Raw genomic sequence first — 62602 nt, 5'->3', positions numbered from 1 at the left:
GGACTTGGTGTATTCAAGCAAAGACAAGGAGGCCCGTGTGCCTGGAGCCAGGTAGACAGCACCTTGTGGTCATGGGGGAGGGCGAGAGGGCTTTGGACTTGATACTCAGTGTTAGGGAAGCCATTTGTGAGCAGATTTACCTCACGAGAGCTGCTGGTATTTGATTCTAACCCAAGGGGTGAAAGATTAATTCTGGAAAGAATAGAACAAGTCAACATTCATACACAGTGAGTTCCAGAACAGTTTTCTAGTTGGGTGACTGAACATTTCGGAAAAAATTAAGCCATGATCCTTCAACATCAGCCAAACTCCCTTCCACTCCACACTGTAATGGGTTGGCCCCCAGGCAACGTATATCTTGTTCGAGCAAGTCATTTGGCATTTGTCCTTATAGACAACACAAATGTGAGCTTGATGCTTGAGACTTGGACTTAGACCTGAACAATTTTTATAAAACTGAAGGAGATCTCTATGAGGCTGTCCCAAAACTCCATCCTGCCCTGGGCACCCTGGCATTGTCCCCAGCTCCTTGAATGGAGGCAAAGGAAACCACTTTTCACCCTGGAGATGGCTGCTGACTGGAGGGCATGCTCATACAGTGGGTGACTGAAGCAGATTCAAAGCAGCATTGACAGATTGTAGTGTTGGGTTGAAACCAACAAGATGAAATTCATAGCTAAGTCCTGTGCTGAGGTTCCAAAAGATGAGTTACATAAAAACAAGACTGGGAAATCTGATTAGGTGGAAATTTCTGTTAAAAAAAAAAAAAAAAAAAGGTATCTGGAGGTTTTGTCCACAATCTCAAAATGAGACCTCCTTAAGTCAGAAAACCCCAACCAGGGCACCCAACCACGATGGAAGCCTGCTGCTGTCCTCTGGGGATCAGGCTTTTGTCCTGTGTACTCAGTCCCCTCCAGAGCACCACACTGTGAGAAAGAGAAGGTGACAAGCTAAAGAGAACCGAGAGAAGGAGACTAGATTAGATGAGGATTTGGCCATGCTGAAGCTGAGTGGTGATGACAGCCACGCACATGGAGCTGGATGCTTTCCACCCAGAGCTGGGCTGGGGGCTGGGGGCTGGGCAGATCAGTCACTATCTTCAAATGCGAGGTTCAGTGGCTGAGAAGGAAGGAAAAGACCTGGCTTGTTCATGAAGCTAGAACCAGTGGGCATCAACGAGTGATGGTCAGTGGGTGAGAATAAAGTCAGTGTTGACCTCTGGAAGAACTTCCTGACCATTGCGATGGCTCAGCAGTGGCTCTGATTACCTGGACACAGTGAGCCAATAACTGCACCATTTTTTGTGCCCCCACTCTGGCCAGGCATGCACGAGACCCTTTTCTCACATCATTATCTCATTTAATCATTACAACAACCCCTTGAGGTGGGGGTCATTAAAATTCCCACTAGAGAGAAGATGAGGACCAGGAGGCTAAGTCACTTGTCTAGAGTTTAATAAGAGGGAGAAGCTGGGCAAGAACTGAGGTCTGACTGGCTCCCAAGGGAGCTAGCGCTACCGACCCCGCGCTGCGTGGTTGTGTACGCGGAAAGGAGTGGCAGTCGAGCTGGACCTCGTACACATTTTTGAGACACTCCTCCGTACCCCCTCGACAGTGTGTTGTAAGCGCTACCCCTTCTCTTGCTCCAAATTTTGTACCCAATTTCGGGAGCTCTCGAACCCCATGGACTCCTGTGATTGGAACCTAAGGCTACGCACCCTTGCAGCTCGGAGTCTGAGACCGCGGGATGGGGGCTGCAGCGAGGGGGCACCGGTCGGGTAGGCTGAGGGCCAGGGTACCAGGGGCGGGAGTGCCGGCAGCGGCGGGCGGAGCGCGGCCGGGAGGGGCGGCGCTGGGAGGCCCGCGGTGCGGCGCTCGGCCTGCAGGGGGCGCTGGCCGCGGCTCCGGACGGAGACAATCGCGCGGAGCGGGCGCCGCAGCCGGAGCGGGAGCCGGAGCTGCGCGGCGCGGCGCCGAGAGGGGGCCGAGCGGGGCCGGCCGAGCGGGGCCGGGCGGGCGCCAGGCCTGGCCGAGCCCCGCGATGCCGCCGCCGAGTGGCCCCGGCGTCCTGGCGCGGCTGCTGCCGCTGCTGGGGCTGCTGCTCGGCAGCGCCTCCCGGGCTCCCGGCAAGTCGCCGCCGGAGCAGGGTGAGTCCGGCCGTGAGGGGCCGCGATCGCGGGGCTGCGCCCCTCGCCCCGGGCCCCGCCCGCCAGTCCCCCCTCGGCGGCCGCGTGAATTTGGGGGTATTCTATTTCCCGGATTTAGATGGGGGGAGTTACGTGACCTGGGGACGGCGCTTGTGGGAAAGGGTGGGGGAAGGGGAACAGGAGACCCGGGGCGGGGGGCTGGGGGAGACACAATGGGGAGGGGGGGTCCCGGGGCCCCGCGCCGCCGCCCCCTTCCGCCGTATCTTTCTCCCTCCGGGTCCGCGAGGCGCTGCCGCCTGAGCCATTGTCTACCGAAGACACCCGCCCAGGGGCGCGCTGGGGCGGGTGCGGGCTCCGCAGCCCCCTGCGGGTTCCGGGTCCCTGAGGCGGGCTGGGTGGGGGCGCGGGCCCCGGCTGCCACCCTGGGCGGGACGAGAGCTGGGCGTCTAGGGCCGCTTGGAAGGGGGGAGGGGAGGCCCGGGAGTGGGCGAGGCTGCTGGCGGGATTGACGGCTCCGACGGGGTCCTGCGTCCTGGAACCTGACAGCGCCTAGCCGGCCCCCCGGGTTTAGAATTTGGGGTGCACCAAACAAACGCTGATCAGCCCACGACGGAGGAGGGGCTGCAGTTGGAGGCTCTGGAAAAGGGGTGTATTGTGATCCCCAGCTCGGGGCGCATGGCAGGGCTGTGGTGGCGGAGCCATGCTGCGCTGGCTGGCTGCCTGGGGGCAGTGCCGGCCGGGAGGGCAGGTGCCCGGGTCCCCGTCCAGGCGGCCTCCCACCACTCCTGTCCCCAGCCCGCCCGCGGGCAACCCCGCCTCTCCTAACGTCTTCTCGGTGGAGGAGACCCTCCCAGAGCCTCAGCGGGCCAGGTGGGTGTGTGAGGTGGGGGTGGGGCTCCTGCAGTGAGGGGGGTGTGTGAGGGCGGCACCTTGACCCCACACTCGCCGCCTAGGCTCTTAGAAGCCTCCCCCCAAGCCCTGCGCCACCTCCCAGCCCTCTGCCCACCGCCCCAGCCACTGCTTGCCCCTCCCCCACCTATGTGCCACATCGCTGCCTGAAACAGCCTCTCCACTCCCCCCACCCCACCACCACCATCAAGGAGCTGGCAGGAAAAGCAGGGGGGATGTGTGTCTGGATGAGGGAAGTGGGGTCCGGATGGAAGGAGGGGGTCGGATTTCCTTCTGGAATGAAGCAGGGACTGAAGCCGGGAGAGGCGGATACTGTATGGAATGCCAGGCTTTGAGGAATGGGGGAGGAATTTCCCCCAACCTCAGTCTCCCCTGTTCTCTACAGGAGAAAGAGCACCTAGTTTCTTAGAAAGCCCCTCCCTCAGGCCCCTGCACCCCAGGGGAGAGGGGGGGTCTAGGGGATTGCCTGGAATAGAGCCGGGATAGGGAGCTCTCCCAGGCCACTGGCTGGGAGTCCAGGCTAAAGGGATGGGAGAAGGGAATCTGCTAAGCATCTGCCCCATGCCCCCCAGCTTGGCACTGCTGCTTCCTTGGGACCTTACCTGCCCACCCCTGTTTCATCCCCCGGGGCCACCTCCCCTCCTTTGATCTGGCCTGGAACCCAACGCATTCCCTCAAATGACCATTTTCTCAAGGCCCGGGTCCCCTCCTCCCAGCTGCTCCATCCAGCTGCTCCTAGCTGGGGGTGGTTGGGGGTGGGGCTAGCTACCCCTCCAGCTTCTCAGAATTCCTTCTGGGTGGTGGTAGAAAGGGGGTGGGGGAGCTGCCAGCTCTTGGGAGAACCAGAGTGGGAGAGGGTCTGGCGTGTGCACCCACCCTAAAGGGTTGGGCTCAGGCCTGGGAGGGGACAGGGAGAGGGGCTTAGGCAGACAGCTGGGTGGGATGCCAGGGGCAGGCGTGGTGCTGGCCCTGGAGTTGGAAGCCTGAGATAAGACACCTGTCACTGTGGAGTGCCAGGCCCTACTCATGGGGCCTTCCCAAAGTCCCCGTGACCCCCTGACCTCCCTGTGCCCTACTGCTCTCAACTCCAGCTCTTTCTCCTGCACCTGGACTCCCCCAGGTTTATGTCCAGCACACAGCCCACTCCCAGCCGCCCCTCTGGGTCCTGAGAGATGCCCCTGTATGGCTGCAGGCAGGACACCTCCTCTACTCCCACTACCGGCAGCTAGCCAGGGGTGAGGCACGTTCTTGAGGGAAGGGCCAAGCCAAGTGGGAAGGGGTTGGTGGTGGGACGGGTCAGAGGGGTAACCTGGGGAATCCACGGCAACAACTCAGGGCTTGGCGCCTCCCTGTCACCCCATCTGAGCTCAGGACACCTGACCAGACCAGCCTGGCAGGGCTGTGGCAAGAGGCCGCTCTGGAAGGCAAAATACTTGGGTTTCCTTTCCCAGCCCCCTCTGCACAAGTTTCCTGAGGGCCTGTGTCGGCCCCCCCAGGCCTCCTTCCCTTTCCCCTTGCCAGGGCCCCAGCTCCCTGCCAGATCTCCTGGGAGGAATGAGGGCGTTGCCATGGTGACGGAATATAGCTGACCAGCTGGGAAGGGGGTGGGTTATACATGTGAGAGGGAGGGGTCAGGAGGTACTTGTTTGGTCTTGGGGGTCAGAGTGAGTCCCTAAATCTGAAGGGAAATGGGCAAAGGACTCCGGGAATGACCAATTCCCCTAGTCTCCCCTTAACTTTTTTCTGAGAACTCAAAATGCTGACCCCTCCCTTCGGAACAGCTGAGTCCTGCCCTCTCCTCTCCATCCGCAGGCCCCTGGTTCTCCGCATTCATTCTCTCTCAGGACCCCTTCCCTGTCCTCCCCCTGGTAGAGCCCTATAGTTAAGAATTGGGGCTCCAGAGGCGGACTGCCTGGCTGGGTCCCAGATCTGCCACTTATCCGGGGGTAATAAATGACCTGCAGGTATCTCAGCTCTTTGATCCTCAGTTTCCTTATGTGGAAAATGGGGTATTTTACTGAATCCAAGACACTGCTGACTATAAGATGCACTATTATTTCATGCACCAGTAAGGAAGGGGAAAAAATGCTGCCAAATATAATTATGACATCATTAATTGTAGGCATAGCCTGAGAAATGCTAAAATGTGAAAAAGCCAATGTGTCAAGACTTGGGATATGGTAATAGTACCTACGTCACAGGCCCATGCATGGTTTAAATGCAATCCATGTGCACAGCTCTTTTTGCACACAGTAAGTGCTCTATAAATGCTGGTTCTTATAATAACTTCTCTAGCCTCAGCCCCAAAGCCTCTCCCAGCCAAGCACCTCTCAGGACTCCCCAGTTCTCTCCCCCACTTCCTCCTTCTCACTCCCTTCACCCCATCTTGCCCACAGAGGTCCTGATCAAAGTGCAGGTGTATGTGAGTGGGGAACTGGTGCCCCTGGCCCGGGCCTCGGTGGACGTGTTTGGGAACCGGACGCTGCTAGCTGCTGGCACGACGGACTCAGAGGGCATGGCCACACTACCCCTCAGATACCGCCTGGGCACCTGGGTGCTGGTCACTGCTGCCCGCCCTGGCTTCCTCACCAACTCCGTGCCCTGGCGTGTTGACAAGCTGCCCCGTGAGTGCAGGGGCAGGGGAGGGGGAAGAGGCAGCAGCTGACCCTCCATCAGCCCCTTCCCAAAATAGTGCTGGGGGAGGAGGGGGAAGGCCTTTCAGCAGCTGCTGCCTGGACTGGGGGGCTCAGAGGGACAGAGGGAGGGCGCGCCCGGCCTGGGCTGGGGCTTTCTCTGGAGCTGACCAGCCGCCCCTCCCCCGCCCCACAGTATATGCGTCTGTCAGCCTCTACCTGCTTCCTGAGCGGCCAGCAACCCTCATCCTCTATGAGGACCTTGTGCACATCCTCTTGGGCTCTCCTGGTAAGGCTTTCCCCCACCTTACCCCTCAACTCCTCCTTCCCACTGCCCTGGAATGGAGAGCTCAGCTTTCCCACGTGTTCACTGAATGACCTTGGGCAAATCGCTTAGCCCCTCTGAGTCAGTTTGTTCATCTGGAAAAAGAAGATAAGGCAAGTACCTACACATCCAAATAACGAAGTTTGTAAAGAACTTAGCGCAGTAGCTGCTCAATAAAGGATTATTGTTATTGGGGCTTCTCATGGCTTCTATTCTCCCTCTACTCCCTTTAGAAGCCCCACTCCCTGCCACCTTTATCTTCAGTTAATCTACATAAATTTGTGTGCACTCACTGGGCACCTAACTGTGTTAGGCCACAAAAGGGTCATTCTATGAATACTGAACACCTACCAAGTGCAAGGCCAGAGCCACCCAGAGTGGTCCTCCCCCACCACGGGCTCAGTCTCATTCAACCAATATTTAAGTCAGCACATACACTTCACAGGGCACTGGGTCTGGGGCTGGGAAATAGTGGTAAGGAAGAACAGAACTGTTCTCCGCCTCGTGGAGGTCACAGGCAAGTTGAGAGACAGTCAAATAAATCATTGCAAATCCTGAAATAATTACAGAGCAGGCAGGGAAGTGGAGTAGAGGGCAGCTGCATCCCATGCTGTGAGCATCGACAAGCAGGAGAACCTGGTAGGGGGAGCTGGGAGACCGCGTGGGCCGTGAGACTGAACGGGGAGCGAAGACATCTTCATGGGAGCGGAAGGCCTCCGGGAGCCTCGAGGTGCAGAGCAGAAGGGGAAATGAGGGGGGCTGGGAGGAGCTAGGGTGCAGGAACTCACTGGCCTGGCTGTGCAGGAGGGGTGCCTGGTGGAGACTGGGTGATGAAGCCAGGCGGGGAGTTAGCCTCCATCCTGCCAGCAAGAGGGAGCCACAGTGGGTTTGTGAGTGGGAGAATACCCCCCCTCAAACTTATATTCTCTACTTGAGCCCTTATCCCAAAGTCATTCTTTGCTCTCCTTCCTCTCTCGGATCCTGGAGAGATTTCGAGATGCCTTTGGAGGTTTCTAAAATGCTCAACCGCCTACTCTTGCCCCTTAGCTTAAAGCCCTTCCCCGACTCCCACTGCTTTCAGTACAAGGCCCAGGCTCCCTCACAAGGCTGACCGCGTGCTCAGGGGCTGCCCCCACGGGGCCTCGCTCCCCGCCCCCTCCATTCATCTGCTGCTTCCGGTTCCTGAGCACAGCAGCCTTGTGCCCCTGGGCCTTTCCAGTGCCAGAAGTGCTGGAAGTCCCTTCCTACTTTCTTTCTAGTGAGTCTTCTGCATCTTTCGAGATTCTGCGGGGCCTTGCTTGACTGGGCGGCCACACTCCCCGTGCTCACGGCATCCCTCTAGGGTCACCGCCAAGCAGGGTGGACAGTGGTGGAGAGCATGGGCGCTGGTGCCCGCTTGTCTGGGCTTCAGTTGTGGCTCAAGGATTGTGACCTTGAGCTGAGTAACCGTGAGCAAGTTACTCAGCCTCTCCTGCCTCAATTCCTGCAGCTCTACACTGGGTTCCTCAGAGGCTACTATGCCAATTAAAGAGGTAACCTGCTTAGAACAGTGCCGAGCGTGTGGCAAGGCGTAATAAACGTTAGCTACTATTACCAGGTGGTGTTGGCATTCTCTTCACATATCTGCACCCCAACACACACACACGCATGCTTGACCTAAGCTGTCCAAGGCAGTAGCCACTAGCTGTATGTGGCTATTTGAATTTAAATAACTTAAATTACATTAAAAAGGCAGTAAAAACCAAAATATGTTCAATTCCGTTCGTGCGTCACGCTAGCCACACTCCAAGTGCTTACTAGCTGCTTGTGTCTCTTAGTGGGCAGTGATGTGGACAGTGCCACACTAGCCTGGACTTCTTAAAAGCAGGGAGTTGGATCGCATTCACCTTTGTATCCCTAGCACCTAGCACCGTGCCTGTCGTGCGGCACACAATAATGATGGAGGATCTGAACCTCATCATTTTATAGGTCTGTAAGAAAATTGTTTGAAAGAGAACAAGTAACTTGCTCAGGGTCACGCAGGCAGGACATGGAGACAGCAGGTCCATGTCCCTTCTAGATGAACGTTTTCTCCCCGAGTCACCACCCTCCTGGGCCTTTCCAAGTAGCTGGCCCAGGGCTCCCTTACACCTTAGATGCTTTCTTGCTCTGGTCCCTGGGAAGCCTTGTCTCTGCTGTGTCACGACAGCCCTCTCTCTGCCCAGGTGCCCGCTCCCAACCCTGGGTGCAGTTCCACTGCCGGGCTGCCTGCCTGCCTGTCAACTCCACCTACAGCCAGCTGTGGGCCTCGCTCACACCTGCCAGCACCCAGCAGGAAATGCGGGCTTTCCCTGCCTTCCTGGGCACTGAGGCCTCCAGCTCAGGTATGCTGAGTGCTGGGCGGGGAAGGGGTTGCTCCCCTAACCTGGGTTTATTTAGCCCTCAGTCCTGTGTCACCTTCCCCAGGCAATGGCTCCTGGCTGGAGCTGATGCCCCTGGCTGCCGTGAGTGTGCACCTGCTGACAAGCAACGGCACGGAGGTGCCACTCTCGGGCCCCATCCAGCTGTCTCTACCCGTACCCTCGGAGCCTCGGGCCCTCGCCGTAGGCACCAGTATTCCAGCCTGGAGGTTCGACCCAAAGAGTGGTGAGTGCCTCGGGGGTTCCAGGTGCCCGAGTTGGGAGAGGGAAAACGGCACTGAGGTGGGAGGACATGGAATTTGATGAAAACGCCGTCTCTCTCAGGGCTGTGGGTCCGCAATGGCAGTGGCGTGATCCGGAAGGAAGGCCGGCAGCTCTACTGGACTTTCGTCTCCTCCCAGCTGGGGTACTGGGCGGCTGCCATGGCCTCCCCCACGGCCGGTGAGAGTGGTGGGGGAGAGGGGAGGGGGTGGCAGGAATGGACACGAGGCTGGAAGGGGAGGCCAGCAGAGTGGAGTCCCGAGGCCACTAAGCCCCTCCCTGCCTGGCACAGGGCTGGTCACCATCACGTCGGGCATCCAGGACATTGGCACCTACCACACCATCTTCCTCCTCACCATCCTGGCGGCTCTGGCCCTGCTGGTGCTCATTCTGCTGTGTCTGCTCATCTACTACTGCCGGTGAGTGCGCAGGGGCCACCAGGGGCCACCCAGTCCCCCCGCCTTGGCCCCCCAACTACCTCTCACCCCATGCACTGACAGAAGCCTGCTCTCGGCCCGGCCTCCTGCTGGGCACTGGGGCCCCAGAGATGTGTAAATCACGATTCCATCCTCAAGGCACTGGTGAGAAAGACACCTGCACCTGCACCTGCCTGAAAAGCCCAGTGCCTAGAGCGGGAAGGGGGACAGGGAGCAGGAGCTGCCATCTGGCTCCCTCCAGAGGAGATCTGTTGCTGCTCCCACCAGCCCAGCTCTCCCTCCCAAGAGACCCCAGGCCAGATGCCCCCACGTGGCTCAAATGCTCTTCCCAGGTTCTCACCGCACTTCCTACAACAGGGCAGAGCTGACCCGACCGGCCTCCCGCAAACACCCAAGCTCTTCCCACAAACCTCTCCCAGGCCCCACCGGGGCTCCTCCCCATCTCTCCCAAATGCTTCAGGGGTTCACTCCACTCCCGCAACCTTATCCACTTCTCATCTAGCAGCCGCGGGGCGGGGGTGGGGGGTGGTGGGGGGGGCGAGCTGGAGAGTTGGGGGCTGCCGAGGTCCTCCCATTTCCTGAGGGTCCCGGTCGGCCCTCTCCTCTCCAGAAGGCGCTGCCTGAAGCCGAGACAACAGCACCGCAAGCTGCAGCTCACCGGGCCCTCTGACGGGAACAAACGAGACCAGGCCACCTCGATGTCCCAGCTCCATCTCATCTGTGGTGGATCCCTGGAGCCCGCCCCGTCGGGGGACCCCGAGGCTCCGCCTCCAGGCCCCCTCCACTCGGCCTTCTCCAGCTCCCGGGACTTGGACACCTCCCGGGACGACTTCTTCCGCGCCAAGCCTCGCCCTGGTGGTCGCCCGGGCGCCGAGCCTTCGGGTGCCCGCGGGGGCGAGGGCGCCGGGCTCAAGGGCGCCCGCTCCGTCGAGGCTCCCGGCGGGCTGGAGCCAGGCCTAGAGGAGTACCGGCGGGGGCCCCCGGGGGCCCCAGCCTTCCTGCATGAGCCGCCATCGCCGCCGCCGCCCTTCGACCACTATCTGGGCCACAAGGGGGCAGCCGAGAGCAAGACCCCCGACTTCCTGCTGTCCCAGTCGGTGGACCAGCTGGCGCGGCCGCCGTCGCTCAGCCAGGCCGGGCAGCTCATCTTCTGCGGCTCCATCGACCACCTCAAGGACAGCGTCTACCGCAACGTCATGCCCACCCTGGTGATCCCCGCGCACTACGTGCGCCTCGGCGGCGAGGCGGGCGCGGCGGGGGCGGGCGACGAGCCTGCCCCGGCGGAGGGCACGGCCTCGGGCCCCGCGCGCCCTTTTTCCCAGCCCGACCCCCAGCGCCCGCTGCTGCAGGGCCACCCGGGCGCGGGGGGCGAGGGCGGCGGGGCCGGCGGCGGCGAGGGCTGGGGGGGCGGGCGCTCGGCGCCCGTCAGCGGCTCGGTCACCATCCCGGTGCTGTTCAACGAGTCCACCATGGCGCAGCTCAACGGGGAGCTGCAGGCGCTGACCGAGAAGAAGCTGCTCGAACTGGGCGTGAAGCCGCACCCGCGAGCCTGGTTCGTGTCCCTCGACGGGCGCTCCAACTCGCAAGTCCGCCACTCCTACATCGACCTGCAGGCGGGCGGCGGGGGCCGCAGCACCGACGCCAGCCTGGACTCGGGCGTCGACGTGCACGAGGCGCGGCCCGCGCGCCGGCGGCCCTCGCGGGAGGAGCGGGAGCGCGCGCCGCCGCCGCCGCCCGGGCCCCCGCGCCTGGCGCTCAGCGAGGACACGGAGCCCAGCAGCAGCGAGAGCCGCACGGGTCTTTGCTCCCCGGAGGACAACTCGCTGACGCCGCTGCTGGACGAGGTGGCGGCGCCCGAGGGCCGCGCGGCCACGGTGCCCCGGGGTCGGGGCCGCAGCCGCGGGGACAGTTCCCGCAGCAGCGCCAGCGAGCTGCGGCGCGACTCGCTCACCAGCCCGGAGGACGAGCTGGGGACGGAGGCGGGTGACGAGGCGGGCGACAAGAAGAGCCCGTGGCAGCGGCGGGAGGAGCGGCCGCTCATGGTGTTCAACGTCAAGTAGCGCCGCCCCTGGCCCTGCCTCTGCCCCCGCCGCTTCCGCCCGGGCCTGCCCCCAGGGTGCGCGCCCCCCGGGGGGCGGGGGCGGGAGCTCGCTCTTAGCCCCAAGCCCCGGCCTGCAGAGCGGCCAACACCATCTGCGGAGCGTTCGCTGGTACGTCCTGGGTAAGGTCTTGGGAGGGACCCCATGTTTGCCTTCGGGCAGGGGGAGGGAGGTGCTGGGGAGGAGGGCTGGGTGGGGGGAAGCAGTGCCTGTAAAAATGGGGCTGTACATAGAAAGCTCTATTGTGGAAAAGCAGGAGGGGCAACCGGGCCCCAGCTGCTAGAGTGAGGGCTGGGAAGGGAGGGGGCATTCCTTGAGGCCCCCCCCGGAGGGGAGGGGTGCTGCTTGCTGACTAGCCCACCCCTGCCCCAGGACTGGTGGCAGGGGTCCGCTCTGGGAACCAGGGAGTAGAGGGATGGGGTGGCAGTGGGCAACAGCAAATAGAAAACTGGTGAGATTAACTCTGCATCCGTCTTTCTGTGGGATGGGGGGGACGTTGGCACTAGAGGAGCCCTGCTCCCGGGTCCCGTGGGGCAGGCAGGCAGGGTGGCCCAATCAGACACTGTTAAGAAAGTGTATAAACTTTATTGGAGCACACACAGACACACCCACCTGTGGAGCGCCGACAGCACCGGGCCACAGGGTCCACAGAAATTGGGGGAGGGATGGCAGCTTGTAACGCGGCTCACGCCACGGACCCCATTCTCGTGGGGAAGGCCTCAGAGTGAGGCCCCACCTCCCATGGTGATGATGGTGGACCTCAGAATGGGGTGGGGGATCCAGGGAGACTGGTGGGGGAGAGGCGCTGGGAAGGCCTGAGCAGGGGGCACCCTCTCAGCAGGCTCCCAGGTCTGCACAGTGTCTTCTGGATGTCCTCGAGCCCTCCTCACAGCAGCTGTCTCGGGGCTTGGCCCCTCAAAGAGGCGTCCCAGCGCACGCTGTCCCTGCGCAAACACTTGGTGCCCCTGGCCCCACAGTGGAAGCCTGCAGGGCAGCAGTGACGCCGATCTGAACAGCAGACGCCCTGGTTGGTGGTGGCGGAGAGGGGGGCGAAGGTTAGACAGGGCGCAACCTGGCCCACACCAGTACCCCCCCTCCGCCAGGCAGAGGGTGGCACTGACCTGGCGGTAGGGACAGCAGGCCCAGCCCCCAAGGCTGTCATGGCAGCAGGTCTGGTTATCGTGGCAGAAACGCCCTGCCCCACACTTCACGTCCCCCACGTCCACTTGGCTTCGGGTCAGATGGGTGGCAGGCTGGGCAGGGTCCACCTCCTTCTCACAGGACCGGGCCTTCACGTTGCAGGTGTAGCCAGTTGGGCAGCAGTGCTGACGGTCCTCGCAGCACACGGCCTGGGGAGACGGGGACACGTGGCATCCTGATCTCATTTGCCCCAATCCTCCCAGGGTCTGGCTCCCTACTAAGGGGCGGGCAGGTGGCACTCACGTGGGGCAGCTGGCAGCAGGCCCAGCCCCCGCTCAGGCTGGGGCAGCAGGTCTGCCCCACGGGGCAGCTGGTGTGCTGGTCACAGCCGGTGTCTGTGGGCGAGGCGGCCCGGGAGGCGGGCTGCTTCTCCAGCCCGGCCACCACCGTGTCCCCCCTCTCACACGCCCCCTCAGCTGTGCACGTATAGCCAGAGGGGCAGCAGTGCTGGTGGTCTGAGCAGCAGACAGCCTGGATAGAACACAGTGGTCTGAGCTGGGGGTGGGTGCTGAGCCCCACCCCACGCCCCACCCCTGCCTCTCCTCCTCACAGCTCCTCTAGCTGGAAACGGTCTGGCTGAGGTGCTGTGCCAGCCGTGGGCTAGGCAGAGGGCAGAAGAGCACGGCGACAGGAGTCTGGCCACCTGCCCTGGCCAGGACATTGCCCACCCCTCCCCAGTGCTGCCCTCCTTCCCATGCACCTCTGGCACAGGACAGCAGCCCCACTCCCCAGAGGCGAGTCGGCAGCAGGTGTTGAAGGGGGGACAGCTGGTAACGTTGTCACAGGGGACGTCACTCTCCATGGACTTGGGGTTCAGGAAGGTTGGGACCTTCTCCATCCAGGGCACCTGGAAGGCCCCCTGCTCACAGGTTCCCTTCTCTGTGTCACACCTAAACCCCGCCGGGCAGCAGTGGATGTGGTCCTCACAGCACACAGCCTACAGTGGATGGAGAGGTGCCAGTGGGGACAGAGGCCTAGCACTGGCAGCCCCCTCAGCTCAGCCCACCCACCACTCCTGGGTACCTGGACAAAAGGGCAGCAGCCCCAGGCCCCCGACTGTAGGCGGCAGCAGGTGTAGCCATCTGGGCAGCTCACCTCTGTGTCGCACTTCACCTCCTGCACTGCAAGGCAGGCAAGGAGGAAGGGTCAGCAATGGCTGTGGGGGTCCCTAGGGTGCCCACCCTTTGCTGACTTCTTAGCTAGAACCAGATGAGGACACAGATGCCGCTCCTGCCAGCACCGGCGCCTCCATGCAGCCAGGAGCTCCTCCTGGGGTAGGCGGCCGGGGCCCGTGGCCTGTCCCTGGTACCTGTGTGTGCGGGCAGCTTGGTGAGGAGCGCGGTAGCATTCCCCTTGGAGAGGCATCTGCCCTGGATCAGGTCGCAAATAGTGTCCTGGGGGCAGCAGTGCAGGTGGTCGGAGCAGCAGATGGCCTGGATGGGGGGACGGGGCTGGGGCTTGTGACTGCCAGCCTCAGTCTGGCCCAGGGAACAGAGGCTGGCACTGCCGCAATCCCCCACTAGGGGGTGGTGTGAGTTCTAAGCCAGCCAGGCTCCCAGCAACCACCAGGCCAGCCCCACGCCCTGGAACCCCAGCAAAGCCCCCCTGGCTCCAGCCCCTCGCTCACATTGGGCATTGGGCAGCAGCCGTACTTCCCACTGGGCAGCTCACAGCAGGTAGAACCATCAGGGCACTGAGACTGTGCATCGGGACATAGGACCGCGGTGAGCAAAGCCACTGGAAGGGGAGAGGGCAGTGAGGTGCGAGCCAGGGAAGGTGGAGGGGCCTCTTTCCCAGCTGGGAGCCAGATGTGGCTTCTCCCCTCACCCCAACCCCCAACCTGATGCTCTCCCACCTCCTTACCTGCCTTATTAGTCCTTTGCGCGGGGGTCTTCAATGACAGGGGGTGGAAACCCGTGGGCGAAAGGCAGCGGGCGTGAGCTAGGTCGCAGGAGGTGCCGTGGGGGCAGCAGTGTACCTTGTCTTCACAGCAAGAAGCCTGGGAAGAGGTGGTTCTGACTGCCTGCCTCCTCCAGCCCCTAGCTCTGCACCCCACCCCGTCGCCACACCTGTACCTGCGGTACGGGGCAGCAGCCCCAGGAGCCATCGAGCATAGTGCAGCATGTGGAGGAGCTGGGGCACTCGAACCGGCTGTCGGGGCACTGGATGGCACCCAAGGAGCTGGCATCTGTAGACAGGATGATGCAAGGCTCCATCAAGCAGGCCAGTGGAAGTCACTCTGCCCCAACAGTCAAGGGGCTGCTGGCAGAGGGGCCTGCAGGCTCAGATGCTGGAGGGCTGGGCAGGGGGCTAGTCCTGCAGTTCGGTGACCTCCCAGCCATCCTTAACCCACTGTCTCCACAAGCAGTCCCTGCCTCAGCGAGACGGCACAGGGAGGACCCCTTTACCCACCCCTGCCACGCCTGCACCAGCAGCCACCAGGAGTCCTGGGCGCTCTCCTGCCCTCTCCTTGCCCCAGTGCTGCCCCTCTGTCCACCGCAGGGTTGCTTAGTACAGATGCCACGTGAATGAAGGCACAAGGGCAGCAAGAGGGCCACTCAGCTGGGCTCCTGGACACTCCAGGGTCCACATGCTGCCTGCCTGCCTGTCCTCCACCACACCCCTGGCAAACCTGAGCTGCGGAAGCAGGACCTCCCGTTGGCACTGCAGTGGAAGCCCCGTGGGCAGCAGTGGCGTCCATCCCTGCATGCCACGGCCTGTGGGACACAGAAGGCTGTGTTGGAGAGGCCCTTTGACCTGGGGTGGGAGAGCAGGAAAGCGTCAGTGCAGATCTAAGCTAGTGTAGAGCTGACGGGGCCCTCACCTCCGGGAAGGGGCAGCAGCTGGAGGTCCCCGAGTCAGTGAGAAGGCAAGAGGAACCAGCAGAGCAGTGAGCATCGATCTGGCAGGGTGGGCCCAGAGGCCTGCTCAGCACTGTGAGCCAAGAGGGCCGCTTGTCCTGGGAAGAAAGGGCAGAAGATAAACCGAAGGACAGTGCCTGGCCGCCGCCTTGGGCCACTCCGGGATGACCCTTTGGGAAAACCCAGGCTGCCAGCTCTTGCCTGGCTGAGGGGCACTCACCAGAAGGGGACTGCAGCAGCTGTAGCTGGCTCCTCCTGCATCCCGGCAGCAGGCCACAGGGCAGAGCTGACCATCAGGGCACTGCGTTCCGGCTGCCAGCCCTGCCACCAAGGCCACCCAGCTCACCAGGATCCACATGGTCTGCCTGTACAATTTAGCAACTGGCTTAAGCCCATGCCCCCTCGATTCTGAGCACACTCACTCGCCCAGCGACTCCTCAGGATGGAAGACGTGAAACCTGAAACTTAGCTGCCCACGTCTCCTGTGAATGAGCGTATGGGTGGATCTGTGTTCCCACACGTGGCCCGACACGTGGGTCTCTGTGGTTGCTACGCAGTCACAGTCACCGAGAGGGAAGCATGTGCCAGTCAGGAGGACGTATGGTCTGACCTGTGGGGACGTGGGCCTCCTCCGGGGGAGGCTTCAGTAGTCCCAGGAGAGGGCCGGGCTGAGGGGCGGGGGGAGCCGAGCAAAAGCCAGGGTTCCCTTTTCCTGGCCTTCCGCTCACACCTGCACCCTGCCATGGCCCGTGTGGGAGTCACCACAGGACGTGGGAAGCCACAGGGCAGGGAAGTTGTGAAAAGGAAAGTGGTGGTTCATGGGGTCTGGGCTGCCTTCTCCAGGGGCTGGCCACTGCCTGCCTGCTGACTGTCCCCTCCCTCGCAGGGAAGGGGACACACAGGCTGTGTGAATCTTTGAGACACCTGTTCCCTGAGGGGCTCCCAACACCGCCAGGGCCCTTCAGACTCACCGAACATACCAATCCCCGCCCCCACGCTGGGTGCCAAAACTCAGCCACAAGTGCAGACGCCACAAGGCCTGCGAGGCCCTCCCCGCCCACCCCCCTGCCCACCTGCGTCAGCAGGAGGAACCAAGCCCCGAGTCCCTGGGGGTGCAGATTCTCACTTCCTAACAACACTTCCCCCAAGCTCAGCAGCCGGAATTCAACAGGGCAGGCGGGGAGGGCGTGACCCCGCCTAGAGGAGCAGCCGGGAAGGTCTGTTGAGCCTGTCGGTGGCCCACACAGCACTGGTCACAGCACTGGTCACTGTTTGCAACAATCACCCAAGGTAGTAATTATTATTGTCTTTGCTTTTCAAAGGAGGAAACCGAGGTTCAGAGACAACAAGTAGCACGCCCATGTCAAATATCAAGTCCTGGCGACGACAGGCTTGATGGCTCCAGAGCACAGTGGGCCTGGGTTTATTTCACAAGAGGCACCCTGGGCAGTGCCCTGGAAGGAACTCCAAGCCCCGGAAGGACAGAGACCTTGCGTCCCAGCAGAGGGAGAGGGCCAGGAGAGGGACTGAAGTGTTCCTGGGCAGATGAACTGGGCAGGGTGAAAATGGGGGACAGGGGCTGTGTGGAAACTGCATTTGGGTCCTAGCCCTAGAATTGCCACCAACAGTGGGAGCTTCAAAAGTTGCTCCCCACCCCTGGCAGCCTCCCCGTGGGTCTGTGTGTGGCACTGCTGGGTGGCAGGCCAGGAAGACCCACCCACCTAGTCACTCAAATCCCCTCTCTCCTCACCCGGCTTTCCTCAGGTGCCCCTCCCCCAAGAGGTCCTCTCGGGGCATCTGGTCCTGGACCACTGTCCCCGTCTCTCTCCTCCACCACCACAGCTCCCAGGCCAAGGAAGTCTCTACCACCTGTCTCACCCTCACCCTCAGCAGCCTGGCCGCTTGCTTAGGCAGAAGGGCTGCCTGTCCTCACACATGTAGGACTACTCGGCCCCCTGGGGATTTATGTGTCTACTTCCCTTCCTGTGTCCCCGAGGTTAGTGCATGCGCGCTTCTACGGAGTGCACACACACGCCCACACACCACTCGGCCCGCGGGAGCAGGAGGCTCCGCTCCTCTCTGGCTACTACTGTCCACTAGGGTTCTGAGTGGCCACCCCACACTGCCACAACAGAGGGAGGACAGAAGCTTCTTCGAGCCCCGAGCGACGTCATCTTCCACTAGGGGGCACCCCCCAACTCCGAGTGCCAGGAGGAGAGGGAGAGTCCCCAAAGGTGGGCCAGCCCAGCAGCAGCCGGGCAGGGAGAGTGGCAGGGAGGGGCAGAGGCGGCTCGTCCCACCGCCCACATCCTCCCACAACGAGAGGAAGTAAGGAAGCGCCAGGCACCACCCAGGAGCTCACTCGCCCCTCCAAATCCCTACTACCTTTGAGGACGCCAGAGTTTCAGTCCCCTCTCCCAGTCTCTCCGAGCTCGGGACAAGGGGCGGGCGCCTCTCCCTCTCCAAGCAGTCGCGGGGACTCCCCCCCACCACCACCACCAGGAGAGGAAGGAGCCGGCACCTGCCTACAGGGAGTGGGGCTGGCTCAGGAATGGGGTGGTCCCTGCTTTAGGGGAAGGGGCTGCAGTTTCCGGGGATCCCGGAGAGGAACCCCCTTCTAATGGGGGTCACTGCAATGACTGCTTGCTCCCTCCCCTAGAAAACTCCCTCCAGTACATCAGAAACCCCTTAGGAGTTCCTATAAGCGAGCCTCCTCTTGTCTCCCATTTCGGACTCCGAAGGAGCCTCAAGCTCACCGTCCGCGGCTGGAGCCCCGGGAAGAAGCACGCGAGGGGTCGGCGGGGCGGCCTCCTAGCCCGCCTCAGGGTCCGCGCTCGCTGGGCAGCAGCTGCCCCGCGGCTCGCAGACAGGGCCCCTCGGGCCCGCCCACCTCAGCTTCCATTGGCCAGAGGTCCACTGCCGCGCTCTCATTGGTTACTCGTCGACGTGGAGGCGGGGCCAGCCTGGAATGCTGTGTATCTTTCCTACCCAACTCACTCTGCTCCCCCCACTTCCTCGAGCTCATCACCCCTATTCTTAGGGATCATGTGATTGGAGCATCTCATGTGATTGGAGCATCACATGACGCCCTAGTCCGCCTTTGGGAGGCGGCCGTGCCAGTCTTCCTGGCTCCCGGTTTCCAGCCCGAGCCCGGGAAAGTTTCCCCGGCGTGGCCGCCGAGGTCTGGGGACCTTGAAGGCCAGGGGGCCGCCCCTTAGGGGCGCGCTCAAGGGCGTTTGCAGGATTGTGCATCCGCTGTCTACTCCCTTCTGGTCTATGCAACAAGCTCGGATTCCATGCTAGGCAGCCAGGTCCAAAACGGGGTTGAGGAGGGTTGTGAGGACGAGAATAAACCTCCTCCAGTCCCTTTCCTCAAGGGCTTCACAGCCTGGGGGAGGGGAGACAGGCTCAAACTAAGGGACAAGGTCGTGTGTCAGGGGCTGTGTGTGAAGGGGTAGCGGGCACCTGGGCTGGGGGAGAGGTAGGTTAATCCGACTAGGGGAACACCTTGAGCTGAGGCTGGGAGTGTGGAGGGGTTGGAGAAGGGGCTGGACAGAGGATGTTAGGAAGCTGGGAAGCCAGATGGAAGGCAGCCGTGGACAGGGATGGAAGGCCCGGCTCAGCGCAAGTGCACTTGGGTAGCTCCTGGCACGGGCTGGGCTGGGGGTGGGGACCGACCATGCGGAAGTGGCCCCCTAGTTTCAGTAGGCCCTGTTTGCCAGGAATTGACATGGCAGGTGAGGAGAGAAAACTTACCACCCGGAAAGAACTAGCCAGCCTCAGGAGCCGGAATTGCTCCAACCCAAAAGGCCTGGGTGGGTGATGGGAGACTGGCCAGCAGAGAGGAGTGGTCCAGGGGAGGTGCAGGCCCTGGAGGCAGCACAACGTTGGATCTGGCAGAGTGGGTGGAGGGCTCGGCAGGCCAAGGAAAGGCCTTGCACTGCGGGTGAGGCTGCGGATCCAAACTCAGGGGTGATGCAAGTCTGGGTAGGGAAGGAGTGGCAAGGTTGTGGAATTGAATCGTGGGTTCTTAGCCTGGGGCTAGAGAGGGTACAGAAAGTGCTCGAGGCTCCTGCTGGTAAGCTGGAACTATTATGGACCTGCTGATTTATCGGTGTTTTCCTTCCTATGTAGCCTGAGTCAGGGAGTATAACTTATGCTTCTACTTAATACACACACACAGTTTATGAAATGTTAGACAAATTAATCAATAAATTCTTTAATCGCGACCACACAGAACAAAAATAAATAAATACAGGTGGCGGGGGGAGACCTAAGTGACTGAAACAAGCATCACAAAGTCTAGTTCAAGCAGTGGCTCGCAACCAGACGCAATCTTGTCTCCCAGAGAACACAGGGCACTGTCTGGAGTCATTTGGGTTTCTCTGTCACCACTTAGGAAGGGGGTGCTCCTGGCATTTAGTGGGGAGATGCCAGGGAACCTGCTAAACCTCCTACTGTGTGCAGCACAACCCCACACAGCAAAGAACATCTGGTCCCAAGTGGCAACAGTGTTGAGCTTGGGAAACCCTGCTCTGAAGAAGCACAACTTTCTCCATAAGAGACCCCAAGTTTTCCTTACCCAGAACCTCTGATTTCATGTTTTTAATAAGTGGGGAAATCTGATTTCTCAGCAACAGCAGATTACCGGAAGATCAGGGGGTGCACACCTTGAAGTTTCTAGGGGCATCACTTTGAGTTTAGCAGGGATTAAAAGTTTAATAGGGAAAACTGCAAACCACGGGCTGAAGAACTCGAAAGCACAGCCGCCAGGGGCCACGGAGTGAAGGGGCAGAGCCTTTCCCAGCTGGAAGGCCTTAGGAGCATCACTTTAAAGGGCAGCAATGAAAATTCAGAGGCATGACACCAAGTATCTAGAAAAGTTTTGATCATATGCAGGTACTCTGAGTACTAAGGCAAAGAAGTGTGTTAGAGGTTCCCGCTCAGTAGGTTTGTAATAATTAACAAGCTGTGACTCAGTTCTCTCTGACACACACTGAGGAAAGACAAGCCCCCCATCCCATAAGCCTGTGTGCCTAAAAGCATGGCACTTCCCCTAAAGGTTGAACAAAGAAACCACGAGGAAACGGGAGTAAAGGGGGATAGAGATCTTCACTCCCTTCAGATCAAAGCACCATCTGCTCCTCCAGCATTCCAAGAAAACATAACTCCCAGCTCACTAGCCTCTAACCATATAAGGGAAAATTTTCACCTCTAGGGCTTCCTATTGGCCCCTGCACCTCACTAGGACGCTTGACCCCCTCCCACTGACCATCATTTCCCCCGCCTAGGAATGTACTGTGTAAATTCAAATCCTTCCTTTCCAGAAGCAGGCTGAAGTCTCTTGTCAGACCCCCTCTGTTGGGAGGGCTTCCCAATAAACTTTCTGCCTGCACAGTCTCCGTGTCCCAGTGAGCACCCCCCCCTTTTCTCCAACAAAGTGTGAAATCAGTTTACCAATCAGCCTGCTCAAATGGCTAAAAGCAACCTGCAGCCCCTCCCTGGAGAGGGCAGTTTTCCCCAGCACTGCTGAACATCCGCCTCAAGAATACCTCTGGCCTTCTCAAGCCCTCGAATTCAAGAGTCCCCCTCCCTCTGCCTTTGGCTTTTAAAGACAGGATATCAGTTTGCGATCAGGAATACTGAAGAGAGGCAAGTTTCCAAGATCACAAGGGGATTTAGCATCAAAGGGTAGGTCTCATATGCCCCCTTCCCCGAGCCCTTCTCTCCCCTTTTGCCGGGCTCCTCCTGCTTCCCCAGCACAGCCTCAGCCCTGGCCAGGCTGCTGGTTAGTACTTTGATCCCTCCCCTTTCCAGGCTCACTTACAAGGAAATCAGTCACTGTTGGAAATCCCCACACACGTGTTCTCCCCACCCCCCGCTGCCCAGGCTGGCGCCTCACCCCCTTCCCTGGCCCCCGGCCTTCCGCCTGATTCCAAGGTGGGCGCTGTGCCCTTGACCCGCCCCTGGCCGCTTTGGGCGGGCAGAAGTAGGCAGGCATGGTCACAGAGCCTGGCCCCCATTTAGCTCTCCTTTCAGGGCTTTTAAAAAATCTCTTTCTTCTCTCCTTGTCTTCTCCCTTTCTTCTTTCCCTCTCCCTCTCCTATCAGCATCCTTCCTTTTTTTCTGGCTTAATTTAAAATACACAATTCAATATAAATGCACCAAAGAGTCTCCTTGCTCTGCACTGCCCCTACCTCCTCTTCCACCCAGTCTGCTATTTGGTTTGGTGAATGTCTTTCCTCAGTCCTCCACCAACCATTTACATACAGAAAGATGTGGTTTCCTTTTGTGTTTTTTTTTCTTTAAATATAAATGTGATCATACAGTACGTAAAGTTCTACACCTTGCTTTCTTTTTCCATTTTTTTTAAATTAGGGAAGTTGTAAGTTTATGGAAAAACCATGCAGAAAATACAGAGTTCTTGTGTACCCTCACACAGAGTTTTCCCTATTATTAATGCATGGCATTAGAGTGGTACCTTTGTTACAATTAATGAAACATTATTATTGTAATTATACCATTAAATATAGTCCATAGTTTACTTTAGCGTTCACTGTTTGTGTTGTAGAGTTCTATGGCATTTTTAAAATGTTTTATTCTGGTAATATACTGTAGCAGTTTGATATTATTGATGAATTCCAAAAAGAAATATTGGATTATGTCTGTAAACTGATCTTTTCCTCTGCGCGTATTAGATTATATTGCATTCAGAGGTTTGTGTGATTAAGTAATCATGTAAACCTCTTGTGCCAGTAGGGCATTGAGTCGTGGGTGGGGACTCACAGATAAAAGGCATAGCAAAGGACAGAGTTGGGGGCTTTTAATGCTGAGTTTGATGCTGAAACCTGAAGCCAGAGCCCTGAGAAGCAAAGAACCCGGAACCCAGAGAGGAGCAAGCCCCTGGAAGGGAGGAACCCAGGAAGCCTGAACCCTGGCAGATGTCGGCTGCCATCTTGCTCCAACACGTGAAGATAGACTTTGGTGAGGGAAGCAACTTACGCTTTATGGCCTGGTATCTGTAAGCTTCTACCCCAAATAAATACCCTTTATAAAAACCAACCATGGGAAGCGGACTTGGCCCAGTGGATAGGGCATCTGTCTACCACATGGGAGGTCAGCGGTTCAAACCCTGGGCCTCCTTGACCCGTGTGGAGCTGGCCCATGCGCAGTGCTGATGCGTGCAAGGAGTGCCGTGCCACGCAGGGGTGTCCCCATAGGGGAGCCCCACGCGCAAGGAGTGCCCTACAAGGAGTGCCCTGCCACACAGGGGTGCCCCCCAAGTAGGGGAGCCCCATGCACAAGGAGTGCGCCCCGTAAGGAGAGCTGCCCAGTGCGAAAGAAAGTGCAGCCTGCCCAGGAATGGCACCGCCGACATGAAGAGCTGACACAACAAGATGACACAGCAAAAAGAAACACAGATTCCCGTGCCGCTGACAACGACAAAAGCGGACAAAAAGAAGAACACACAGCGAATGGACACAAAGAACAGACAACTGGGGCGGGGGAAGGGGGAAGGGGAAATAAATAAATAAAATAAATCTTAAAAAACAAACAAACAAACAATTTCTGGTATTTTACATTAGCACCCCTTTGGCTGACTAATACACATACATACAACCTAGACGTTCCCCTTTTAAGCACATTCAAACATACAATTCAGTGGTTTTAATCACATTCACAATGTTCCACTACCATCACCACCATCCATTAGCAAAACTTTTCCACCACCCCAAAAAGAAGCTCCTTACCAGCTAGCAGTAACTCCCCATTCTCCACCCTACCCCTGCCCCCTGCCCCCAGTGCCTGACATCTTTCTGTCTCTGAAACACACTTACAATGTGTTTTGGAGATCTTTGCATGTCAGTGTGTATAAATGCACCAGTGCATCTAAATCCACCAGTTTCTTTTTATTTTCCTTTTTCCCCCCACAGTTTTGAGATATAATTCACATACCATGATGCACCCTTTATACAAACGACACAACTCAAAAAATAAAAGAAAAAGAAAGTGCACAGCTCGATGCTTTTTAGTATATTAACAAAGTTGTACAACCTTCACTACAGTCAATTTAAGATGATTTACATCGCTGCAAAAAAAAAAAAGCCCAATCAGATCCCATTCCCTGCAACCACTAATCTATGTTGCCTCTACAGGTTTGCCTATTCTGGACATTTCATACAAACGTAATCATACAGTATGTGATCTTTTCTGACTGGCTTGTCTCTCTTATACTGTTTTCAAGGTTTATTCATGTTTTAACTCTATCAGTACTTCATTTCTTTTTATTACCGAAGAATAGCCCCTTGTGTGGATATACCACCTTCTGTTGATCCAGTCAACAGTTGATATTTGGGTTGTTTCTGTTTGGGGGCTATTATGAATAATGCTGCGATGAACATTCTTGTACAAGGTTTGAGGTGGACGTGTGTTTTCATTTCTCTCGGGTAGATACATAAGTCATGCGTAACTATGTTTAGACTTTTGAGGAACCGCCAAACTGTTTTCCAGAGTAGCTGCACCATTTTACATTCCCACCAGCAGTGTAGAGTTTTTCGATTTTTACACACCCTTGACAACACTGTTTGTTCTCTTCTGTCTTTTTTCTTGTAGTCATCCCAGTGCTGTGAAGTGGTTGGTACTCACTGTGGTTTATATTTGAATTTGCCTTGTGGCTAATGATATTGAGCATCTTTTCATGAGCTTATTGGCCATATGTATAACCTTTTTGGAGAAATGTCTAGTCAGATCTTTTACACATTGTTATTTGGGTGATCTATCTTTTAATTATTAAGTTGTAAGAGTCCTTTATATTTTGCATGGTCTATGTATCTTTAAAAAAGATTTAAAATGGAAAAAAGAGTTCTTAATATATTCTAAATATATAAATATTATAAGATATAAGATTTGCAAATATTTTCTCCCGTTCTCTCGGCCATCTTTTCACTTTTTTGATGATGTCCTTTGAAGGACAAGTTTTAAATTTTGATAATTCAATTGATTGTAAATGTGAGTGTTTACTTTCTGGACTCTCAATTCTATTCCATTGATATGTGTGTCTACCCTTATGTGAGTATCAATCACATTGTCTTCATTACTTCAGCTTTATAGCAAGTTTTAAAATTAGGAGCAATGTGAGTCCTCAAACTTTGTTCTTTTTCAAGACTATTTTGGCTATTTTGGGTCCCTTGAATTTCCATATGAATTTTAGGATCAATTTCTGCAAAGAAGCCAGTTGGAATTGTGAATCTGCAGATTAAGGAACTATTGCCATTTTAACAATATTAAGTTTTCCCAACCATGAACATAGGATGTGTTTCCACTTATTTACCAGTATCTTTTTAATAGTTACATAATTTATTTAACTAGTATCTTTTTTTTTTTTTCTATTTCTCTCCCCGCCCCTCTCTTGTCTGCTCTCTGTGTTCATTCACTGTGCGTTTTTCTGCGTCTGTGTATTTTCATTAGGTGGCTCTGGGAACCCATCCTGTGACCTTCTGGAGTGGGAAACAGGCAGTCATTCTCTTGGGTCACTTCCCTAGTTCGTTGTGTCTTATATTGTCTCTTCTCTGTCTCTTCTTTGGTTGCATCATCTTGCCGCGTCAGCTCTCTGTGTGAGTGCACCACTCCTGGCTGGGCTGCGCAGGGTGGCACTCCTTGCACGGGGAGCACTCCTTGCACGCAGCAGCACTGCACGTGGACCAGCTCACCACATGGGCCAGGAGGCCCTGGGTATCGAACCCTGGACCTCCTATATGATAGGTAGAAGCTCTAGCCATTGAGCCATATCTGCTTCCCTAACTAGTATCGTTTTGATGGACTTCTATGTGTTTCCAATCTTCTACATGGTGCTTTTCTTGTTGAACTGCAGGAGCTTTTATATAGTCTGGTTCTTAAAGATGTTGCAGATACTTGCTCCTAGGCTGTCATTTGTCTTTTATCTTTGGTTATGGTGTGTTTAATGTTCAGACGTTGTGTTGTTATTATGTTACCTAGAATCTGTTGATAATCTTTTCCTTTACAGCTTTTGCTCCCCGACGCCTTTCCTACTTGCTTAAGATGTTGTAAGTATGTTCTTCCTGTCTCTTTTCTAGTCCAGCTGCCTCCCAGGCTGGACTGGGCCCTAGGTGCCAGCCCTGCCCTGGATGGGGGCACCAGAGGTGACAGCAGGTCCTGCCCAGGAGCCTGGTGTGGAGGGGCCAAGGCGTGGGGATGAAATCTCGCCTCTCTCCTGGGCCTCCCTGGGTGTCCCTCTGACTAAGAGTTTCCTCCAGGTCCGCCCCAAGGCTGCTTTCAGAGCTGGGGGCCTGGGTTCACAGTTGGGAAGCTTCCCTCTCCCTTCCTGCTTCCACTTCTCCCAGCCTCGCCCAGATTCTTCCAGTCCTCCCCTCAGGGTTTTCTTCATTGGGATTACTGCTCTGCCCCCTAGGAAGTACCACCTCTGCCGCCACCGGGCCCTTAGAATCTCAAGATGCCAGATAAAATACAAGGTACCCAGTTAAATTTGAATTTCAGATAAATAATGCATAATTTTTTAGTACATCTCAGTATATCATGGGACATACTTATCTGCTAAAAAAAAATTGCTTAACTGAAATTCAAATTTAATTGGGCATCCTGTATTTTTATTTGCCAAATCTGGCAACGCTGCAAGGCCCCGGGTGGAAGGAGAGTACAAAAACAGCCCCACCCCAACCCCCACTCCTCCTGCCTGCCTGAGTCACCTGGAGTGAGCAAGTGCTGCCCGCGCCCCTGGTGCCTGCCCTCGCCACCGGGCACCTGGCTGCCCCGCCTGCCGGCTCTGCTAGGCCCGCCAGGTCCCCGCAGGGACGCCGGTGCGGGAACGGGGCCGACCCTGAAGGCCCCGCTTGCCCGAGGAGAGCTTGCCCCCATGTCCTGAAGGCCACTGGCTCAGGACCCTCCGTGGACTCCTGGGGGTGGGGGGCGGGGAGGAGGGAGAACCAGGAAGTCTGGCCTGGAGATTTTGCTTCTCTGGAAAAACCTTGGGGGAGGGGTGGACGCTTGGGGTTTTCCACAAAGTTAGTGCTGGAAGGGAGCTTGGTGTGCAGCGCTGCGGTGCTCCGCCGTCTCCTCCAGGCTGCTCCCTCCAGCTCTGGCTGCCCGGCTGACTCCGCCTCCGGCCTCTCTCTCGGCCTCTCGGGGTTTCTCTTCCTTCTGTGGCTGTAGGTGATCCTGGAGGCCTCTCTCCTGGTGGGGTAAAGGCGGCTCTGCTTCTCTGTGCGTGTCCCGTTAGGGAAGACTCCAGTCAAAGGATGAGGACCCGCCCTGGTCCTGAAATCTAACGGAAGGGCTTTAACGAAAGTGACCCAATCAAAAGAAATCTGCTCCAAAGGTCCCTTGACTGAATCTAATCCAAAGGTCCTACCTACAGCAGGCTGGCACCTGCAGGAATGGGTTCACTTCAAAACTGTTTCCGGGGTCCACAAAAGACTCAGACCAGGAAGGAACTCCGTATGTTAGATATTTTATGCATTTCTGTAAACTTACAACTTCCCTAACAACAACTACAAAAATTATTAGTTAAAAAGGTAGATTTAAAAAAAAAGACTCCTGTGCCCATGTCTCTGCAAGGCTGCCGAGCTGGGTACACCCTACTCCACCGGGCTCCATCTTTCCAGCCTGGCTCTTCCCAGGGGGCCCTGGGAGACAGCCCAAACTGCTCCAGCTCACCCCGTCCTCGTGACAGAGTCCCAGCTCAGGAGAAGAGAACCCAGAGGGCAAGGAAGTGGCCGAACCAGCTGCTGGACCAGTTTTGTGCCCCGACCCATGGACACTGCAGCCCTGGGGCAGGAGGCTGCTGATGCGGGGCCAGGCCAACACCCAAGCTAGAGGCTGTCGCAAGGTATTTGGGGTAGAGGACGTGGAAGTCAGGATGCCCTGTCTCAGCATGGGCCGTGAACTTGCCAAGGGACAGTGAGCAGTTCGCTTCCCTGGTTTGCTTTTTGTTTTGGTTTGTTTTGAAATCAATTACTATATTTAACAACGTGTACAATGCAAATGCTTCTTAAAAGTCAAAGCCTGACACAGAACAGCACTCGTCTTTCCCACCCCAGACATCCCCTTCCGTAGTGTCTCCTGAGCTTGCCGTGTACATCGACAGTGGCGTGCCTGTGCACGGTCTTGATTCACTTCTGGCCCCAGTATTTTCATCTGGGCAGCAGGTGAGTACCACGCTGCCCCCGGTCCAGAGTCGACAGTAAGCTGCAGCTGCTGCAGCTGCCCCTGGGGGCAGGGACGGCGTAGCTGTGACCCAAGGCCAGCGCCGGCCTGGCTCGGGAGCTGCCTGGGTTCCTGAGGGCACGAAGCAGCAGGCGGTAGGACGCCAGGCCCTCAGGAGGGGGCGGCGGGCTGGGGCTGGGGCGGGGAAGAGCAGGTGACTTGGCTCGGCAGAGGCCTTGGCTGGGGGCGGGGGAGTCTTCGGGGAGCCTGTAGCCCCATCGGAGTCACCTGAGAAGCGCTGCTCCCATTAAAACCCCTTTCTACAACAAGGAAACTCTGGCCTCTTCCTCTTACCCGCTGTTTTCGTTTCCTGGGTTTCTCAAGCAAATGCCACGGAATGGGTCGGGTTAAATAATGGGAATTGATGTGCTCACGGTGTGAGGTGGAGAAAAAGTCCACATCAGGGTGTCATCAGGGTGATACTTTCTTCCCGAACGCTGCGGCAATCTGGGCTTGGCTGCTGATGCCGGCGCATCCTGGTCCTTAGCTTGTCACGTGGCAAGCCACGGCAGCATCTCCTGGCCCTCCCTTCTCTTCTGCTGCTGCTTCTGATGATGCTCAGCTCCTTGCTTCCTGTGGCTTTCTCTCTCTCGGTCTAAATTTCACTCCTCCGCTTCTGCCTTGTTGTGTAGCCGGTCACCTTGACCTTCTGCGCTACAGCCCCTTCACTCTCCCCGTCAGCGCTCATCTCAGGAAGAGGGATATAATGGCAAGAATCCAGATTCAGGAGTCAGGCAGACCCGGCTTCCAATTCTTAGGCAGATGTGAGCTGTGTACCCTTGGAAAGTCACCCCACTTCTCTGAGCCTCGTGTTCCTCAGCTGTAAATTGAGGCAGACTCTATCTTTATGGGTTTTGAGAAGGACTCAGTGAGATAATACCAGGAAAGTGCAATGACCAGTGCTTGGCATGTGGTGGATCCTCCACACCTGCAGCTTCCTATAGGAAGCCCTCCTGGATTGTTCAGGGGACGAAGGAATCCCTTGCACACAGGCCTTGGGAGTCAGCATTTGTGCCCTTCAGGAGAATGAGGGCATATTCTCGGGTTAAAGTTTAATTTCTTACATTCTGAGAGCAGTGGGGGGTGATCTTGAGAAGAATTTCCGGGTGGGGGCAGGAACAGATCCCAGCAAATCTCCAGGAAGCCGGGGTGGCCTCCAGGACAGGCAGTGCCAGGCGCCAGAGGCCAGGCGTCAGCTCTTTCCTATAGACCCCAATGGTGAGCTGGGGTCCTCCAAGCAGACCTCCTCCCCGCCTGCAGGGCTCAAATGCCACCTCTGCCTCTTACCTGCTGGGTTAGTTTGGCACATTTCTTTGTCCCTAAGTGCCTCCATCTGAATTGGGGTAAACAAGACCCGCCTCTTAGGGCATTCGGGAGGACTGAATGTGGCAAAACGTCTATGAAAAGTGCCTGGTACATAGTTGTGTCTCAATAAATTTCCCCCTTCCTTCTCCATCATTCCTATTCTTAAAAGAATATGGACAACCAAACTGCATTGATTCAGAAATAAGGAATTTGTTTTCCTATTAAACTTTTCAAAATTAATCACACAAAATCTGATCCTACTAGAGTGGGGGAAAAAATCCAGCCAAACGAAGGACTAGCATCAGGTCTTCTAAATCCTTTCCAAGCCCCTGGACCCACATCTAAGGACACCCTGTCCCTCTCCTGAGATGGGGGGTGACTGCTGGGCCTGGAAGGCTTGGGAGAGGCTGGGCGCCCCCCTCGATGGTCTTGCTGGTGGCGTGTCTGCCTGTGGGTACCTGAAGAACCCTTCCCCATCCCGTGCTTTTCTGAGCTTGAGGATTCACTGAGGGCCATCAAGCCCCGGAGTGGCCCCTGGGTAGCTCAGGCAATCTAGGATTGGAGCCCAGCCACGGTCAAGGGGAGCAAGTGGGCCATGGCAATGGAAGGACAGCTTGGGTTTTAGACATTGTCGACCTATGGACTGTTTGATCTGGGAGGCTAATGAGTTTAGAGAGCAGGGAAATGGGGTGGAAAGAACAAGAGCCAGGGCTATTTTTCGGATGTCTACCCACCGCCAGGCATGTTCTTCTACCACTGGAGTTCTTAAAACACTGCAGGGTCTCACCTCCATCTCACCGGCGTCAAGGGGCTGAGGGGCTTGTTAGGACCTCCTGGCTGGTCAGCGGTGGGTTGGTTTCTGAGTTTAGGTGGACCTGACCAAGAGCTTTGCCCATATCTCCACGCTCCACTGGGTGCTGACGCCCAGCTCAGCCGGTTGCCCCAGTCCTCCCTCACAGCCTTGCTGCCCACGTGAGCTACCTTGGCCCTTCTCCAGCAGGACCCCCTAGGAGGCCAGGAGATACCTGCTCCGAGACCCAGTTTTCCCATCTGTAAAGTGGGGATACTATAACCACCATATGCTTTCTGCAGTCACTGAGGCTCTGACGGGATGGTGGATGTGAGGACGCCTGACAAACTGCACCTTTACAGTGGGAGGAATTCTTTTTTAGAATTCCTCAGAGGGGTTCCTCTCATTAACCTGGCAACCTCCCCAGGCAGCTCAGAGAAGTCAGAGTCATCTCTAGGAGGCCGAGGATGGGCAGAGGGGAGGCAGCTGCACAGAGGAAGGGGGAGGGATGGCAGGGAGGGGAGGAACTGCCCACCTGGGCCTCCTCTCCTGGTCACAGACCGCGTCCACAAACCTCACTTCTTTAAACTTAAACCTCTCAGCAGCCCAGGGAGGGAGGGAGGGTGGGCCAGGAGTACTATTCCCTTCACTTAAAATTTTTTATTTTATTTTATTTTTTAAAGATTTATTTATTTAATTTCCCCCCCTCCCCTGGTTGTCTGTTCTTGGTGTCTATTTGCTGTGTCTTGTTTCTTTGTCCGTTTCTGTTGTCGCCAGCGGCACGGGAAGTGTGGGCGGTGCCATTCCTGGGCAGGCTGCTCTTTCTTTTCACGCTGGGCGGCTCTCCTCACGGGCGCACTCCTTGCGCGTGGGGATCCCTTACGTGGCGGACGCCCCTGCGTGGCACGGCACTCCTTGCGCGCATCAGCACTGCGCATGGGCCAGCTCCACACGGGTCAAGGAGGCCCGGGGTTTGAACCGCGGACCTCCCATGTGGTAGACGGACGCCCTAACCACTGGGCCAAGTCCGTTTCCCAAAAATTTTTATTTATTTTTTCTATTCTATTCTATTCTATTCTATTCTATTCTATTCTATTCTATTCTATTCTATTCTATTCTATTCTATTCTATTCTATTCTATTCTATTCTATTCTATTCTATTCTATTCTATTCTATTCTATTCTATTCTATTCTATTCTATTCTATTCTATTCTATTCTATTCTATTCTATTCTATTCTATTCTATTCTATTCTATTCTATTCTATTCTATTCTATTCTATTCTATTCTATTCTATTCTATTCTATTCTATTCTATTCTATTCTATTCTATTCTATTCTATTCTATTCTATTCTATTCTATTCTATTCTATTCTATTCTATTCTATTCTATTCTATTCTATTCTATTCTATTCTATTCTATTCTATTCTATTCTATTCTATTCTATTCTATTCTATTCTATTCTATTCTATTCTATTCTATTCTATTCTATTCTATTCTATTCTATTCTATTCTATTCTATTCTATTCTATTCTATTCTATTCTATTCTATTCTATTCTATTCTATTCTATTCTATTCTATTTTATTTTATTTTATCTCTCCCCAGCCCCTCATCGTTTGCACTTGCTGTGTCTGTTCATCTTCTTTGTTTCTTTGTTCATCTCCCGAATCCGGGACCTCTGATGTGGGAGGGAGGTGCCTAATTGCTCGAGCCACCTCTGTTCCCTGCTTTGTTGTCTCTCTTGTTTTGTTTTTCCTCTTGTGTCTCTTGTTGCGCCAGCTCACTGTCCTGCTTGTCCTCTTTAGGAGGCACCAGGAACCTCTGCTCCCTGCTTTGTTGTCTCTCTAATTATGTTTTCCTTATTGTGTCTCTTGTTGCATTATCTTGTTGTGTCAGCTAACCGCGTCTGCCTGTCATGCCAGCCTGCTTCTTTAGGAGGAACTGGGAAGGGAACCATGTAACTTCCTGTGGGAGGCAGGAGCCCAATCACTTGAGCTGCATCCACTTCCCCCTTTCACTTTCCAGATGATGAAACTGAGGCCCAGAAAGGAGAGTAGGTCCCCCAGCAAGTCAGCAGAAAAATCTGGATTCAAATGTACACCAGAGACTTTAATTCCATCTCTTCCATAATGCTGATAGCTGGTATTCTAGATTTAGTGTTTTTTGAAAAGTAGATCCTGCAAATGTTTAGAAATTTACATTGTGCCAAGTTCTGTGCTAGCTCTTCTTTAATCTAGAACACAGCCCTCTGAATTAGGTACTATTATTTGTATCAACCAAAAAATTGGAAAAACAAAAATCAAAGCAACTAAGACTCAGAGAAGGTAAGCAATTTTCCTAAGGTCACACAGCTGGAAAGGGGCGAGATCACAAATTGAATGCAGGTCTGAGCCCAGAGCCTGCATTTGTAATGACCATAATATTCTTCCCATTTAAAGGGAAGTCCCCAGTCTCCCACCAGAGCGCAGCCCTTCACCCCAGCCTGCCCTGCCCTGCCATGTTTGACTGGACAGTGCTTGGTGAGCTCATGGTCAGGCTCAGCTGGCTGCACCCCTCTCCTTGGCCCAGAGTTCTTAGGTCGAGGCACTATCTCCCCAACGTGGAGTCAGGCTGGAGTCTGGCTCCCTCCTCTTTCTGACCCTGCCTGGCTCCTGGCCCTACTTCTGTGTTCAAGTTACAACCTGGGAACAAGAGTCCGTGGGAGGAATCCTGATAGGTTTGGGGTCCCCAGAAGGCTTCCTGGAGGAGGAGAGTATGAAGGACATGTAGGAGTTGGCCAGGTTGAGCAGGGGTGGAGTGGGGTGGGGAAGAGTGTTTCAGGCCAAGGAACAACTCCTGCAGAGCCCTGGGAAGAAATTGTTCAGGGGGCTGCAAAGAGTCCAGCGAGAGGGTGGGTGGGATGAGGGTGGGAAATGGGCCTAGAGGGTTGTGGTGGGTAGGCTATTGTGTCGACTCGGCCAGGTAACTGTGCCCAGTTGTTTGGTCAAGCAAGCACTGGACTAACTGTAATACGAGGGCCTTTATGGACTTTAGTCACCATTGACTTTACTGCAGTGATAAATCATAGATAGCTGATTATAATTACATCAGTGAGGGAGACTGCCATCAGCAGTGAGTGATGCTTTATCCAATCAGCTGTATGCCTTAAAAGGGGAAGTGATTCCAGCATGGAGAGAGAATTTCCCAGCTCATCTTTGGACAGCCAACGTCTCCCAGAACTCATCAAGAACTTTCAGTGGACTTTCACTGGAGCCCCAGGTTGCACCCTGCCTGCGGAACCTGGATTTGTGCATCCCCACAGCTGCGTGAGAGACTCTTATGGACAGTTATCTCTTGTTGATTCTGTTTCCCTAGAGAACCCTGACTAATACAAGGGATAAGCAAGATTCTTTGTGTGTGTGTATATGTATTTTTTCCTTTTTCCTTTTTAGCAGGAATTAACATTTTTTTTGTTTATTCCCCTGCCCCCACTGTTTGGGTTTGCTGTCCTTTCTCTGTGCCCATTTGCTGTGCACTCTCTGTGTCTGCTCATCTTCTCTTTAGAAGGCTCTGGGAACCAAACCTGGGACCTCCATCCGGAAGGGAGGTGCTCAATCACCTGAGCCACCTCAGCTCCCTGCTTTGTTGTGTCTCTCATTGTTATTCCTCTTTGTGTCTCCTCATTGTGTCAACTCGCTGCACCTGCCCTTCTTACCAGCATGCTGTCTTGCTTGTCTTTTCGTCTTCTCCAGGAGGCACGAGGAACCTAGTGGGACCTCCCATGTGGTAGGCGTGAGCTCAGTCACATGAGCCACATCCACTTCCCTATTCTCACCGTTTTAAAACTAGAATAAAAAAAAAACAAACAAAACACAAAAAACTAAAATTATAGCAAACTCCCCTCTGAGGTTCTTAACAGAATCAGAGCCAAAGCTTGCTTTCAGTAATAAATGTTTTGTGTATTCAGAAATGAAATTAATAGATAATCTAATCTTCCTACACATGTAGTTCTTAGAAATTGTATAAAGTATAGATTTGTATCAAGAAATCTGTATAAAGAAAAAGAAAACACACAAAAAAGAAAAAGCAAAAATAAAAATAAAAAAAGAAATCTGTATAGAGGAAAAAGGAAGGGAAACAAATTTATAATAAAATAAAATGCATATAGGTATAAAAGCTCAGGCACAACTCCAGGAGAGAACGCAGCTTGCAAACGCAAGTGGAACGCTGCGGCCCAGAGCCACCCGGAAACGCAGCCTGAGGGCGCGCGCTGTGTTAACTGGGCTCTCCAGACCCCGGAGGCCGCGGCAGGGACATTTTATGAAATAGCGAACGCCCCTTGGTAAAGTTCTAGTTAAGACAAAGCCTAATAGTCTCTAGGATTACATGGCAGCTTTATGCCTGGAAAATTCGATGTATATTAAAAAAAAATGTGGGTAAAGTGGAGCTAGCTTCTGGGCAGGATAATTAAGAACAGGTTTTTCATCTACCTGATTACCCAGAGAGACAGGAGAGTCGAGGGGTGTGCAGGACAGTTCCTCGCTGTGTTGGCCGTCCTACACGTGACATGTAGCATCCCCGACTTGCCGCCCATCAAAGGCCAGGAGCGTCCCCAACTTGGTGGCCTCCAGAAGCGCCGGCGTAAATTTCGGAAGTGTCCTCTAGGGGGCAGCACGGCTCCTGTTGCGCGCTCCCGCCCCGCCCGCGCTCCCGCGCCCTGCTTTTTAATGGAGCTGAACCTTTGAGAACGTTTCACATTTGATTTCGAGGGCTGCATCCCTTTCACAGCCGTGGAGGAGTCCGTCCTCTGGAGGAACTCTCATCTCTTCAACAGTTCCCTTTCAGTGGACATTTCGCTGTTACAAACAAGAAGGACCAGTTCGGATGTCCCCTCCCACGTTGCCTGCACGTGGCGCGCAGAGCTCTTAGAAGTGCCAGGCGGGGCCACAGGGTTTGAGTTTTGGGGCATTTGATAGTTACTGAAGCTCCCTTCCTCAGAGGCGGGTCCATCCACACTCCCTCCGCAGACCACAGAAAGCCTGTCCCCAGAGCCTTGGGAACAAAGTTGGGGGACAATTCTGGAAGGTCTTAGGACGCTTCCTCCTGGAGGGGGGCTATCTCCTCAGACCACCCCCCACCCTCCACCAATACGTCCCGGAAAAAACTCCCAACTCACTTTCTCAGACCTTCTCAGCCCCAGGTGGGCTGTCCTGTTACACTGATTTATTTTAATCTTTACATTTAAGGCGGCTTAGTAGCTTTTCCTGATTTTAATAATATACACGTGTGTGTGCTGGGGGGGTGCATAATCTGTTCCCCCCTCCCAACTTTTTATTTTGAAAACATTCAAAGCTTCTGAAGTTGCAAGAATGGCACAGTGAGCGCCCAGTCTACCCTCCCCTGGATTCACCAGTGCTCACCATTTGCTACATTGGCTTTCTCTCCCTCCCTCCCTCTCTATTTTGCTGAACTATTTGAGACTAAGTAGCAGTCATCATAATACTTCATTCACCTCTAAACACTTCCCTCTGCCTTCCCTGAGAACAAGGATGTTGTCCCTTACAGCGATCACACTCAGGAAATTTAACATTGATAAAGGAATGATCGGTTCCACACAGGCCTAATACAATTTTGTCCAGTTGACCCAATAAAAGTCTTTCATTGCTTCCCCCCCTCTGTCCATCCAGGATCCAAGCAAAGATCAGACTTTGTATATAGCAGTCGCCTGGAGTTTGGATTTCTCCTCTCCCAGAGGCCTCTGCACTTCTAGGCGCCGCCTCCAGGTTGGCAGCTCTAGGTGGGTATCCCTTGGCCCTGGACTCAGAAGTGCTAATGGGATCCCTCCTTGGATCTGCTGAGCCTCCTGTCAGCCTCATAAATATCTTAGGCCCTGGAGGTGCTAGATGGAGAGGACACCGGTCCTGCTCTGCGCCTTGCCTGGAGGAATTTAGCCTCACAATAAACTAGACTCCAGTTTTGTTTTGTTTTGTTTTGTCTTATTGAATTTTATTTATTTATTTTTTTTTTGCAAGTTGATAAGTTTATTGTCTTTGTATGAAAAATCTTCATAGAAAATTTCAGTTTGGTTTAGCTCTCAGCAGCCCGCTCCTGAGCTCTGAGGAAACTTGCCTTCTTCTGAGCTACCCGATCTTTCTTTTGGGCAAGAGACATTTTGGGACGATTCCACCTCTTCTTTTTAACTTCTTTTTTAGGCTTTTCCTCATAGACTGGATTCTCTCGTATAGCAGCATGGGCTTTCTTGTACATCTCCTCCATCATGTCTGGCGTTATGCTGTTCTTTATATATTGAGAGAACTGTTTCTTGTAAGCATCTTCATCTTCCTCCATCAGGTAACGCATATAATCTGCAACGTTCTGACCCATGATGTGCTTCCGATGTACTTCTGCATTGAATTCCTTGCTTTCTGAATCATAACCAGGGAATCGTTTGGTACTGTGAGGGATGGATAAGCCTCCATCCACAGCTCCCTTCAAAGCCCCAAAAACTTTATTTCCAGTGGTAGTTCTGGCAAGTCCTGCATCCAAATAGCAGGTGAAGGCACCAGGTTGACCATCAATACTTTCCACATTGTATTCATCTCCAGTTACTTCCACTTGGCCTTCATAGATCTTGTCCATGCCAAACCTGTTGAGAAGCCTGCGAGCCAGCAGCAGGCCAGTACAATATGCTGCAGCATAATTTGTCAGGCCAACCTTCACACCATACTTCGGGAGTTCGTGAGCATAAGCTGCACAGACTATCATATCCCCTTCTATACGGGCATAAGCAATCTGACAAATGATATCTCTGTTGGTTACACGAACTATCATCCTGTATTTGGGTGTGTTGTACTTATTTTTATCCTGGATTACCAGACGTTTCCGAGCATAGTAATCAGTTTTACCCTCTCGTCGTCTTCTAAATTTCACCTGGTATCTCTTGAAATAGGCCTTATTCTTGACAACTTTAACAAACCCCATCCTGCGGATCAGAGAAGAGCGTCCGCGGCTCAGCACAGACCGGCAGGCCCGGGAGCACTACGGGGGGGGAAAAAGCGAATTTTATTTTTTTAACAAATCAATTTTACTGATACCTATTAATAAAGCATACAATTCATCCAAAATGTACAATCAATGGTATTTGGTATAATCACATAGTTGTACATTCATCACTTCAATCATTATTAGAGAATTTTCATTATTTCAATAATAATAAACAAAAAACAAATCAACAGGAAACTTTTTCACCTCTCAATCTCTGTGTTTCCCCTGCTGTCCACAGCTGCCATTTCTGACTATTCTAGCACAATTATTTATTCAACATTGTTATTGAGATCTATTCACATACCATATGATCTAAAGTGTATAATCAATGGCTTTTAGTATAATCACAATGTTGTGCATTCATCACCACAAATTATTTTAGAATTATTTCATTACTCCAAAAAGAACTCCATACCCCCGAGCATGCCTTCCCCAGCTCTACATAACCACTAATCAAATTTCATCCTTATAGATTTATATTTACATTTTATATAAATGAAATCGTACAATACACTATTTAGGTCATAGTAACGCAATCATACAGTACTTGTCCTTTTGTGTCTGGCTTTTATGTCAACATAATGTCCCGCACGTTCGTCCATGTTGTCGTAAGAACCAGCCTCCTGTTTACGTGCAGGGGGCACACTTGTGCCCCAACCCTTGCGGCTGGTCAGTGTGAGCCACGGCTGAATCAGCAGGGTGGGGGCAGCCTTCTCAGGACTCCACTCCAGTCTTGCTCCTCTGGGCGGGGTTGTCTAACCAGGACTCCAGAGCATCATGGGCACCGCCAGGCTCCACCCTGAAGCCGCCACAGTTATCCTTGGGAGGTGACTTTTCCAGTTCCAGTGGCACCTCATTGCCCACCAGATAACCTCTCCAGCGTGCCCAGCCGCTGCCACCACCCTGGGCTTGGTCATGTCCACGAAGCCCTCCCCTATTCCAAGCCTCAGGACACCTGCATGCGGGCAAAGGTGGGGCTCATGATCTCCTCCGCCCTGGGTCCCTGCAGGGGCCACGGAACTATTTGCTGACTGTCTTTGGTAGTAAGCCAGGCTTACTGGCAGGCGATATTGTCTTTATTTTCAGATGAGGAAACTAAGATGCAGAGACAAATTTCCATGGGATCCAATTTAAGGCCATAGCAAGAAGAAAACCTGGAGTGCAAGCCCCTCATTCGACTGGTGGGGAAACTGAGGCTTAGAGGCTGTGGTGGTTTGAAGCTGTATGGACTCCAGAAAAAAATGTCCTTAAATCTAAGCCTCTATTATAGGTATGGACCCATTGTAGGCCAGAGTTTTTGATAAAGCTACTTGAGTTAAAGTGTGACCTACCTCATTCAGGGCGGGACTCATTCAGAGAAAGAAAGCCGTTGAAAGAAGCTGAAAGCAAGAAAGGGAAGGGGGGAGACCAGCAGATGCCTTGTGGCAGTGGAGCCAAGGATCATTGACAGCGGTCTTCCTTGGAATGAAAGCATCACCTTGATTTGGACATTCTCTCTGTCTCAAACTGTAAGCTAACAAACCCCATTGTTTAAGCCAACCCATTTCAAGGTATCTGCTTTAAACAAGAAGCTTGGGAAGATAAAACAGAACTCCCTGGGTTTGATTCTTGGCTGTGCCTCTTTGCAGCTCTGTGACGCTGGCTCCTGGAAAGAAGGGGTGTAAGGAGCTATTATTATCCATGCCTGAGACTATGATGTATGTTGGAGGCAGAGGCATGGGCCCTTTCAAGAACTTTCTGTTCTGGTATACTAGGGACAATCAGTAACAATAATAGCAGAATTCATTGAGCGCTTGCCACGTGCCAGGTACTGCTCTAAGCACTTCACAAGTATTAACTCATTAAATCCTCACATAATCCATAAAGTGGGTGCATGATTATTCCAACAGCTCCATTTATAAATGGGGAGAGACAGCAGCTTAGGGAGATTGAGCTACTTGCTAAAGCTTCCAAAGCAGCTGCAGGAGACAGCTGAGGTTGGAGCCGGATTTCTGCCTCCTCTGTGCTCTGTCTGGAGGCCAGTACTTGGTGCTGCCCAACGCGCTATTTCTTGAGGCCTGAGGCCTGGACAGATGAACCCTTCTCAGGTCATGGCAAGGCGCAGAACATCCTGTTTGAGAACTGGGCTAACTGGGGACCCCTCTGGAGTCAGGCAGGTGGGGGTTTGAATTCTGGCTCTTTCACTTGAGTGACCTTAGAGCTGTTTGATGTCAGGGGCTCCACTTTCTCATCTGTAAAATGGAAGATTGTGTTGGGATGCCTGGGTTCTACTCCACATGAGTAAAGTCATTAAACACAAAGACCTCAGTTTCCTCCTATATAAGATGGAGAGAATAATCTCTTGGTTATTGGGTATGAAACTTCAGCAAACCATATGGGGGCTGAGTTTTCGCTTTAACATAGTTTATAAAATGAAGCTCTGTGACATTTCAAAACTCAGCTGACGGTGGGAAGGAAACGGTAGAGATGCCATCCCTCCTGCCCTTTGGACCCAGCGGCCTCTTTACCGGTCACACATTGCACTCTCCCGGCCCCCCCCCCCTTCCCAACTGGAACTGCCAAACCAAGGGGAGCCCCAAGGACTTTTCTCAGGGAAAGCTGATGGTTGGCCCCTGGGGATCCACGTGCTAACCGGCCAACGCCGGCTGGCTGAGAGACTACAAACTCGGACGCGACCACTTGAGGCAGGGAAGCTGATGACGTCAACGCCTCGGCCTAGCCTTCTTAAAGGCACAGACTCACACCCGGTGGTCGTTTGTTGTGCCTTAGTGGCACAAAAAATTGTCTTATATTGTGGTAACATAGATAACATAACATCTCCCATCCTAGCCACGTTCACGTGTCCAATTCAGTGGTATCAGTTGCACCCCCAATAGTGTTACCAACACCACCATCCAATAACCAAAAGTTTTCCATGTCCCTCAAAAGAAAGTGTGGACCCATTTATCTTTAACTCCCCGGTTCCCCACCCCACCCCCGTGGTTCCCCGTCGTCTTTCTCTCCCTAGGGAAGGCGCACAAGTTTCCAGGCGGGAGGGGGGTGGTCCAGTGCGGGGTTGGGCGGGGAGAGACGCGTCTTCCCGAGACGCGGGGTCGGAGACGCGCGCGTGGGGTTGAAGCCCGCCTGCAGCGGGGAGGCGGCCTGAGGCGGGGGGCACGGGGACCCCGGGCTCTAACCTCCAGCCTCGGTTCCATGTTCTGTAAAATGGGGCCAATAATAACCAGTTTCTCAAACTGTGAGACTCTGGAGAAATAACGATGAGACGTGCTAGGCAAAGTAGTCAACTCAACAACGTCGGGCCCCGTCCCTGCCTCAGCCCCAGGCCGCGGGAAGGCGGCGTCCGAAGCCCAGGCGGCGAAGTCACTCGCCCGAGGGCGCACGCGGGGTGAGCCCAGGTCTCCGGCTCCCAGGCCAGGCTTTTCCCGCTGTCCAGCTAGCCCGGCCCCGGTTACGGCTGGTCTGGCCCCACCGCCCACACCCGCGCGGCGCCTCAAGCGCTGCGGAGCTGCGGCCTCACTGTCAAAGAGGGAGGAGGCGAATTCCTGCACGACAGGGTCCCGGGGAAGTTGTAGGACCTCAGCGGAAAGCGCGGCAGGCAGATGCTTCCTTCCGTTATTTGATCGCTGTGCGACCCCGAAGCCGCGATTGTACCCGCGGCCGGCGCGCGGGCGAGGCCCCCGAGGAAGGGCGGGTGTGCTCTTCCCACGTGCGCCTGCGGAGCTCGTTGGAGCGTGAGGGCTCCGGGTGCAGCGCTCGGCCTGGGCAGCTGTGGGGGGAGTTGACGAGAATAAAGTTGCGGCCGCCGGGCTGGCGCGACTTCGAACCCACGACCCCTACGACCTGGGCACGCGAGCCCCGCAGGGTCGCTCGGCGCGAGTGGGGCGGGGCCGGGGCGGCGGCACTCCGGGCGTGCGGCCGGTCGGCCCGCGTGGGGCGGGGCCTCGCAGCGCCTTCCGGGGGCGGGGCCGGCTCGCCCGCCTCGGACGGCAGTGTCCCGGCGGGCGGTGCGCGCGCGGCCGCTGCGTCGGCCGCGGAGCCGCTATGGGCCCATCGGGCTCCGGGCGCCGCGCCGCGCGAGCCCCAGCCTGGAGCCAGGTGGGTTCCGGGCCGGGTCTGGTTGGGGGCGGCGGCCAGAGCCGGGCCTTTGGAGGTTTTCTGGGGGGCCGGGGCTTGGACTGAGGCTGAAGTCGTGGGCCGTTGGGTCGTCCTAGTCTGTCTCACCCGGCTCCTCCGGCGCGCGGAGCCGGGCCAGGGAGGATCGCTGAACGGCGAGGAGCGGTGCTGCCTCCCAGTCCCCACTTCCCGCCGTCTCGGCTGCGCTCCCCGGCTTGTGTTTTGGGGACGGACTGAGAGAGCGCTGCCGGTCCAGACTCCCGGCCTGGGGTGGGGGTGGGGAGCCGAGGGACGTCGGGCCTGCAGCCCGCAGAGGGCGGGCGGACCCTTCGCCACCCTCAGACGTGTTGACTTGTTTCCCTCACCGCCCGCTCCCACTTTTTAGCCGTGCTGGGTGCTCGAATTGGGGGGCCACTGGGGGCTGCTCAGGTGTTTTGGTCTTTGGGGCATCGGGATCACCGCGGCGCCTGCACTTAAGAGGTGCACGGTAACCGTGGGTGGCGCGGGTGAGGGAAGAGCAATTGAGAATTGCGTTGTTTGGAAAGGTTATCGTAAGGATTCCTTGAGGTAGCTCACTGTCGGTCAACAGTAGAGTGAGGTGGGGGTGGGGTTGCAGTCCCAGAGCACCAGCCTCTGCCTCCTCTCTATCTAGTTTTCCGAGTCCTGTTCTGTGACCTGAGGCTCCCTTTGTTTTTCAGGATTGAAACAACAAGATGAATGACCAGGACCGAGGGGGCATTAGCCCCCTCCAACAAATGGTGGCCTCAGGGGCTGGGGCAGTGGTCACCTCCCTCTTCAGTAAGGCTTGAGGCAGGGGCACCTGGGGACTGGGGCAGACCAGGGGTTGGAGGTGACTTAAGTTGGGGAGGAGGGGGCTGGGCCCCAGGGGAGAGGTTAGGGGGAGAGTCCCTAAAGGCATCTTTGGCGCCGCTCTCCTCCCCCAGTGACACCCCTGGATGTGGTGAAGGTGCGCTTGCAGTCTCAGCGCCCCTCGGTGGCCAGTGGTGAGTACCTGACCCTGGAACTGGGAGGGGGTGGTGTTCGCCAGCTGGGTTCCTTGAGCAGGTAGATGCTTCCCCTGACTCAAGGGGCTGCCTTGTATTTTAGAATCGATGCCTCCTTCCAGACTCTGGAGCTTCTCATACACCAAATGTGAGTGCCCCAAGCCAGAGGGAGCCTGCACGGTGACTGGGGGGCAGGGAGGGTTCAGGGGGAGGAGTGTTCTAGCCTCCACAAGGCACCCAGTTGGCTAGTTCTCTGTCCTGCACAAGAATGTCCACCCAGGGATCCCAGGCTCTGCTGGCCCTCCAGGGGTGGGGGCTCACCAGCTCCCGGGCCCTGGTATCCTAATGCCCCCTCCCCTCCCCCAGGGTCCTCCTCTTTCCGATCCACAGGGAAGTGCCTCCTTTACTGCAACGGTGTCCTGGAGCCCTTGTACCTGTGCCCGCACGGTGCCCGCTGTGCCACCTGGTTTCAGGACCCCACCCGCTTCACTGGCACCGTGGTGAGGCGCCAGCCTGTGGCTGTTCCCCAGGGTTCAGTTTGGTGGGCAGCAGACCCAGGAAGGACTGTGGAGTGCAAGGCATGCAGAGGTGGCTGGTTTGGTCTCAGGGAGGGCTTTCCAGAGAAGGTAGCGCCTCCTCGAGCTTTGAGGGTGAACAGAGTACCTGAAGCTGGTTGGGGAACTGCACGTGTGGCGACCTGAAGGTCTGAAGGGATCCAGCCTCTCCCTAGGACCCAGGGTTGTGGGCAGATTGGGCACAGGCCCAGCCTGATCCAGTCCCCCTCCCAGCCTTCCCCTAATGCTCCCTTCTCCTGGGCTCTTGCTTGCCTGCTCAGGACGCCTTTGTGAAGATCGTGAGGCACGAGGGCACCCGGACCCTGTGGAGCGGCCTTCCGGCCACCCTGTGAGTACCCTTGTCCCACATGCTGACATGTCCCTGGGCCCCACAGATCCCTTGCTCCCCAGTGGGCTGGTTGGGCAGGGGTTCAGGATGCCCAGGGAAGGCTTGGCAGGTTTGGGGGTCCTGGCTGATCTCCATCCACCCTCAGAGTGATGACCGTGCCAGCCACCGCTGCCTACTTCACTGTGTACGACCAACTCAGGGCCTTCCTGTGCAGCCGAGCACTGACCTCTGATCTCTACGCGCCCATGGTGGCTGGCGCACTGGCCCGCCGTGAGCACAGCCCAGGGCCCCTCTGTCCTCCCTCTGTCCTCCCTTTGTGCATGAGCCCAGTCGTGACTCAGCCCCAACTTCTGCCTACCTGGGAAGTGGGGGGCATGTCCTAAGGGCAGTGGCTGGGGGCTGCTGTGTGGGTCTTCTGGCCTGACTTCTCCCCACCCTGCAGTGGCCACTGTGACCGTGATCAGCCCCTTGGAGCTGGTGCGGACAAAGCTGCAGGCTCAGCATCTGTCGTACCGTGAGCTGGGCACCTGTGTCCGGGCTGCGGTGGCTCAGGGTGGCTGGCGTTCCCTGTGGCTGGGCTGGGGCCCCACTGCCCTGCGGGATGTGCCCTTTTCAGGTAGGCACCCAGGGGTGCAGGCGACGGGGTCTGGGAGCCCTTGGGAGATGCATGAGAGGCCCTTCGGCAAGCCTTCATTTGCTACTCCAACCATGTGCTTGTCTGACTTGTCTGAACCTTGATGGTGCAGCAGGCACAGGACTTGCCCAGGCTTTCATGAGAACATTCCTGGAGGATGCCTGGCACGGGGCCTGGTGTATAGCTGGTGGTGGATATGGGTCTCGGGCCACCCCACCGCTCTCTTCATCTCTAACGAGCACACTTCTTTCTCCAAGCTTTGTACTGGTTCAACTATGAACTGGTGAAGCGCTGGCTGAGTGGGCTCAGGTCAAAAGATGAGACGCTTGTGGGCATCAGCTTTTTGGCTGGCGGCATCTCAGGGATGGTGAGTTGACAGGGCTGGGAGTAAGACCAACTGGAGTGGCCTTGGGGACCTGAGGGTTGTTGGGGATGCTCAGGAGAGGAGAAACTGCCTTGCAGGGCGTCGGCTACTTGTCAGCTAGTGAGCGCACCGTCCCTAGTATAACCTTGCCAAGGAGGGCAGTCCCTGTGAGGCCTTCATCCCTTCCGGCCCCGGGAGCTTTCTCCTGTGCTTGGATGCTAAAGCGGGGTGGGGGGTGAGGGGGGTCCTGGAAATGGAGACCAGCCCTCCCCTGCCCCATCAGGTGGCAGCCATCCTGACTCTGCCCTTCGATGTGGTGAAGACTCAACGCCAGATGGCACTGGGGACAGTGGAGGCTGTGCGAGGTGAGGGCTGGGCTGATGGAGGGGCGCGCAGGCAGGGCCCTGAGTGGGGAGAACTGGGCTAAGGGTGTCTTGTCTTGGCAGTGACACCCCCACGTGCCGACTCCACCTGGCTGCTGCTGCGGAGGATCCGGGCTGAGTCGGGCACCAGGGGCCTCTTCGCAGGTGAGGGTCTGTGTGCGCGTCCTTGCCCTGCGAGGGGTTCTGGCCCGACCTCTGACCCCTGACCCAGACTCCTCCTCCTCCTGCAGGCTTCCTGCCAAGGATCATCAAGGCCGCCCCCTCCTGTGCCATCATGATCAGCACTTATGAGTTCGGCAAAAGCTTCTTCCGGAGGCTCAACCAGGAGCGGTCTCGGGGCCCTTGAAGGGGATAAGGGCATCTCTTCCGGGATGGGATGATGGGGCAGGAGGAGACTGAGCCAAGTGCCTTTTCCTCAGCACTAAGGGGGGGGGGCCTGTTTCCCCTCCTCCCGTGAGCCCCAGGAGTAGGGCTACCGCCCCTCTGGGCCTCAGGCAGCTTTCTTCCTGCTGCTCCCCATTCCTCACCCCTGAGGACTGCACTTTCCCACCTGTGAGTTCAAGACCAAATGGGCTAGTTGCCCCTCGCCCCTTCGTTCCTCTCTGTGTTTGCTGTAGCTCAGGCTGCCCTAAGGAGCGCAGATCCTGGGCCCGTTTCTGTCAACCCTTCCCTGCCCTGTGCATTCCTTAAATGTAAAGATGGTGAACTTCTGTGGAGCTGCTGTGCCTGGGGATGGGGCGGGGGCACGGGAATGGGACTTGGCAAGTGATCTGCACAGAGGGGCCCGGGGGGGCCCTGGGGCTGGTTTGGGCTGCCTAGAGGACCCCTTCCCCCCTCCAGTGCACCCTAGAGCAGGGGGTGAGGCGGGGGAGTGCGGGGGGAGGTGGACACTAGCACCCTGGGAGTCCCCTTCAGGGACCCCACGGTGTGGAGGCCAGGGTGGGGGTGGGGAGGCTCCCCCTGGCACGAGTGACCCAAGAAGAGGGCTGCTGAACTGCCCGGCCTTAGCCAGCTGCGAGAGTTTGCAACCTGAGGCCGAGACACAATTGTGGGGGACTGTGGGGGGAGCACCGAGGGCCCCACTGGGTGTGCTGCTCCGTCCCCCTCCCAGCGGGGCGCAGCCTCTTCTCTGCCTGGTCGAGTGAGTTACTGAAGCACCAGGTTGAGGGCTCATCCATGGCTTGGTCCTGCGAGGGCAGACCTCATACTTGAGCCGCTGCACACGGAGACCCCCTGCCTGAGTTCTGAGCTGCCTGCTCCCGGGCACCCGCTGCTGCTCTGTCAGCCCCACTGCCCCTGCTGACCTCCGGACAGGCCCTTCACCGCCCCACACGGACAAGGGTGCCCTCACTCCTCCGGTGTTTATTTGTTGAATCCCCTCAGCAGAGATCCTCACCCTGGTTGCTGAGACGGGGGGGCTTCCAGGAGATCCACAGGGACAGCTGGGAGACACACGGGAGATGGGGGTGCCAAGGCCGGGCGACCAGCCCCGGGGGTGGGAGGAAGCAGAAGACAGGCCACAGGGAGCCAGCCAGGCGGCACGGCGGCCCGAGGAGTGGAGCAGGCTACCCCCAGGATGGCCTTGGCCTCGGGTCACCTGCTTCCTGGCCCAGTCCACTTCCCTTCAGCCCCTGCCTCCTCGGGCAGGAAGCTAGAGTGGGCAGGGAGCGAGGGTTTAGTCTTTTCCGGAGAGGTCCCTGGCTGGGTGGGCAGCGGTCCTAGCAGGGTGGTCTGCATCGGGGGGCTCTGTGAATGGTGGGAGGTCCATGGCCCCAGGCAGGTGGGACCAGCACTGCTCCTGCTGCTCCTCAGCTGGGGCTCAGTGCCGGACTGCCCTCGGGACTGTCGCTCACCAGGCACTCGTTGGATTTGAAGCTCGCCAGGGACTTGCAGCTGGGAATGGAGGCCAGGGAGCCGCAGAGGCCCAGCATGGAGGGCGTGGGGTCCTTCCCTGGGGAGAGAGGGCGGGTGAGGCCTGGCCAACTCAGCTGCATGTGGGTGGGGGAGGGGTGGGCAGTGAAGGGGCAGCCCCCAGGTTGTCCCCGGGAGTCTCCTGGTTTCTTCCGGAGGATTTGCACTTTCAATTAGACCTTGGTTAAGCCCTTCCTTGTGACACGCATGGGAGCTGGGCACAGGGACACTGTATTGTAATCCTCACTTTGTCTCTGTCTCCCCCTGAGGTTCATCCTCTCTTTGTCCATTTATTAAACACACAGTAAGCACTGCTCTGTTCCAGGCACTGGGATACAGAGATTGAATAAGACAGTCCCTGCCCTCGTGGAGCTCACAGTCTGGGGGAGACAGACAATCACAAACAGTGGGTGGGGTTACGTGTCCGTAGCCTGTCTTGTCTCAGAGGCCTATGGCCATTGATAGGGCGTGGTTTAAAAAAAAATCCAGGATCAGGAAAACTAGGATGGGAAAAACCAAGATGAAGCCAGGGGTGAAGTCAACACAAAAGGCATGCGTTGAAGTCCTGGGAATTTGCTTGCAGGGAGCCGCTAATTTGGTTCTGAGCTTCCTGGCAGCCAAAGAAAAGGGGGAAACAAGGGTCAGGCAAGCGGGTCACACATGCATGAGATTTAAAAGCAAGTTAGGCTGAAGAGCTCCCCAGAGTTCTGGAGTCCCCGTGAGGGTGAGGAAACCAAAAGGCCATTGAGCCTTCACCATAAGCGGGACACTGGTGATTATTTTCATCAACATACTCATTTCACAATAAGGCGAAGTGATGGGCCAAGCTCACACAGCCAGAGGAGGTACAGCTGGGATTTGCACCCCAGTCTGCTGGACACCCCAAGCCAAACTACTAATCGCTGTGCTAGGCTCCCAGGAGGGGCCGACAAGTGAATGAGAGAAATGGCCAGGGCCTGTCTACAGGCCCAAGGCCTTGCCTCGGCCCCTTCTGGAGGGGTGCTGGTTTGGGGCTGCTCACCGATGGGGCCCCAGGGCTCCTCGTCCCTCTTGCCATCTCCCAGGCGCTGGGAGTCTGAGCTCAGACTGGCCTCAGCTGACAGCGGTTCGGTGCTCATGAAGCTGTGTCTGTGGCAGAGCAGAGCTGGGTTTGCTGGAGGAGGCCTGCGCCCCCACCCCCACCCCCAGCCCACGCAGAGCACAGCTGGTGCTTACCTCCGGTAGAGCTTGGGGTCGTTGGCACCCTCGGCCCCACTGAGCGTTCCCAGTGAGGGCCATTGGTTGACCAGGGGTGTGGCGAGCTCCTTGGAGCCCTGGGTCAGGGGGGCGTGGTCACCAGGGATCAGACCTGTCCTGGGGGTGGGGGAGGGGGGTCAGGCCTGGCTGGGAGAAGGAGCAGAAGTGGGGAAGGGAGGCTCAGCAAGGGATGGGGGGAGGGGTTAGGCATGAAACCTGGGTACAAACGTGGGAACACAATGTTGAGGGGCAGTGGAGCAGATCCTGGGGTCAATGGAGGGGGTACCAGGGGTCAGAGGGGTGACGGGCATTAGCTCACTAATGCTGGGGGTTAGAAGGAATGATGGGGTGTGTGGGTGATGGGAGATTAGTGTGGGGATCCCTGAAGGGTAACAGGAAGTCTTGGGGATCATGTTTGAAGTCATGGGGTGGTGAAGGGTTGGGGGAACCCCTGGATCATTAGGTGGACAGTGTTGTAGATGAGGGGTGTTAAAGGGCGGGAAGAAGGCAGGAACGTCAGAAGGCCATCCGGGTAGGCTGGATGGCCTGGCCGATGGCCATCCCAGGTGCTGTCAGGGTGACTGAGCGGAAGGAGGCGGCGCATGTTGGGCCTCGCTGGATGTCCCAGGGGAGCTCACTGAGGACGCTAGGCAGGCGCTGGGAGGGTGTCGGGTGAGGGTGATGGGGTCAGTGGGTCGATGCTGTCGCTTAGTTGAGGTGGGTGTCAGGAACGGGGAAGGGTCATGGCATGAAGGGGGTCCGCCGGGGTGAGGTGCGCGGGGTGCCCCGGGCAGGGTGGCCGCGCTCACAGCTGCTCCTGCAGCTCCAGGATCACGCCTTCCAGCTCGCGCTTTTCGCGCTGGTTCTGCGCCGCCGCTTCCTCCAGCTGCAGCTGCAGCCGCCGGTTCTCCGCCTCCAGGTCCTTCAGCTGCGACTCGCGCAGCCGCACCAGCTCCTCCAGGTAGCCCTGCGGGGGCCGGCGAGAGGGGGTCGCAGCCGCCCCCCGCGGCCGTGCCCTGTCCGCGCCCTGCCCAGCGCCCGCCCCGCGCCGCGCGCACCTTCTGCGCGTAGACGATGCGGAACTTCTGCTCCATCTTGTGCCACTTGCTGTACCAGCTGTCCTCGTCGGTGACGAGCGGCAGGTACGGGTGCTCGGGCGAGTTGTCCTCGCTCGTGCTGCTCTCGGCGCTGTGCCGCTCCTCCTCGTCCGTCAGGTAGTCGTAGCTTCAGGGAGGGAGCAGTGGGCGCAAGCCGGCCCCGCCCCGTGGCCCTGACCGACCTCCCGACCTCCCGGCCGGGAAGCCCCCCGCCTCGGTCCCGCCCCCGAGGCCCCCGGCGCGCTGCTCACCTCTGGGTGAACTTCAGGTAGGGCGTGTAATCAATGACCACGGGGGTCTTCCCGTCCAGCACCTCCCCCTTGAGGCAGAAGCTGAGGAGGGAGCCACAGGATTGGGGGCGGAAGGAGGAGAGGGGGTTGGGGTCCATGGGAGAAAGTCCCCTTCCCCCGGCACCTTGCGGATCACACCTGAAGTCAATGGCGCTAAGTCCGATCAGCATCCCAGTGAGGACCGTGGCTTCCTCCCGCAGCATGATGGCGCCGGAGTCATAGAACCTTCTGTGGAAGGGGGCAGGGACCGGTGGTGCAGGGTTCCCCCGGGGGCCCCCCACCCCTCAGGCCTGCCACTGCCTTACTGCACATTTTCCCCCAGCGCTAGAGGAAGGTGGAATCTGCTTCCTGCTCACACATCAGGTGTGGCTCCTGGGGCTCACTGGGGAGAGGACCCGAGTCTCCCGCCTATTGGAAGGGGCGCACCCTGAGAATAGACGCCCTCTGGCCTCTGAACCATCCCTTCCCCACCAAGTACAGGTCATCCAGATCCTTAAAATGAGGAAACAAGCCTTAATCATCAGCACTGGGAGTACAGGAGGTGCTCAAAAAGCATGACCTGAACTCTGATATGTGAGGACAGATTAGGGACAGCTATGGTAAAATCAGCAGGTTGGGGTGGCCATTCCATTATGTGTTTGTAAGGACATGCGCCCACTGTACCAGCTCCAAGCATAACTTTTCACACCAGCACACACTGTGACCCCTGCCCCAGGGACCCAGTCTCCCTGAGAATCCTCCATGCCGCGGTTGCAGCTCTGCATGCTGGGACAGTGTGAGAACTGCCGCTCTCGTTGCAGAGCAGGTAGAGTTGTGTTGTAGGTCATGGATCGAGGCCACCAAGTAAAATGATACATTGTTGAGGTTTGTCCAGAGATGTGCCCAAGGGTAGAGCTGGGCATGATGGGACTGGTGCTGGGGAGTAGTGGGGGGCAGGCGGCTTGGAATTTGAAATGGAGGTGATGGTGGTATTAGGCAAAGTGTGTTCCGAGACCGCAGGTTGGGGTGAACTGTGGACAGTCTGGGAGAGGGACTCTCCCAATGCCTGCTGGAATGAACCAGCACCCTGGACTTGTTGGGCTGCCCAACAGGGTCTGACCTGGTGGTCCGGGTGTCCCGCAGAGCCGTGGTGATGTATTCCGACATGCGCTTCTCCATCAGTGCCACCCGGATCCATGCCCGGCCCTGCAAAGTATGCTCACCCTCGCTTGTGGTCGCAGAGGGACCCCTGTGTCTGGCAGCAGGTCTGGGCCTCCTGGCCCCTCTCCCCAGTACCAGCGCCTTGTGTCCAGTGGGGACGAGGGAGGCGCCCCGGCCCCGCCCCAGCCCAGGCCCCGCACCTTGGCTCGGGCTGTGCTGATGTTCTCCATGTTCTCGATGCTGCTCACACAATTGTTGGGCACTTTGCTGCAGGCCAGCCGGATGTAGTCCCAGAAGCCTCGCTGCCCATCGGAGCTGAACCAGCTCACTGGACCTGCTGGGGCACAGGCTGAGCCAGGGCAGGGTGGGGGCTCAGCAAAACCAGGGTGTGTGGAGAGGGTCTGTGTCACGGGGCGCATGCATGCATAAGCTAAGCAGCCATGCACGCACATAGTGCCTACCCCTAGCGCGTGTGCACACACGCGCATGCACACAGAGGGCACACCAGCACAGAGCTACATGTCCAATGAGGGGCTTCTGGACATCCACTCTAGTGTGCCCAGAAGCCCCTCTGCCCCTCTTCCCAGCTCTGTGCGTGAGCTTCTGTGCATGCCCCAGAATTGGGGCGAGGGTCAATGATGGGGTTCAGAAAGCAGAGGAATATGTCAGAGGGTTTGGCTGGAAGCTAAGGGCTGGGAGTTGGGTGGGCAATGGGGGCCGAGAACCCGGACCTACCTTTGAAACGGTGGCTGAGGATCTGCTCCAAAATGGCCGCAAAATTAACAAACTCCTCAGATGAGTCATCGATGGGCTCGGCCGTGTACTTCTCCAGCAGGGTTTTCACCGAGAACCTGGTTGGTGGGGCAAGGGAGACGGCCGTGCGGCGTCAGGTGGGAAGGCAGGGCGATGCTGGTCACCGAAGGGTGTCAGGCAAAGGTGGGGGTGGCGACGGGTAGAGAGGAGGTTGCAAGAGGCATGCACGTGGTGGGGAGGGGAGGAGGGGGGCGGCAGGTGAGAATATAGTGACCACAGGGAAGCTGCGCTGTGGGGAGAGTGACAGGTGGGAGACTGATGGACAAGGCGGGTGGAGGAAAGGTGACAGTCAGAGAGAGAGCAAGGTATGAGAGGGGGCAAGTGTTAGGGAGAGGGCTGGAGCACCAAGAGCCCGGGGGGCTGCCCAGAGCCCCGTCCCCAGGGGAGCCCCTCCTCCTTGACCCTGTGTGTGTGGGACTTGCAGATTGTCAAGGAGAAAGAAGCTGGTTTGGGTCCCTGCCCTGAGCATCTCCTGCTATTACTGGAACAACCTTTAGTCACTTTGGGGTTGGGGCATGTGATTGGCACCGTGCACATGGAGCGTGGGCATGCTTGGCTGGCCAGGTGGGCAGCTGGCACACGGGTGCCCCCCTTCCCCCTTTTACTTCCCAGCTCTGCCGCCCACACACCAGCTGCCCAGAACCCGGCAGAGCTGCACGGGGGAGGTGTGGGAGGGTGGGTCTGACATACACACCGGGTGGGAAGGGACATGGGCAGCAGATCCCTGGAAGGGGTCTTGGGAGCCCAGACACTTGGCTCCTCAGAGAGGAAGGGAGCCAAGAGAAGCCGGTGAGGCTGATGGACAAGAGCCAAGCAGCCCCATCTCCCTCCAACCCTGCCCCAAGCCTCAGGCTCCCTCTGCAGTCCCAGCCCCTGCAATCTCCACCTGCCAGGCCTGCAGTCGGGTGGGGCAGGGATGGGGACCGGCTCCCAACATCCCAACTGTTGCCCTCTTAGAGGGGACAGAACAGGGGTGGGGAGATCAAGTTATGCCGGCTGCTTAGAACTGTCTTTTTTCCCCTTCTAAATATATGAGGCTCTTAGCAGGTGGCAAGCACTATGTTTTGCATTTAGAATCTCATCCAATCTTCACAACAGGCCTGGGAGGTAGATCCTCTTATCATCATCATCTCAGGCTTATAGATGAGGAAACTGAGGCTCCAAGAGGTCGATCTGATGGGCTCTGTGGTGCAAAGACAGCGCGCTGGACCTCTGGCCTACACCAAAGGAGATCTAAGCGGTTCAGGGTCCCAGGCTAGTCAAGCGAGGAGTCGAGCAGGTATGTGTATCTGATTCCTGCTGCTCCCTGAGCAGTCCCTGCCTCCTCACACTGCAAAGCTTCAGCCTGTGAGTACTGGCCCCTGAGGCTCCCAGGCCAACGGTCCAGCTGAGCCCACGGAACCCTCCCTTTCCCTTTGGGCTAGAGTTGGTCTGCCTGAGGTCAGAGCCAGGTCAGAGTGGGAATTGCACCAGGGAAGGCAGCCCTGGTGGAGTCAAAAATACTGGGTGGCCTTGGGCAAGTCACTTAACCTCTCTGAAGCCTGTTTTTCCATTGCAAATGGGAAAAATAGTGCCTGCCTTGTTAAATAATGTTTTGGCTCCCAGACAAGGCTGGGAGGAGTACGTGCAGGCACTGGGCAGGGGTGGCGAGGAGCTGGGCCATTAGTGGGAGGGCTGAGCCTGTGTTTGGGGCATGAGCTGGGCTTTCTTATGCAATCCCCCAGTTCCTCCTGGTCATCTGGGTCAGGCCTCGGTGGGGGGCTGGGGCTGAGTTCAGTGTGGCTGCCATCTGCCATCTGTCCTCAGCGGTGCTGCAGAGTGGTCCTTGCTCCCGGGAGCCCCAGGTGTGCTTCTGGTTAGGAGGTGCAGTGGCTGCTGCAGGTTACCATGGAGACAGGGAGGCCAGGGCCCAGGGGACCCTCGACCTGCTAAAGGGAGCTGTTCTGGGAGCTGGAGGCAACCACGTGACAGCAGTGAGGCAGCAGGAGCCGAGGGGCTCCTGAGCCTTTGTCAAGCCCATTCCTCCAAAACCCCACTGCTCAGCCCCCTCCTCCAAGGCCACGTCCAGACCACCAGAACCCCCGCTTCTCCAGCCTGGGCCAGGGGTTCCCCTCTTCCCCGACACACTCGAGCTTCAGCTATCCTGACAGACAAGATGAGGAAGAGGAACCTGGGAGGACAGTGTGACGAGAAGGATGAGAGGGGAGTCATGGGGTCGGGGCTATTTCTGTGTGCATGGATTCTGTTATAATCATTCTTTGGGGTGGCTCTTATATCCACCCCATGTCCAACATAGGTGAGATGAGGCACCCAAGGCCCAGAGTGGCTAGGGTAGCTCACCAAGGCTGCATAGCTAATAATTGACAAAGGAAGAGCTTGAACCTAGGATCATGTGGCCCCAAAGGCAGAAATCTTTGTTTTAGACCCCACTGGCACAGGCTGGGGGTGGCGGTGAGGGTGGAGGCAGGGGCCTGTGCTTGGGGCTGGGCCACAGCTGCACTCATTGCTTCCGTAACATTCCAGGTGTTCTTCTGGATGGTCTGGTGTGCCCAGCACCGTGCTGGGCACTAGGGACGTAATGGTGTGAGACGTCTGCAGAATGGCCAGGTGCGTGTCCAGGAACCTGGGAGGTGCTAGAGGGGCCGGGGGCCAGGGCATCAGTGTGCGGGCTGGCGGGGCTGGCAGGGGACGACCCGAGCCCTGCACCCGGGAGCATGCTGCCTGAGGGACCTACTCCCCGCATCTGGGGCAGGTCGGCAGGAGAGGCTGCAGGTGGAAAAGGCAGCTGGCATGGGGACCCCAGAGGGAGAGGCGAGTGGGGGTGGGGGTGCAGGGAGGGTGACTGGGTGACTGTCCACTTCCTGGCTCGAGGGAGAGACGGGGAGGGTGAGTCACCGCAGGGCTGAAGTGGGAAAGACCACTTCCAAGGCCCCCAGAAAGCAGGCAAATCTTCCCAACACTGCGACAGCCCCACCCTCAGGGACCAACGGCCCTGTCCCCATCCTCCTCCCTTTGAACCCAGGGGATCCAGGCTTCTGTGGCTGGACCCTTGGTCCTTCCCATGATGGGGGGACAGCACCCCTCACCTGTCACGGGATGGATTCTGGGGCTTTGCCCACACACCCAAGCTACTCTGCTCCAGGCTTCAGCTGCCCAGAGATAGAGGCGGGCACACGGCGCCGGCTCCCGGGAAGTCCCCGGGCTGTGCTCCACCCGGGAGAGGCCAGGGGGCAAGGCTGGGAGTGAGGGTCCGCGGGAAAGCATTCCTGCCCTCCTCAGCTCCTCTGCCCACCTCACCCTCGCCCCCAGCAGCGGAGCCAGCCAGGCGCCCTCCCCCTCACCCCCAATGTCACTTCCTGGTTCTCACAGGAAGCTGCAGTGCCAATAAAACATCCCCTCCCCCCCAGGCCCTGGGCCTAGAAGGGTCGGGAGCAGCTCCCCACACCCCCCCCCCACTCCGGGCCTGTGCGCCCCTCTTACCCCTGCGCTCGCCGCCCTTCCCTCCCGCGGCCCGCGGCCCCGCGCCGGCGCCCACCTGCACACGGTGATCAGGTTCCTGCGCTCCACGGCCACGTTGCGGGAAGACGCCTTCTTGGAGGACAGCCCCAGAGCCATGGTGGCCTGGACAAAGCTCGCTTCCATGCAGATGCGCGGCCCCTGCTGCCGCCGCCCGCTGCCCCCCACCCCGCCCGGCGCCCCGGCGGCCCCGCCGGCTCACGGCTGCGCCCTCCGCCCGCCGGGGCCCCGCGACCCCTCGACGGGCATCCCTCAGCCTCCGCGCCCGGCGCCCGGGCCCCTCGTTCCCTCCCCCGGCGGCGACACCGGAGCAAAACAAGGCGGGGAGGGAGCTCTCCGAGGTGCTGAGCCGGGGCCCGTCACCCCCCTCCCCGGCCGCCCGCCCCCCCCGGCCGGTGACGTCAGGACCCTCGGGCCCCGCCCCTGCAAGCCTGGGACCAATCCGCAGCGGGTGCAGGGTTTGGTGGGGAAAGGGGGAGGGCCCGGGCCCCCGGGAGGACGGCGGGGTCCTCTGAGAGGCAGGGATTGGAGGGAGGAAGGGGACAACTGGCCTGGCCCCCGCCCGCACGTTCCGGGTCCGGGTCTGTTCGTCCCGCGTCCCTGGACTCCGACTCCTCCAGGCCTCTGTCGGGTCTGTCTGATTTCTCTCCCCGCTGCCTGGGGAACGGAGGTGCTCACCTCGGGACCCCCACTCTAGCCCCGCCCCCCACCCATTCGGCCGCGGCTGCTCAGCGGGGCCAGGGCGCTGGCTGCCTCCGAGGGCGCAGTGGCCCTCGCTGCTGCCCAAGAGGCGGAGGAACAGTCAGAGAGACTGCGTGTCTGTCTGTATGTCTGCCTGGGCTGGACTTGTCGGTCTGTCCCAGACTTGCGGAGCCAATTGCTCTTGGGGCGAAGGATGGGAATCCAGAATAAGCCTCGGAGCGCAGCGCCTGCAATCCAGCGGGCCCCCGAGGCTCTGCAATTTCCAGCGGTAGAGCTGGTGCCACACTGCACAGCGGGCGACGCAGCTGGCGAGGGTGGCAGTGGAGGCACTGGCTTCCGCCTTCCTCCTACCCCCTCACACCAGCCCAAGGCCCGCTGGCCGCCAGCATTGCTGCAGGATGCCATCAACTCGCTCTGAATGGAGTCACTGACCCTGTGCAAAGCCACCAGGGTCACCCCTCAAACCTGACTGCAGCTTTTACAGGAAGGCGGGGGAAATGGCCCGTAGTCTTGCTTCCCTGCCGCCCTTTGCCTCCCCGTGGCTCTCCCACATTCCTGCCCCATTTCTCCGGGATGCTCGTCTCTCTGTTCAGCTGCCTTAAGGCTCCCAGCTGGTTCCCCTTTCACCCACTGGGTTGCCCAGCTACCACGCAGAGCCTTGGTGGATTGAAGGGGCTGCACCTCATCTCCCCCCCCAGCCTCAGGGCTCAGCTCATAGTTATTCACCAACTCTGGCCGCCTACGCAGTGCACACCCCTGCTTCTGTTCTGCTCGTCGCAGTCGGAGTCTCCCTATTGATTCAGATGTTCACCAGACAGGCAGGGAGCAGGAGGAGATGAAGGACCTGGAAGCCCCCAACCGGGTTTGACACCCTGGAGCTGGGGAGAAGTCTAACTCCCAGCTTGGCGTCTTCTACTCACACAGCTCCAGCCTCAGTTCTCGGGTTCTTGGACCTAAGATTTGGTCTCTTTAGTCCCTCCTCTGCCTTCCTCTTGCCTCATCTCTCTCTAGAAGCCCTTCTAATCATCCTTCTGCCTCCAAACCATAGCCAGGGCAGTCATGTGCTTTTTTTTTTTTTTTTTTTTTAATGGCAAGAGCTGTCATGCACAGAAGAGCATATAAAAAATTGTGTCTAGTTTAAAGAATATTTACAAAGCAGACATCTGTGTAACCACCTCAAAGTTCAAGAAGAGAAGCATTTTCAGCACCCTGGGAAATTGTCCATTTCCTCAAGAGGTAACTATGCTGACTTGTGATAATCACTTATTTCGTTGCTTTTCTTTATAATCTTATCATCCAGGGGTGTATCAAATATAGTTTAATATGGTCAGCTTTAAAATTTTGTAGAAATAGAGCCATGCTGCATGGATTTTGTTGTGATTTGCTTTGTTTAATATCGTGTGTGAGAAAGTCGCTTTCCCTTCATGTGTACTGTCCCATTGCATGACTCTGTCACAATTTACCTTTTCTCTCACTGATGGTAATTTTGTGTATTAGATAGGGTCTAGTCACGAAAACAGAAACCATCTTATATTTTCAAATAGAGAGCATGTAATACAGGGAAAGGAGTTGGGGAACTTAAAGAGCAAAAGGAGACCACAGATAACCCAGAACTAGTCTCTGAAGGAAGCAGCTAGGGCTGCGGGAACAGGAGGGAAGAGTGAGGCTACCAGCACCTCGGAGCGCGGAGGAGGCGCACTGCTGAGCTGGCGCTCGGACTCGGAGCCTGACGGGCAGCTGCCGCTTATTCCTCTGAGGAGCAGCGGCAGGGCGGTTCTCAGAATGCGGACAGAAGCTGGAGGCTGGCGCCAGCTCCCGACGGTAGAGGGACACTGATATGAACGGGAGAAATGGAAAGTCCTTTCTTCCTTCCTCCTGCCTTCCAGTCACCCTCTAGTACCTCCCGCTAGCAGAACCTAAGAGAGAGCAGCTAGTAATGGAATGTGGGAAACAAGTTAGCAGAGTCTGATGCCCCACCCAGCACCAGAGAGCAGAGAAAAGAATGGATTTGGAGCTGAAAAGCAGTAAGTAAATAACTGCAGGGCAGTAAGTAAATACTCAGTAGACAAAGTACCTGCCTTGCCACACATATTTGAAAAGCAACTTCATGCCTCTGTTTAACAAGACGAAGTATCCTTTGCACAAATGAAGATGCTCTGTCTGCTTTCCCCAAAAGAAGAGATTAAAGTCCCAACAGTAACAGTATCCATCTCCAGGTGATAGTGACATTATCCATCCAGGAATTATTATAGTGATTCATCTTCTAGTTCAAGCACATTCCCTCTAGAGTGTTCTGTACCCTAAAAACTAAATTATAATGCTTGGGAGCTGGGGGAGCTCAAGTGGTTGAGATTCCAGGTTCAATCCCCAGTCCCAGTATCTAAAATATAATAATAAAAAAATAAAATGAATTATAAGGAAGCGGATGTGGCTCAAGTGATAGAGCTTCCACCTGCCATATGGGAGGACCTGGGTTCGATCCCTGGGGCCTCCTGATGAAAAGGAAGAGAAAGCGTGCCCACGTGGCAAGTGAGTACCTGCGTGCCTGCGTGGCGAGCCAGTGCCCACGTGGTGAGCCAGTGCCCTACACAAGTGAGTCACACAGCAAGATGATGATGCTCCAAAAGAGAGACAAGGGGAGAGTCAAGGTGAAGCACAGCAGAAACCAGATATTGAGGTGGCACAACTGACAGGGAACCTCTCTCCACATCAGGGGTCTCCAGGATCAAATCCTAGTGATTCCTAGAGGAGAGAAAATGAGAAGAGAAGACAACCCAGACAACAAAAACAGCAGGGCAGGAGGAGTGGAAGGGGGAGGATAAATAAATAAATAATTTTTTTTTTTTAAGAAATTTTAGGGGAACAGATGTGGCTTGAGCAGCTGAGAACCTGCCTCACACACAGGAGGTCCCAGTTTTGTTCCTGGTGCCTTGTTAAAAAAAAAAAGACAAGGAGCAGAGAATGAGAAAAACCAACAAGCAGACAATGAACAAAAACAACAACAAGACAATGAGCAAAAACGAGGAGGGAGCAGATATGACTGAAGCAGTTGCGCACCCGCCTCCCAAAGGAGAGGCCCCAGTCCAGTTCCCAGTGCCTCCTAAAGAAAAACAAAACAAAACAAAACAGACAACAAGCAGAGAGCAATAAAGAACAATGAACAAGGGAAACAAATGTGACTCCACCAGTTGGACTCCCACCTACCACATGGGAGGTCCCGGGTTCGGTCCCGGGCCTCCTGAAAGAAGAGGAGCAGATGCTGCCCCCACTGCAATGAGCAGATGCTGCAGCCCAAGGGGAGCGGATGTGGCTCAGGCCAGTGGGCACTCCCTTTCATGTGCGAGGTCCCGGTTTGGTTCCCGGTGCCTCCAGAAGAAGAGCAGACAACGAGCAGAGAGACGAGAGAATCATGGGAGGGGGGGTTAAATAAAGAAAAATAAAGTGAAAAAAAAACAATGAGCAAAACAGATAAAGAAGCCATGGGGGGCAGATTATCACGCTCACCACCATGAAAAAACCTTATATAAAGTAATAAATGAAAGAAAGGAGGGGAAATTTACGTACATATTTAAATATATAAATTTATGGAAATTCTATTTCTTTATGTAATATATATATTATAATACCAAAAAGCAAGGAAGGAAATACCCAGAGCTTCTATAACCCTCACTGCTGTAACAAATCAGGAGCTGTGTTCTTCAAGGTACTGGGGCTGGGGATTGAACCCATGTGGGAGGTGGGCATTCAGCTGCTTGAGCCACATCCGCTCCCCAGATCAGAAGTTGATATTTATAACTTTTGTCTTCCAGTACTTATTTCATTTCCTGTTGTCCTTAGCCAGCCCTTTAAGTTGTTTGGACTTTTTACCATATACAGTGACCCCTGCTTCCTTCTTTTTTTTTTTAAAGGTGTATTTATTTATCCCTCCCCGCCCCCCCCCCCCCCGCCATTGTCTGTTCTCTGTGTCCATTCACTGTGTGTTCTTCTGTGTCCGCTTGTATTCTCATCAGGCAGCATTGGAGATCTGTGTCTCTTTTTGTTGCATCATCTTGTTGCATCAGCTCTCCGTGTGTGTGGCACCATTCCTGGGCAGGCTGCAGTTTCGTGCAGGGCGGCTCTCCTTGCACAGGGGCCACCCCTAGAAGAGAGGACACACTTACGTGGGGGCATCCTTGCACGCAGCAGCACTACATGTGGGCCAGTCACCACCCGAGCCAGGAGGCCCTGGGTATCGAATCCTTGGACCTCCTATATGGTAGGCGGATGCTCTAATCTGTTGAGCCACGTCTGCTTCCCATCTGCTTCATTCTTGAAGAATCTGAATCCTCAGAATTGACTTGCTATAATTTTTCTTTAACTTTTTTTTTTATTCGAGGAACCTGGGATTAAACCCGGGACTTCGTACAGGGGAAGCAGATATTCAACCACCCGCTCCCCAGTTTTTCTTTAACTTTTACTGTTGGACATGGGAGATCTAAGAGGTACCCTGGAGAATCCCCTGGATTCCAGGCATAGTCCTCCCTGCCTCCACTGTGTAGCTGCCATTCAATTTCTCCTTGGAATTTGGGATCAGTCACCCCGGAAAGGGCTCTGTTCTGAGCCCAGGTGGGAGTATTAACTTCTGGTTTAGTCCTGCCGTTGTAGGGCGGGGTGAAAGCCTTCCTCTCGTGGTGTGTAGAGGCGTAGGGTCTCTCCCCTCTTCCCCCTGTTCCCTCTGTACACTGGAAGAACTTCCAAGTGCCAGAACCTGGACTGCCTGAGGACCCTCTGGCTGCTGGAGCCCACGCTATCCAAATGCTGGGCAGGCTGAAAGTGCTGGGAATGACACACCCACCCACAGCAAGCCCTAGCCAACAGCCGAAGAGGCAGGTGGACGAACACCCCAGCGCCCTGGCTAGTCAGGAGGCTAGTTCCGAGGGGCACATTCTTACAGACTCCCCGACTTCCCCAGCAAGATCAAGCTCTAGTAGCCCACACTGTTAACTTGCTTGACAACAAACCCTTAGTTAGCTTTCTTTCCTTCCCTGCTTCACTTTCCCACTTCCCGACTGGTGGTTCCTAGCATTGCTTCTCAAATAAATATTGGTGTTTGAACCCTTGTCTCAAGTTTTGCTTCTGGGGGAACCCAAACCAATATAATTAGTATCCACAGTGATCCTGGGAGGCAGATCCCCAGGATGGTTTCTGGAATTGTACCGTTGGCCATCCAGATGACAACAAGGATTCCATTGCTGGAGGTAAGCAGGTGCTGATAATCCCTGGAACACTGAAGCATCTTGATTACTAAAATTCCCAGTGGGGAGCTGGGATGGTAGTCAGCAGGCATTGCCTATGCAGTAGCTCCAGGATTTGAGAGAGAAGAGGGAAATGGTAATTTTTTAAGGACTGCGATGTTGACCGGTTGTTGCTAAACGTCCTTCAAGTGCTAAAAGAAGAAACTGACAGACTCAAATCAGCCAGCTATGCCAGGGCAAAATGTGAAAGCGGAAGATCTCTGCGGCAGTGTTTAAGGAAATTCTCATCTTCTGCAGCCTGTGCAAGGAATACATTGATGAAAATCAATGCCATACTCTGCTGGTGAGAGTAGCAGAGTTAGTATATTTTAAGGTCCTAGCAAGTCATGACCCTGACAGGGAAGGACTGGGATCCTGAGACCTGTGTGGAACCATCTGTTTTGAGCCCTTTGGGCCAGCAGAAGTGGTCTCTCTCCAGTGCTGAAAGAAACCTGGTTAATATACAAAAGTCCTCATTGGAGGTGGATGCCTCGCAAGATGATGCCTTGAGATCTGACCCTGACTCCCCTCAGTAACCAGGGTCAAGTCTCACCATGGACCCAGCTCTTGGAAGAAAGGGTTATTCACAAAAAGAACCAGAGGGTCTGGCTAACATGTACCAGCTGAAAATGGGAGAACCTGCTTGGGAATGGATCTTGATGGTGCTAGACTGGGAAAGCCACAGAAATAAGCTGAAATCAATGAAACCTGAAGAGAAAGGAGAGACCAGCAGACGCCACCATGCACCTTATCATGTGGCAGAGCAGTCAAGGATCAGCGGCAGCCCATCTTCAGAAAGAAAGCATTGCCTTGATGATGCCTTGATTTGGACATTTTCCTGGACTCTAATCATAAGTGAGTAAGTTCCCATTGTTTAAACCCAACCCATTTCACAGTATTTGCTTGAGTAGACTAAGAAACTAACACAGGGGGCATTCTCCCATGACTCATGGCTGAACATTTCATAGGTTTGGGAAGGGCACCTGGAGACAGTTGTAATCTTCTGCTGGGTATATCTTCAAACTGTAAAACTGAGGCCCTGACTAGTCTTTCCCTGGCTGGTAAGGTGGTGGGTCAATGCTGGGAGAGGCAGAGAGGACCTCTGGCCACATCCCTCTCCACCAAAATTCTAGCTCCTGGAGAAGTATGCTTTTGTCCCTATCCCCAGCTCTGGAATCCTGGCTCAGAGATTTTTGCCTGGAGGTAGAAGCAGATCTTAAAACAGTTAGTTGCTAATCTCTTCCCAAAGGAATGGACTTTATTTGCAGGAGTTCATGGAGAAAGCCAAGCCTAGAAGCACCCTCAGGACAGTGGAGAAGAGTGGGTGTAGCTCAGTGGTTGAGTTCCTGCCTTGCATGTACCATGTCCCAGGTTCAATCCTGCATACTTCCTAAACACAAACAAAAAACGGTGGAGGTTGTGGTAAAAGGCTTGGAAGGAGATTCACGATACAGGCTAAACTGTAGGCCTGCTCTTTTCCAGGAGAGAATTGGGGAATGTCAGTTGGGAGTAGCCTCCTGGGGTCAGAACAAATACCAAATACTGACCTCAGAAACCAGAGCCTCAAAGGACCCACAAGTAGGTATTTATTTATTTGGGTTTTAGCTTGACAGTACAATGTTTATATGCATGTAAAGTGCCAGTTTTATATACAAACTAATAATTAAACTTTAAAATCTGCTTTGAAGCAGTGAGGATCACACCCTCCAACTGCCTTGTGGTAGTAACTGAATGTTCAGTCCTGCCGCATCCAACTTGCTTGAGGGTCTCCCCACTCGAAAGCCAAAACTGCTCCTGGTACAGCTGTAGGAAAGTCATCTACAGCCAATCTGCTGGCAAAAACCAATCACTAACAATAGTTATTTATTAATTTATAATTTATAATTTTGGAGAATTTTATAAAATTTAATCCTTACGATTATAAGCTGTGAGCCTATTTTAACACTCGTGTTAACTGAGGCACAGAAGTGGGGAGTCACACGCCTGCAGTCGCACAGAAGATGAAAAGAGAATTGTGCAAAGCACTTGCCACAGTCCCTGCCGTCTTGTAAGGGCTAGACACTGGCTGTTGTTTTTGGGATTGTGCTATCACTGGGAGATAGTCGCTGCTGAGGGCATTCCGAGGGAGGAAGGTGAGAGCCTGTTGCTAACGGTTTCCTGGTTGAAAACCTAAAGCAGTCATCCCCAGGCCTCAGCGGGGTAGGCCGTTCACCCAAAGTCCCAGAACCAGTGATCAAGTCACCATCAAACCGAGAGCTCAGGCGGCTCTTCTGAGTCATAGGGCCCTGCTACAAATCACCGGATCCTTCACATTCTCACGTGGTCGATAGGATGTTATTCCTCACCCTGTCATTTGGCTCCCTTCTGACTGCTGTAAGTTTTACCGAGGTGGCTAGGCCCAAGTTTTGGCTCCTGGAAGTGTGAGCGTACAATTTCATTGGATTAGTTTGCTGAACAGTTTATTCCCTGGGGCGTTATCAAAAACAATTGAGCAATCAGTTGGTTATTTGTGGAGCTTGGCAGTTGAGCGTGGCCAGAGGAAGAGAGAAAGAGAGCCCTACCAAAACCAGTGTCAAAAAAAAAAAAAAAAAAAG

The 62602-nt window shown here is 55.9% G+C and overlaps 5 protein-coding genes across 10 annotated transcripts; 2 read left to right on the top strand and 3 right to left on the bottom strand.

Moving 5' to 3' along the window:
• The first annotated feature begins 1998 nt into the window (after positions 1 to 1998).
• FAM171A2 (family with sequence similarity 171 member A2) lies at positions 1999 to 11670 on the top strand. Its single transcript, XM_012522580.4, has 8 exons — positions 1999 to 2146; positions 5452 to 5679; positions 5885 to 5977; positions 8218 to 8376; positions 8459 to 8638; positions 8737 to 8853; positions 8966 to 9092; positions 9721 to 11670. Exons 1-8 carry the CDS (start codon positions 2041 to 2043, stop codon positions 11168 to 11170), a joined length of 2460 nt encoding a protein of 819 aa, XP_012378034.2. The 5' UTR covers positions 1999 to 2040; the 3' UTR covers positions 11171 to 11670.
• A 108-nt stretch (positions 11671 to 11778) lies between these two features.
• On the bottom strand, positions 11779 to 18148 carry GRN (granulin precursor). Its single transcript, XM_004451556.5, has 13 exons — positions 18027 to 18148; positions 15491 to 15635; positions 15234 to 15368; positions 15042 to 15126; positions 14485 to 14597; positions 14273 to 14408; positions 14037 to 14146; positions 13719 to 13842; positions 13433 to 13530; positions 13110 to 13346; positions 12653 to 12880; positions 12331 to 12558; positions 11779 to 12233 (listed from the first exon to the last, which is right to left on the bottom strand). The coding sequence occupies exons 2-13, from the start codon at positions 15626 to 15628 to the stop codon at positions 12096 to 12098; spliced, it is 1770 nt and encodes a 589-aa protein (XP_004451613.1). The 5' UTR covers positions 15629 to 15635; positions 18027 to 18148; the 3' UTR covers positions 11779 to 12095.
• A 17475-nt stretch (positions 18149 to 35623) lies between these two features.
• Positions 35624 to 40517, bottom strand: LOC131275053 (large ribosomal subunit protein uL18). The gene has a single exon (XM_058284345.2). The coding sequence runs from the start codon at positions 36564 to 36566 to the stop codon at positions 35673 to 35675; it is 894 nt and encodes a 297-aa protein (XP_058140328.1). The 5' UTR covers positions 36567 to 40517; the 3' UTR covers positions 35624 to 35672.
• An 80-nt stretch (positions 40518 to 40597) lies between these two features.
• SLC25A39 (solute carrier family 25 member 39) lies at positions 40598 to 44740 on the top strand. Of its 2 annotated transcripts, none has more exons than XM_004451559.5 (12): positions 40598 to 40724; positions 41441 to 41540; positions 41687 to 41746; positions 41850 to 41894; positions 42137 to 42246; positions 42582 to 42649; positions 42795 to 42919; positions 43092 to 43265; positions 43541 to 43650; positions 43931 to 44012; positions 44094 to 44174; positions 44261 to 44740. In XM_004451559.5, the coding sequence occupies exons 2-12, from the start codon at positions 41456 to 41458 to the stop codon at positions 44374 to 44376; spliced, it is 1056 nt and encodes a 351-aa protein (XP_004451616.1). In that variant the 5' UTR covers positions 40598 to 40724; positions 41441 to 41455; the 3' UTR covers positions 44377 to 44740. The 2 variants fall into 2 exon arrangements, with proteins under 2 accessions (XP_004451616.1, XP_004451615.1); XM_004451558.5 differs by having other exon boundaries at positions 42113 to 42246.
• Positions 44741 to 45692: 952 nt separating this feature from the next.
• RUNDC3A (RUN domain containing 3A) lies at positions 45693 to 54216 on the bottom strand. Of its 5 annotated transcripts, none has more exons than XM_012522583.4 (11): positions 54053 to 54216; positions 50440 to 50555; positions 49905 to 50041; positions 49664 to 49749; positions 48703 to 48792; positions 48526 to 48606; positions 48236 to 48401; positions 47987 to 48144; positions 47157 to 47294; positions 46963 to 47069; positions 45693 to 45981 (listed from the first exon to the last, which is right to left on the bottom strand). In XM_012522583.4, exons 1-11 carry the CDS (start codon positions 54157 to 54159, stop codon positions 45839 to 45841), a joined length of 1329 nt encoding a protein of 442 aa, XP_012378037.1. In that variant the 5' UTR covers positions 54160 to 54216; the 3' UTR covers positions 45693 to 45838. The 5 variants fall into 5 exon arrangements, with proteins under 5 accessions (XP_012378037.1, XP_004451620.1, XP_004451624.1 ...); XM_004451563.4 differs by having other exon boundaries at positions 49905 to 50038; XM_004451567.5 differs by having other exon boundaries at positions 49905 to 50053; positions 54053 to 54201.
• Between the last annotated feature and the right edge of the window lie 8386 nt (positions 54217 to 62602).

Source organism: Dasypus novemcinctus, chromosome 21, assembly GCF_030445035.2.
Source record: "Dasypus novemcinctus isolate mDasNov1 chromosome 21, mDasNov1.1.hap2, whole genome shotgun sequence".
In the NCBI taxonomy this organism is placed as follows: Eukaryota; Metazoa; Chordata; class Mammalia; order Cingulata; family Dasypodidae; genus Dasypus; species Dasypus novemcinctus.
Note: the sequence above shows the minus strand (reverse complement) of the source record. Positions and strands in the feature narration are given on the sequence as shown.

Bases quoted from the DNA above. Each gene is read 5' to 3' on its own strand.
- FAM171A2 (XM_012522580.4), top strand. From the start codon at position 2,041: ATGCCGCCGCCGAGTGGCCCCGGCGTCCTGGCGCGGCTGCTGCCGCTG. The intron at 5,680-5,884 runs GTGAGTGCAGGG...CCCGCCCCACAG, and splicing joins GCGTGTTGACAAGCTGCCCC to TATATGCGTCTGTCAGCCTC. The intron at 9,093-9,720 runs GTGAGTGCGCAG...TCTCCTCTCCAG, and splicing joins CTGCTCATCTACTACTGCCG to AAGGCGCTGCCTGAAGCCGA.
- LOC131275053 (XM_058284345.2), bottom strand. From the start codon at position 36,566: ATGGGGTTTGTTAAAGTTGTCAAGAATAAGGCCTATTTCAAGAGATAC.
- SLC25A39 (XM_004451558.5), top strand. From the start codon at position 41,456: ATGAATGACCAGGACCGAGGGGGCATTAGCCCCCTCCAACAAATGGTG. The intron at 41,541-41,686 runs GTAAGGCTTGAG...CTCCTCCCCCAG, and splicing joins AGTGGTCACCTCCCTCTTCA to TGACACCCCTGGATGTGGTG. The intron at 42,247-42,581 runs GTGAGGCGCCAG...TTGCCTGCTCAG, and splicing joins CCCGCTTCACTGGCACCGTG to GACGCCTTTGTGAAGATCGT.
- RUNDC3A (XM_004451567.5), bottom strand. From the start codon at position 54,159: ATGGAAGCGAGCTTTGTCCAGGCCACCATGGCTCTGGGGCTGTCCTCC. The intron at 49,750-49,904 runs GTGCGGGGCCTG...CATACTTTGCAG, and splicing joins TCAGCACAGCCCGAGCCAAG to GGCCGGGCATGGATCCGGGT. The intron at 48,145-48,235 runs GTGCGCGCGGCG...CGGCCCCCGCAG, and splicing joins GCATCGTCTACGCGCAGAAG to GGCTACCTGGAGGAGCTGGT.
- GRN (XM_004451556.5), bottom strand. From the start codon at position 15,628: ATGTGGATCCTGGTGAGCTGGGTGGCCTTGGTGGCAGGGCTGGCAGCC. The intron at 14,147-14,272 runs GTAAGGAGGTGG...CTCCCCTTCCAG, and splicing joins GCAAAGGACTAATAAGGCAG to TGGCTTTGCTCACCGCGGTC. The intron at 13,347-13,432 runs GTACCCAGGAGT...CATCCACTGTAG, and splicing joins GCTGCTGCCCTTTTGTCCAG to GCTGTGTGCTGTGAGGACCA.